This window comes from Mugil cephalus, chromosome 5 (assembly GCF_022458985.1).
Source record: "Mugil cephalus isolate CIBA_MC_2020 chromosome 5, CIBA_Mcephalus_1.1, whole genome shotgun sequence".
Lineage (NCBI taxonomy): Eukaryota > Metazoa > Chordata > Actinopteri > Mugiliformes > Mugilidae > Mugil > Mugil cephalus.
Window position 1 is genome coordinate 12,366,134 of NC_061774.1, and position 72,089 is coordinate 12,438,222.

General features: G+C 41.0%; 5 protein-coding genes and 1 pseudogene across 5 annotated transcripts; all 6 read right to left on the minus strand.

The window, feature by feature from the left end:
• Nucleotides 1-14,517: 14,517 nt before the first annotated feature.
• Nucleotides 14,518-17,992, minus strand: LOC125008574 (protocadherin alpha-2-like). The gene has a single exon (XM_047585865.1). It carries the CDS (start codon nt 17,013-17,015, stop codon nt 14,574-14,576), a length of 2,442 nt encoding a protein of 813 aa, XP_047441821.1. The 5' UTR covers nt 17,016-17,992; the 3' UTR covers nt 14,518-14,573.
• A 5,778-nt stretch (nt 17,993-23,770) lies between these two features.
• Nucleotides 23,771-28,706, minus strand: LOC125008576 (protocadherin alpha-8-like). The gene has a single exon (XM_047585868.1). It carries the CDS (start codon nt 27,785-27,787, stop codon nt 25,367-25,369), a length of 2,421 nt encoding a protein of 806 aa, XP_047441824.1. The 5' UTR covers nt 27,788-28,706; the 3' UTR covers nt 23,771-25,366.
• Nucleotides 28,704-31,958, minus strand: LOC125008580 (annotated as a pseudogene).
• Nucleotides 31,959-37,676: 5,718 nt separating this feature from the next.
• Nucleotides 37,677-41,326, minus strand: LOC125008578 (protocadherin alpha-8-like). Its single transcript, XM_047585870.1, has one exon. The coding sequence runs from the start codon at nt 40,893-40,895 to the stop codon at nt 38,496-38,498; it is 2,400 nt and encodes a 799-aa protein (XP_047441826.1). The 5' UTR covers nt 40,896-41,326; the 3' UTR covers nt 37,677-38,495.
• Nucleotides 41,327-41,489: 163 nt separating this feature from the next.
• On the minus strand, nt 41,490-44,976 carry LOC125008572 (protocadherin alpha-8-like). The gene has a single exon (XM_047585863.1). The coding sequence runs from the start codon at nt 44,267-44,269 to the stop codon at nt 41,627-41,629; it is 2,643 nt and encodes an 880-aa protein (XP_047441819.1). The 5' UTR covers nt 44,270-44,976; the 3' UTR covers nt 41,490-41,626.
• Nucleotides 44,977-45,069: 93 nt separating this feature from the next.
• LOC125008579 (protocadherin alpha-3-like) lies at nt 45,070-48,904 on the minus strand. Its single transcript, XM_047585871.1, has one exon. The coding sequence runs from the start codon at nt 47,476-47,478 to the stop codon at nt 45,085-45,087; it is 2,394 nt and encodes a 797-aa protein (XP_047441827.1). The 5' UTR covers nt 47,479-48,904; the 3' UTR covers nt 45,070-45,084.
• Nucleotides 48,905-72,089: the final 23,185 nt, after the last annotated feature.

Genomic DNA, 72,089 nt, shown 5'->3' on the forward strand with positions numbered 1-72,089 from the left:
CTCAGCTTGTAGATTTTTACTGTGTTACTTCCTATGTCCGCATCTACAGCTACTGGGAGTAGATATCGCTCTCCCGTTAAGGATGATTCGTAGATATCCAGAGAATATGTATTTTCAGCAAACGCAGGCGCATTGTCATTTATATCCAAAATATGGACCTCTATCCGATGTGCGGTCATTGGATCGTTTAAAACGGCTTGTATTTTCAGCGAGCATTTCGCCACAAGCGGACACAGCTGCTCTCGGTCGATTCGCTCTTCCACTAAGAGATTTCCCGTCCTCAAATCCACGTTAAAGTACGTCTTACTGTAACTCGAAACAACCCGTAGATCCCTGCGCTCTAGTTCCTGTATGTTGATATTTAAATCCTTTGCGATGTTCCCCACCACGGTGCCTTTGTTCACCTCCTCGGAGATGGAATAGGATAACTGCGAGGCAGACCAGTCACAAAGACAAAGAAACACAGCGAAGCGAATCCAGGCGTGTTCCTTTTGTCGTCGAGTAGTCATTGTTGACGCACCAACAATTCGTAAGCGATCATTTATCCGCAACAGAAATATATCCACGCGAAGCAACAGTATTGTGAGGAAGCTCCTGTCTTTCGCTTCACAGCACCTTCCACGGATGTACTAATGGCTGAGTCCGGATTCCTTTTTTATTTTCTAATGCAGGGAGGAGGAGTTTTGGATCTCCAAACCCATTCAAGTCTATGGTCTCCTGCGACATCCTGTGGTGAACGACTGGTAAGGAAACTACAATCAACAGTACCACGTAGCAAAGCCACAGCAAAAATTATACATAGCGTAAACGATTTGCTTTTATATAGTGGGGACACTCGCATTGATGGAAAAAGGTTGATTTTTTTTTAGTGTGTAAATAAGCTGTTGTAAGGTTAAAATAGTCATGCAACGTAACCTTAAAGGAAATACAAATAAAATTACTTGAACCATAGTTGTAGAAAACTATTTCTATACTCTTCACAACCATGATTTGAAAAGACATTAAATTATTGAAAGTAGCAAGTCTGGCCACAGCAAAGTACAGTTGGCACATGTTGTCAACATAACGTCTAGCACCATGGACAGCAACCTTTAAATTTCACGGAGCCTTAAAAACTGATACAACCTAACAAGATCAAAACCTCACTACGACTGAAAACATGTTTAAATTTTGGTAAAGAACAGATTTGATTATTTAAATCCATGTAAAAAGCAGAAAAGTGACTTTTGCAACAGAATAGCAAAGAGAGTATCCTTTACTTAATATTAGAGACTAGTTTGACTGCCCCATGGGTTTTTCCTTAAATGTGAAACTTGAAAGGCTTTTATGCAGACCAAGTAATACTGTTTACAAATACTCACAAATAAGGACAGTGTGTCATGTTTATATTATAGCCATGTTGCATTTTATAAGCATTCAACAAAAATACCCTACCTTTTCTTTGTTGGGTAAAGTCTGTGTCCTGGTAAAAGTATCTCCTTCGTTAATACTGATCAGCTCACCATCTACAGGTGGAAACGGTGCAGGGAAAACCACTACATCACTCTTCAGTGTGTCTGAGCTGAAACACACGTCGTACTGCTGAGTAGATTTAGAGTAAGACCAGCTCCCGTCAGGGTGGGTGGTGATCATGGGGGCGCTGTACCTGCTGAAACTGTCTGTCCTGTGGCATCTCACTGCTATTAAACTGATGAGGCTCAGCAGAAAGATCACTGACACTGAGACAATGGCGATGAGCAGATACAGGTTCAAGTCAGAGAAGTTGTCCTCCTTTATAGGCACATGTCTAAACTGAGTCTGGATGTCAGCAGTGCTTTCAACCACCACCACTTCAATAGGCACAGTAGCTGACAGGGAGGGTTCTCCACTATCAGAAACCAGCACCACCAAGGGGTGAGTTTTAAGATCATTGTCACTCATTCTCCTCTTAGTCCTGATCTCCCCGGTGCTGGTTCCGATCCTGAACAGGTTGTTTCCTTTGGGTTCAGACAGATGATAAGAAAGCAGAGCATTGTATCCAGAGTCTGCGTCCACAGCCCTGATCTTGGCTACAAAGTATCCAGCTTCAGCAGAATAGGGGATACTCTCACTGTTAACAGAGCCGTGCTCAGAATAAGGCGCCAGAATAGTTGGATTATTATCATTTTCATCCAAGATAAAAATGTTCATAGTCACGTTACTGCTGAGTGGAGGAACACCAGAGTCTGTGGCCTGAACCTTAAACTGAAACGTTTTTAACTCCTCAAAGTTAAAAGACTGAAGAGTGATGATTTCTCCAGTTTCTGAGTTGATATTTAACACAGATGAAATTGGAATATTTTTTGTAGAACTGTCTAACAATGCGTAAGTCATCTTTGCATTTCCATCCAGATCAGGATCAAATGCATTAATTGTATAAATAACTGAACCTACTGGACTGTTTTCTTTTACATACACATTAATGACAGGCTCCATAAATCTTGGTGCATTGTCATTGACATCAGAAACATGAACAGTAATCACCCTGATGCTAGTCAGAGGAGGACTTCCTTGGTCTGTAGCTGTAACGGTAACATTGTAAAGAGAAGTGTTTTCTCTGTCCAGCGTTCCATCTACTACTAATGAATAGTCATTTTTGTAATTGGACTTGAGTTTAAAAGGAGCAGAGCCAACTACTTTACAGTTAGTTACACCGTTTAGTCCTCCATCTTTATCACTCACTGTTACCAAAGCAACAATTGTCCCCAGTTCTGCATCTTCTCTTACAGGAGTCATAAGAGACGTCACTGATATTTCTGGAGCATTGTCATTCACATCAATTATCTCTATCAGCAGTTTAGTATGTGCACTACGAGGAACAGGACCTTGATCCATAGCTTGAACCCTCACTTCATAAGCAGGTGTTTCTTCAAAGTCTAGTTTACCCTTCACAGTAATTTCACCCGTTTCTGAATTTAGATCAAAAATATTTGATGGATCAATATTTCCTCTTTTGATAAATGAATACAGGATCTTACTGTTCATGCCTTCATCTGAATCTGTAGCATTTAACTTGATGACAAGTGTCCCAGGAGCCGCATTTTCGTTGACCTGTACTTTATAAAGAGATTTGCTAAACGTTGGTATATTATCGTTGACATCTATGACATTTACGTATATTTGTAATGACCCTGACCTCGGAGGTTTTCCTCCATCTGTAGCCGTCAACAGCAGTGTGATCACCGACTGTTTCTCTCGATCTAAAGCTTTTTGCAGCACGAGCTCAGCAGAAACTCCGTGTTCTCCGCCGCTCTGCACATCGAGGGAGAAATGTTCGTTCTGACTCAGCTTGTAGCTTTTTACTGTGTTACTTCCTATGTCCGCATCTACAGCTACTGGGAGTAGATATCGCTCTCCCGTTAATGACGATTCAGAAATATTCAGAGAATATGCATTTTCAGTAAAAGCCGGCGCATTGTCATTTATATCCAAAATATGGACCTCTATCCGATGTGCGGTCATTGGATCGTTTACAACGGCTTGTATTTTCAAGGAGCATTTCGCCACAAGCGGACACAGCTGCTCTCGGTCGATTCGCTCTTCCACTAAGAGATTTCCCGTCCTCAAATCCACGTTAAAGTACGTCTTACTGTAACTCGAAACAACCCGTAGATCCCTGCGCTCTAGTTCCTGTATGTTGATATTTAAATCCTTTGCGATGTTCCCCACCACGGTGCCTTTGTTAACCTCCTCGGAGATGGAATAGGATAACTGCGAGGCAGACCAGTCACAAAGACAAAGAAACACAGCGAAGCGAATCCAGGCTTGTTCCTTTTGTCGTCGAGTAGTCATTGTTGACGCACCAAAATTCGTAAGCGATCATTTATCCGCAACAGAAATATATCCACGCGAAGCAACAGTATTGTGAGGAAGCTCCTGTCTTTCGCTTCACAGCACCTTCCACGGATGTACTAATGGCTGAGTCCGGATTCCTTTTTTATTTTCTAATGCAGGGAGGAGGAGTTTTGGATCTCCAAACCCATTCAAATCTATGGTCTCCTGCGACATCCTGTGGTGAACGACTGGTAAGGAAACTACAATCAACAGTACCACGTAGCAAAGTCACAGTAAAAATTATACATAGCGTAAACGATCAGCTTTTATAAAGTGGGGACACTCGAATTGATGGAAAAAGGTTGATTTTTTTTTAGTGTGTAAATAAGCTGTTGTAAGGTTAAAATAGTCATGCAACGTAACCTTAAAGGAAATACAAATAAAATTACTTGAACCATAGTTGTAGAAAACTATTTCTATACTCTTCACAACCATGATTTGAAAAGACATTAAATTATTGAAAGTAGCATGTCTGGCCACAGCAAAGTACAGTTGGCACATGTTGTCGACACAACTTCTAGCACCATGGACAGCAACCTTTAAGTTTCACGGAGCCTTAAAAACTGATACAACCTAGCAAGATTAAAACCTCACTAGGACTGAAAACATGTTTAAATTTTGGTAAAGAACAGATTTGATTATTTCAATCCAGGACATTTATCTAAAAAGCAGAAAAGTGACTTTTGCAACAGAATAGCAAGTACAGTATCCTTTACTTAACATAAGAGACTAGTTTGACTGCCCCATGGGTTTTTCCTTAAATGTGAAACTTGAAAGGCTTTTATGCAGACCAAGTAACCGAGTCAAACGTGACTGAAAGGGTTAAAAGTTATGTTGAGTTTGCGTAACTGATAATTATTGCATTCAAATCTTGACATGTAGTGGAACTGTTATGAAGTTACATTAATTATTGTAATATGCGTGCAAAAGTGTGAGTCACTTCCAGTGTTTTGTATAATCTTCATGCTCAATTGAAGCTGTACTGTTTACAAATACTCACAAATAAGGACAGTGTGTCATGTTTATATTATAGCCATACTGTGTTTTATAAACATTCAACAAAAATACCCTACCTTTTCTTTGTTGGGTAAAGTCTGTGTCCTGGTAAAAGTGTCTCCTTCGTTAATACTGATCAGCTCACCATCTACAGGTGGAAACGGTGCAGGGAAAACCACTACATCACTCTTCAGTGTGTCTGAGCTGAAACACACGTCGTACTGCTGAGTAGATTTAGAGTAAGACCAGCTCCCGTCAGGGTGGGTGGTGATCATGGGGGCGCTGTACCTGCTGAAACTGTCTGTCCTGTGGCATTTGACAGCTATTAAACTGATGAGGCTCAGCAGAAAGATCACCGACACTGAGACAATGGCGATGAGCAGATACAGGTTCAAGTCAGAGAAGTTGTCCTCCTTTATAGGCACATGTCTGAACTGAGTCTGGATGTCAGCAGTGCTTTCAACCACCACCACTTCAATAGACACAGTAGCTGACAGGGAGGGTTCTCCACTATCAGAAACCAGCACCACCAAGGGGTGAGTTTTCAGATCATTGTCACTCATTCTCCTCTTAGTCCTGATCTCCCCGGTGCTGGTTCCGATCCTGAACAGGTTGTTTCCTTTGGGTTCAGACAGGTGATAAGAAAGCAGAGCATTGTATCCAGAGTCTGCGTCTACAGCCCTGATCTTAGCTACAAAGTATCCAGCTTCAGCAGAATAGGGGATACTCTCACTGTTAATAGAGCCGTGCTCAGAATAAGGCGCCAGAATAGTTGGATTATTGTCATTTTCATCTAAGATTAAGACATTTACAGTCACATTGCTGCTGAGTGGAGGAACACCAGAGTCTGTGGCCTGAACTTTAACCTGAAACGTTTTTAACTCCTCAAAGTTAAAAGACTGCAGAGTGATGACTTCTCCTGTCTCTGAGTTTATATTTAACACGGATAAAATTGGAATATTTGTTAAAGAACTGTCTAACAATGCATAAGTCAACTTTGCATTGCCATCCAGATCAGGATCAAATGCATTAATTGTATAAATAACTGAACCTACTGGACTGTTTTCTTTTACATACACATTAATGACAGGCTCCATAAATCTTGGTGCGTTGTCATTGACATCAGAAACATGAACAGTAATCACCCTGATGCTGGAGAGAGGAGGACTTCCTTGGTCTGTAGCTGCAATGGTAACATTATAACGAGAAGTGTTTTCTCTGTCCAGCGTTCCATCTACTACTAATGAATAGTCATTTTTGTAGTTGGACTTGAGTTTAAAAGGAGCAGAGCCAACTACTTTACAGTTAGTTACACCATTTGTCCCTCCATCTTTATCACTCACTGTTACCAAAGCAACAATTGTCCCCAGTTCTGCATCTTCTTTCACAGGGGTCATAAGAGATGTCACCAATATTTCTGGGGCATTGTCATTTACATCAGTTATCTCTATCAGTAGTTTAGCATGTGCGCTACGAGGAAATAAGCCTTGATCCATAGCTTGGACCCTCACTTCATAAGCAGGTGTTTCTTCAAAGTCTAGTTTACCCTTCACAGTAACTTCTCCTGTCTCCGAATTAAGATAAAAAGTACTTGAAGGATCATTGTTACCTCTTTTAATAAACGAATACACCAGTTTACCGTTCATACCGTCGTCTAAATCTGTTGCAATTAACTTAATTACACGCGTTCCGCGTGCAGTATTTTCACTTACGCTCGCTTTATAAAGAGATTTGCTAAAAACCGGTGCATTATCATTGGAATCTATGACATTTATATTTATGTTGAGCGTTCCTGTTCTGGAAGGTTTCCCCCCATCCACGGCGGTCAAAATGAGATGAACCACCGACTGTTTCTCCCTATCTAAAGCTTTCTGTAACACTAATTCAGCAGCAATTGTATGGTCTCCACCGCTCTGAACATCGAGGGAGAAATGCTCATTTTGACTCAGCTTGTATGTTTTCACTGTATTGCTGCCTATATCTGCATCTTCTGCTATCGGGAGGAGATACCGTTCTCCCGCTGAGAGTGATTCGGAGATATTTATGGAATACGATTGTTCAATGAATTCTGGCGAGTTGTCGTTTATATCTAAAACATTGACCTCAATGCGATGCACAGTCATTGGGTTGCTTAAAACAGCCTGTATTCTCAGGGAACATTGCGCCGTACTCAGACAAATCTCCTCTCTGTCTATTCTGTCATTAACAAATAGGTTTCCGGTCCGCAAATTCACGTCAAAATAATTCTTACTGTAACTCGAAACAATGCGCAGATCCCTCGTTTCTAGCTCTTGTACATTCAGGTTCAAAGCCTTTGCGATATTCCCCACCACGACGCCTTTGTTCCCCTCCTCGGGAATGGAGTAAGACAATTGCGAATCAGACCAGTCACAGAGACAAAGCAGTGCAACAAAACGAATCCAGACATATTTCTTCTTTTCCATTTCTGAGCAGTAAAAGCCGAATCCCGACAGCTTCGTTTCATCCAGTTTATGTAAAGTGTATATCCGACATAAAAAGCATGATCCAGCGATAGCAGGAGCCCTTCTCGCCACAGTACACTCCCCGTGTCTGTCTAAACTGATGTCCAATGACAGGGTTAGTTCTTCCGTCCAGGGAGGAGTTTATAATTTATTTATTTATTTTATTTTTTTACTCATACTGCTATTATATCTGTGGTCTCTAGCGTCACCTTGTGGTAAAGGAGAGGCAGGCCAGCCTAACTGTACGACACTAATGATTATGATTTGCAGCATTAGAAAAGTTTTGTCATCTAAATAATTGACCTATTGGGTATTTTAATCAATAAACATGTCCATATTATTATATAAATTATATAAACTTGAAGGTTTGAGGAGTCATTAAATATCATAATGAAATCCCAGTGAGCTAGTATAGTTAGGAAAAAGTCATCTTTTTTTTTTTTTTTAGGGATGCCAGAAACAAAATGTAGCCATTTACCTCCATTAAATCATTAAATAATGGATTAATCAAACATACATATTATTGATTGACATTAATGTAAAACGCAAAAGAACAAAAACAAAAGAAATCTTTGAAACCATGCATAAAGCTCAGAATCCCAAGATTGCATTCATTTCAGCACTACGGAGAGTGCTAGCTACATTCAGGATCCATGCATCAAGACAGGTGCCCATAGGTACTACAAAATTGTATATTGTCCTTGATGTAAATTCATGTCAATTCTTTTGTACATCATACTACAACATGTGCTCATATGGACAAATGGAACATTTTTATGCGTAATTCTACAGCCCATTGCTTTGTTCGCAGGTCCACTTGAGTGTAGACACTCGGCAACAATTCTATACAAATTTACATCAGCCTATGCAATTATAAGCTGCAAGCACTAAGAAAAACTCAAGACCACTCCTACCTTTTCTTTGTTAGGTAAAGTCTGTGTCCTGGTAAAAGTGTCTCCTTCGTTAATACTGATCAGCTCACCATCTACAGGTGGAAACGGTGCAGGGAAAACCACTACATCACTCTTCAGTGTGTCTGAGCTGAAACACACGTCGTACTGCTGAGTAGATTTAGAGTAAGACCAGCTCCCGTCAGGGTGGGTGGTGATCATGGGGGCGCTGTACCTGCTGAAACTGTCTGTCCTGTGGCATTTGACAGCTATTAAACTGATGAGGCTCAGCAGAAAGATCACTGACACTGAGGCAATGGCGATGAGCAGATACAGGTTCAAGTCAGAGAAGTTGTCCTCCTTTATAGGCACATGTCTGAACTGAGTCTGGATGTCAGCAGTGCTTTCAACCACCACCACTTCAATAGACACAGTAGCTGACAGGGAGGGTTCTCCACTATCAGAAACCAGCACCACCAAGGGGTGAGTTTTAAGATCATTGTCACTCATTCTCCTCTTAGTCCTGATCTCCCCGGTGCTGGTTCCAATCCTGAACAGGTTGTTTCCTTTGGGCTCAGACAGGTGATAAGAAAGCAGAGCATTGTATCCAGAGTCTGCATCCACAGCCCTGATCTTAGCTACAAAGTATCCAGCTTCAGCAGAATAGGGGATACTCTCACTGTTAACAGAGCCATGCTCAGAATAAGGCACAAGGATCGAGGGGCTGTTATCATTTTCATCCAGGATAAAAACGTTTACCGTCACGTTGCTGCTGAGCGGAGGAACACCAGAGTCTGTGGCCTGAACTTTGAACTGAAACGTTTTTAACTCCTCAAAGTTAAAAGACTGCAGAGTGATGACTTCTCCAGTCTCTGAGTTGATGTTTACAACCGATGAAATTGGATATCCTTTCGGATAGTTGTCTATCAATGAGTAAGTCAGTTTAGCATTTTGATTTGTATCTGCATCCTCTGCTATTATCTTTGTGATTGTATTTCCAACTTTACTGTTTTCTTTTACGTAAACATTTAGGTTTTCTTCTGGGAAACTGGGACCATTATCATTAATATCAGAAATGAGCACATTGATGACAGCACTACTAGAAAGTGGCGGACTACCTTCGTCGGCAGCAGCGATAGTTACATTATACTGTGATACAGCCTCTCTGTCAAGAAGACCATCAACTATCAGGGAGTAATAGTTTTTGTAGTTCGATGTCAATTTAAAGGGAGCAGAATTTTTTATTTTACAAGTGGTGAGACCATTTTGCCCTCCATCTTTATCTGTCACCGTTACTAACGCGACAACCGTTCCAATTTCAGCGTTTTCCTTGACTGGACTCATTAGCGAAGTTATAGAGATTTCTGGTTCATTATCATTAACATCGGCAACCTCTACCAGCACTTTCGCATAACCGCTGCGGGGGGAAGCCCCCTGGTCTGTTGCTCGCACTCGCAATTCGTATGCGTTATTTTCCTCGTAGTCCAAATTAGCACTGACAATTATTTCTCCGCTTTCAGGATTAACAATGAATTTTTCAGGAGAATTCACATTTCCTCTTCTCATCAAAAAATATCTGATGTCTGAATTTGAACCTTCGTCCAAATCGGTTGCATTTAATTTCAGAATTGTTGTACCTACGGGTGCGTTTTCACTGACACTTACTCTATAGAGTGACTTGCTAAAGAAAGGCGTGTTGTCATTAACGTCTATCACATTCACGAGAATCTGCATCGTGCCAGATCTTGCCGGTTTCCCCCCGTCTATAGCGGTGAGTGTTAATTTGACAACGGGTTGCTTTTCTCGGTCTAAAGCTTTCTGCAGCACCAACTCAGCAGACACCCCGCCTCCACCGCTGCTTACATCTATGGAGAAATGCTCGTTCGGGCTTAGTTTATATGTTCTCACTGAATTACTGCCAGTGTCTGCATCTTGAGCTGCTGGGAGTGGATACCTCTCTCCCGTTGAAGACGATTCGGAGATATTAAACGCATGGATTTGCTCGAGAAATGTTGGGACGTTATCATTAATGTCAAGAATATTGACTTCAATACGATAAATATTCATGGGATTGCTCAACAGACCCTCAATATTTAAAGAACATCTTGGTGAATTAGGACAAAGCTCTTCTCGGTCTATCCTTTCCTTAACAATCAGAGCTCCTGTTCTTAGATTAGCCTCGAAATATATCTTACTGTATCCAGATACTATACGAAATCCTCGGTCTTCCAGTTGCTGTGCATTGATGTTTAAATCCTTAGCGAGATTCCCCACTACTGTGCCTTTGTCCGCCTCCTCGGAAACGGAGTAGGAAATCTGAGCTGCAGACCAGCTGGATAAACAAAGAATAATGGCGAACAACATCCATCCCGACTCTCTGTAATGTCCTCCGCTCGCCATTTTTTTGCTTCAATAGAAATCCGGGCAAACTACATAAATTCATCCAGTAGGAAACAAAACATCCAAGTGTCAGCAAAGCTCTCTACATGTCTGGACCATCTTTCAAGACGGAGCGTCTTACTAACCCAGGACCGACCAAACGCACGGTCTATTTCTTATTACATCAACAGTAGAGGAGGAGTTTTATGTCATTAACGCACACGAGTGGATGTGTGGTCTCGAGTGACATCTTGTGTTCATTTCTTGTACCACAGTCGAATATTTACCAAGTACATCTAATCAGTTTATTTTCTTATACAATATGACACGCATATATGATTAAATATCAGATAACGAGTCATGTCGCTGCGAAAGCAAAACCTAGAGTAAATGGACAAAAAGAAAAAAAAAATGTCAGCACCACGGAGAGCGCCTTTCACGAGAAGTATCAGCGTTAAAAACACGAGACACTAACGCAGTCAGTGGGACTTCCCAGCTGAGACAAATATTACATTAAACAGTGCAGTCATACTGACTGCCTTCATTTGTTTTTAATTTACAATATAACACTGTTGCCTTGATTTTACAGGGGCCAGACAGGCGCAGTTGATCTCAATGGAGTTAGCTGTGCCTGAAACGGAATGAGAAGTTGAAAACAACTCACCTTTTCTTTGTTAGGTAAAGTCTGAGTCCTGGTAAAAGTGTCTCCTTCGTGAATACTGATCAGCTCACCATCTACGGGTGGAAACGGTGCAGGGAAAACCACTACATCACTCTTCAGTGTGTCTGAGCTGAAACACACGTCGTACTGCTGAGTAGATTTAGAGTAAGACCAGCTCCCGTCAGGGTGGGTGGTGATCATGGGGGCGCTGTACCTGCTGAAACTGTCTGTCCTGTGGCATTTGACAGCTATTAAACTGATGAGGCTCAGCAGAAAGATCACTGACACTGAGCAATGGCGATGAGCAGATACAGGTTCAAGTCAGAGAAGTTGTCCTCCTTTATAGGCACATGTCTGAACTGAGTCTGGATGTCAGCAGTGCTTTCAACCACCACCACTTCAATAGACACAGTAGCTGACAGGGAGGGTTCTCCACTATCAGAGACCAGCACCACCAAGGGGTGAGTTTTCAGATCATTGTCACTCATTCTCCTCTTAGTCCTGATCTCCCCGGTGCTGGTTCCGATCCTGAACAGGTTGTTCCCTTTGGGCTCAGACAGGTGATAAGAAAGCAGAGCGTTGTATCCAGAGTCTGCATCTACAGCCCTGATCTTAGCTACAAAATATCCAGCTTCAGCAGAATAGGGGATGCTCTCACTGTTAACAGAGCCATGCTCAGAATAGGGTGCCAGAATAGTTGGATTATTGTCATTTTCATCCAGGATTAAAACATTTACAGTCACGTTACTACTGAGTGGAGGAACACCAGCGTCTGTGGCCTGAACTTTGAACTGAAACGTCTTTAACTGCTCAGAGTTGAAAGACTGCAGAGTGATAATGTCTCCGGTCTCTGAGTTGACAGTTACCATCGATGTCAGTTGCGTGGTCTCGGGAGAGCTATTAATTAAATGATATGTTGATTTTGCGTTATCATTTAAATCAGAATCGACCGTCGTCAGTTTACAAATAGTAGCACCAACTGGACTATTTTCTTTCACATAAACATTAATGGGAGTTTCCAGGAATCGAGGTGGGTTGTCATTTACATCAGAAACTTGAATATTAATTACGCTTGTGCTCGACAGAGACGGCGTTCCTTCATCTGTAGCAACAATTGATACATTATATCGTTCAACACTTTCTCTGTCAAGAGGTCCATCAACCAGCAAAGAATAGTAGTTTTTATAGTTGGATTTTAATTTAAAAGGCACAGAACCTGTTATCTTACAGTTCGTCTGGCCATTTTTGCCTCCATCTTTATCTGTTATAGTCACCATAGCGACAACTGTGCCTATTCCAGCGTCCTCTTTCACTGGACTCATGAGCGATGACACTGAGATTTCTGGAGGATTGTCATTTACATCAATGACTTCGACTAAAACCTTACTATGTGCGTTGCGCGGAGGCGTGCCTTTATCTCTTGCTTGAACACGAATCTCATATGCTTGATTTTCCTCATAATCGATATTGCCTTTGACGGTAATTTCTCCAGTATTATCATTCAAAGCAAATTTACCATCAGGATTTAAACGTCCCCTTTCTGTAAAAGAGTAAACTATCTGGCCATTAACACCGTCATCTAAATCAGCTGCACTCAGCATTAATAACGTCGTGCCCATATTTGTATTTTCAACTACTCGGACCTTGTACAGCGATTTACTGAATACAGGGGAATTGTCATTTACATCCAGAACATTAACTTTTATCTGTAAAGTGCCCGTTTTGGAAGGCTTTCCTCCGTCTATGGCAGTAAGAGTTAGTTCGATAAGAGATTGTTTTTCTCGATCTAATGCTTTCTGCAGCACCAATTCAGCAGACACGCTTTGGTCTCCGGTGCTCTGTATATCCAGCGAGAAATGATCATTCGTGTTTAATTTGTAAGTCTTGATCGAATTAATGCCCACATCTGTGTCATGAGCTATCGGCAGCGGATACCTTTCACCGACATATGAAGATTCATACATATCAACTGTACATATTTCTTCCTGAAAAGACGGGGCATTGTCATTAATGTCATTAATCACAACTTCAATTCGATGTAGACTGCGAGGGTTACTCAATACAGCCTCTACATTTAAAGAGCACTTCACCGTGGTAGGACAAAGCTCCTCCCGATCTAACCTCTCGTTAACGAAAAGCACTCCAGATTCAAGGTTTATGTCAAAATACCGTTTTTTATACACGGATGTAATCTGAAGACCCGTAGACTGGAGCTCCTGCACATTGAGATTTAAATCCTTTGCGAGATTCCCCACCGCCGTGCCTTTGTCCACTTCCTCTGAAATCGAATAGGATATCTGAGCCACGGACCATTCGCCGAGACAAAGAAAAGTGAAAAAAAAATTCGCAGTATTATTCCATTGTCTTCGGGCAGCCATCGCTGACCACACAAATGTTATGAATCCTGGTTTCTGATCATCCAAGAACAAAAAAATATAAATATATAGATCTATATATGTTTTATGTATCCATCCTCGCTCGGGCTCTGCACTCGTTATGGCCTCGCTCGACTGTGCGCTATTTTCACAAAGCACTGCCACATGGTGACGTTTCTTATATTTGTCATGATCAGAGGAGGAGTTTCCAGCCGTTGCTCAAACGATATTTCTATGGTCTCGGGCGACATCTCGCGACCCTTTGTATATTAAATAACGCCTCAAATCAGAAATTGAGCTGTTATGAGCACCATACGACACGACACGACACGACACGACAGACAGACAGTCAGGGAAATATACGATGACAACTAGTTATGGTTGGTCACAATAGCTTCGTTTTTACAAAAAGATGAGCTGCTATGCAGCTGGATAGAGTATTACAGAGGCTCTGTAGCGTTCACTATGAGAGCAGAGCTACATCAGTCTGCTGGAGAATGAGCTCTGCTGCCCCTCCAGTGTTTGGTGTAGTGGATTGGATAGATTGTCCTTAATGGAGAGCAGTTTATCCTGTGTCTGTCCCCCACTGTGACAGACATTTCCATCTTCCTGCCGATCACATGTCCAGCCTTTCGGATCAATTTGTCAATCCTATTCATGTTTTTTTTTCTCTCCTGGTACCCGTCCACAGACTACAGCAAAGTAAAGAGCACTCATAACAAAAGAGCGGTAGAAAGACTGAAAAGGACCACACATTGTCAGGACCACGGACAGCTCAGGTTTATTTGAGACACCATGAAACTGAACTGAAATTATTACCACAAAAGCCAAACTCACACAACCAATATTAATTCACCTGCCAACATCCAAAGTGCCATCATGCCAGTTTTGTTTTGAATATATTTGGATGAAACAAAAGTGACAAAATGAAAACAAATTAAGTTGACTGAAAGACTGAAAAGAGATTCACATCTTTAGACAAATTAAATTGGGCATGTCTTACCTTTTCTTTGTTTGGTAAAGTCTGTGTCCTGGTAAAAGTGTCTCCTTCGTTAATACTGATCAGTTCACCATCTACAGGTGGAAACGGTGCAGGGAAAACCACTACATCACTCTTCAGTGTGTCTGAGCTGAAACACACGTCGTACTGCTGAGTAGATTTAGAGTAAGACCAGCTCCCATCAGGGTGGGTGGTGATCATGGGGGCGCTGTACCTGCTGAAACTGTCTGTCCTGTGGCATTTGACAGCTAACAAACTGATGAGGCTCAGCAGAAAGATCACTGACACTGAGGCAATGGCGATGAGCAGATACAGGTTCAAGTCAGAGAAGTTGTCCTCCTTTATAGGCACATGTCTGAACTGAGTCTGGATGTCAGCAGTGCTTTCAACCACCACCACTTCAATAGACACAGTAGCTGACAGGGAGGGTTCTCCACTATCAGAGACCAGCACCACCAAGGGGTGAGTTTTCAGATCATTGTCACTCATTCTCCTCTTAGTCCTGATCTCCCCGGTGCTGGTTCCGATCTTGAACAGGTTGTTTCCTTTGGGCTCAGACAGGTGATAAGAAAGCAGAGCGTTGTATCCAGAGTCTGCGTCTACAGCCCTGATCTTAGCTACAAAGTACCCAGCTTCAGCAGAATAGGGGATGTTCTCACTGTTAACAGAGCCATGCTCAGAATAGGGTGCCAGAATAGTTGGATTATTGTCATTTTCATCCAGGATTAAAACATTTACAGTCACGTTACTACTGAGTGGAGGAACACCAGAGTCTGTGGCCTGAACTTTGAACTGAAACGTCTTTAACTGCTCAAAGTTAAAAGACTGCAGAGTGATAATGTCTCCAGTCTCTGAGTTGACAGTTACCATCGATGTCAGTTGCGTGGTCTCGGGAGAGCTGTTAATTAAATGATATGTTGATTTTGCGTTATCATTTAAATCAGAGTCGACCGTCGTCAGTTTACAAATAGTAGCACCAACTGGACTATTTTCTTTCACATAAACATTAATGGGAGTTTCCAGGAATCGAGGTGGGTTGTCGTTTACATCGGAAACTTGAATATTAATTACGCTTGTGCTCGACAGAGACGGCGTTCCTTCATCTGTAGCAACAATTGATACATTATATCGTTCAACACTTTCTCTGTCAAGAGGTCCATCAACCAGCAAAGAATAGTAGTTTTTATAGTTGGATTTTAATTTAAAAGGCACAGAACCTGTTATCTTACAGTTCGTCTGGCCATTTTTGCCTCCATCTTTATCTGTTATAGTCACCATAGCGACAACTGTGCCTATTCCAGCGTCCTCTTTCACTGGACTCATGAGCGATGACACTGAGATTTCTGGAGGATTGTCATTTACATCAATGACTTCGACTAAAACCTTACTATGTGCGTTGCGCGGAGGCGTGCCTTTATCTCTTGCTTGAACACGAATCTCATATGCTTGATTTTCCTCATAATCGATATTGCCTTTGACGGTAATTTCTCCAGTATTATCATTCAAAGCAAATTTACCATCAGGATTTAAACGTCCCCTTTCTGTAAAAGAGTAAACTATCTGGCCATTAACACCGTCATCTAAATCAGCTGCACTCAGCGTTAATAACATCGTACCCATATTTGTATTTTCAACTACTTGGACCTTGTACAGCGATTTACTGAATACAGGGGAATTGTCATTTACATCCAGAACATTAACTTTTATCTGTAAAGTGCCCGTTTTGGAAGGCTTTCCTCCGTCTATGGCAGTAAGAGTTAGTTCGATAAGAGATTGTTTTTCTCGATCTAACGCTTTCTGCAGCACCAATTCAGCAGACACGCTTTGGTCTCCGGTGCTCTGTATATCCAACGAGAAATGATCATTCGTGTTTAATTTGTAAGTCTTGATCGAATTAATGCCCACATCTGTGTCATGAGCTATCGGCAGCGGATACCTTTCACCGACATATGAAGATTCATACAAATCAACTGTACACATTTCTTCCTGAAAAGACGGGGCATTGTCATTAATGTCATTAATCCCAACTTCAATTCGATGTAGACTGCGAGGGTTACTCAATACAGCCTCTACATTTAAAGAGCACTTCACCGTGGTAGGACAAAGCTCCTCCCGATCTAACCTCTCGTTAACGAAAAGCACTCCAGATTCAAGGTTTATATCAAAATACCGTTTTTTATACACGGATGTAATCTGAAGACCCGTAGACTGGAGCTCCTGCACATTGAGATTTAAATCCTTTGCGAGATTCCCCACCGCCGTGCCTTTGTCCACCTCCTCTGAAATCGAATAGGATATCTGAGCCACGGACCATTCGCAGAGACAAAGAAAAGTGAAAAACAAATTCGCAGTATTATTCCATTGTCTTCGGGCAGCCATCGCTGACCACACAAATGTTATGAATCCTGGTTTCTGATCATCCAAGAACAAAAAAAATATAAATATATATATGTTTTATGTATCCATCCTCGCTCGGGCTCTGCACTCGTTATGGCCTCGCTCGACTGTTCGCTATTTTCACAAAGCACTGCCACATGGTGACGTTTCTTGTATTTGTCATGATCAGAGGAGGAGTTTCCAGCCGTTGATCATACGATATTTCTATGGTCTCGGGCGACATCTCGCGAAACTTTTGTATATTAAATAACGCCTCAAACCAGAAATTGAGCTGTTGTGAGCACCTTACTACACGAAACGACACGACAGACAGACAGACAGTCAGGGAAATATACGATGACGACTAGTTATGGTTGGTCACAATAGCTTCGTTTTTACAAAAAGATGAGCTGCTATGCAGCTGGATAGAGTATTACAGAGGCTCTGTAGCGTTCACTATGGAAGCAGAGCTATATCAGTCTGCTGGACGATGAGCTCTGCTGCCCCTCCAGTGTTTGGTGTAGTGGACGGGATAGATTGTCCATAATGGAGAGCAGTTTATCCTGTGTCTGTCCCCCACTGTGACAGACATTTCCAACTTCCTACCAATCACATGTCCAGCCTTTCAGATCAATTTGTCAATCCTATTACTGTTTTTTTTTTTCTCTCTCCTGGTACCTGTATACAGACTACAGCAAAGTACACAGCACTCACAACAAAAGACTGGTAAAAAGACTGAAAAGGACCACACATTGTCAGGACCACGGACAGTTCAGGTTTATTTGAGACACCATGAAACTGAACTGAAATTATTACCACAAAAGCCAAACTCACACAGCGAATATTAATTCACCTGCCAACATCCAAAGTGCCATCATGCCAGTTTTGTTTTGAATATATTTGGATGGAACAAAAGTGACAAAATGCAAATAAATTACATTGATTGAAAGACTGAAAAGAGATTCACATCTTTAGACTAATTAAATTGGGCATGTCTTACCTTTTCTTTGTTGGGTAAAGTCTGTGTCCTGGTAAAAGTGTCTCCTTCATTAATACTGATCAGCTCACCATCTACAGGTGGAAACGGTGCAGGGAAAACCACTACATCACTCTTCAGTGTGTCTGAGCTGAAACACACGTCGTATTGCTGAGTAGATTTAGAGTAAGACCAGCTCCCGTCAGGGTGGGTGGTGATCATGGGGGCGCTGTACCTGCTGAAACTGTCTGTCCTGTGGCATTTGACAGCTATTAAACTAATGAGGCTCAGCAGAAAGATCACTGACACTGAGACAATGGCGATGAGCAGATACAGGTTCAAGTCAGAGAAGTTGTCCTCCTTTATAGGCACATGTCTGAACTGAGTCTGGATGTCAGCAGTGCTTTCAACCACCACCACTTCAATAGACACAGTAGCTGACAGGGAGGGTTCTCCACTATCAGAGACCAGCACCACCAAGGGGTGAGTCTTCAGATCATTGTCACTCATTCTCCTCTTAGTCCTGATCTCCCCGGTGCTGGTTCCAATCCTAAACAGGTTGTTTCCTTTGGGTTCAGACAGGTGATAAGAAAGCAGAGCGTTGTATCCAGAGTCTGCGTCTACAGCCCTGATCTTTGCTACAAAGTATCCAGCTTCAGCAGAATAGGGGATGTTCTCACTGTTAACAGATCCATGTTCAGAATAAGGTAGCAGAATAGAGGGGCTGTTGTCATTTTCATCCAGGATAAAAACATTTACAGTCACATTGCTGCTGAGCGGAGGAACACCAGAGTCTGTGGCCTGAACTTTGAACTGAAACGTTTTTAACTCTTCATAATTAAAAGACTGCAGACCGATAATGTCTCCAGTCTCTGAGTTTATATTAATCATAGTTTGGAGGGGCAGTGGTTTACTATGGCTGTTTAAAAGAGAGTAGGACACTTGTCCGTTGTTGCTGATGTCAGCATCAACTGCAGTCACTGTTTTGATAACCGTTCCTACTTTGCTGTTTTCCTTTACATACACACTTATTAAAGATTCTGGGAAATATGGTGCATTATCATTAACATCAGAAAGGTAAACGGTAACAACAGTAGTATTAGAAAGAGGGGGGCTCCCTTCATCAGTAGCAGAAATTGTTACATTGTACTGGGGAGTCATCTCTCTGTCTAGATGTCTGTCAACAACTAAAGAATAGTAGTTTTTGTAATTCGTCTCGAGTTTGAACGGAACCGCATTTAATATTTCACATTTCACTTCACCATTTTTCCCACTGTCTCTGTCTAAAACTGAGACAAGTGCAATAGCCGTACCCACATCGGCGTCCTCATTCACTGTATTAAGAAGTGACGTCACGGTGATTTCAGGCGCGTTGTCATTTACATCTATTACTTCTACCAGCACTTTACTGTGGGCGGACAATGGAGGCTGGGCTTTGTCTCGAGCCTCCGCCCGGATTTCAAAAGCTTTTCTTTCCTCATAGTCGATTTTACCTTTAACTGAAATGGCTCCTGTGTCAGGGTCAATTTTGAAAATATCCAGAACATGATCCTGATCTTTGCTACGAAGAGAGTATACTATTTTACTGTTGGTTCCTTCATCAGCGTCGGTCGCGTTTAAGGCGAAGATAGTCGTACCAACCGGGATGTTTTCAAACGTTCTAACTTTGTAAAGAGTACTGCTAAATATTGGTGCGTTATCATTTATGTCTAGTACATTTATTTCTATTTCTGATGTTCCAGTATTTGGTGGAGTTCCACCGTCTAGTGCAGTCAATAGTAGCTGTATATTCGACCTTTTCTCACGATCTAGGGCTTTCTGGAGCACTAACTCTGGAGATATACTGTCCCCTCTTTTATGTGTCGCTAGACTAAAATATTCATTTGGGCTGAGTTTATACGCGTTAACACCATTTTTACCTACATCAGCGTCGCTTGCCTCCGATAACGCAAATTTAAATCCCGGCAACGTGTTCTCTGCAATGTCGAGTATCTGTGATTTTGTGTTAAAAGACGGAGAATGGTCGTTCACGTCTCTAATTTCGACCTCCACACGATAAAGCTTTAGTGGGTTGTTGATCACAGCCTCGACGCTGACTGTGCATTTAGGTTCATCTGTGCAAAGCTCCTCTCGGTCTATCCTCTCATTTACAAATAGAAATCCGGTTTTTAGATTTACCTCGAAGTATTTCCTTTTAGAAGCAACGAGCTGAAACAAACGGGACTCCAAATCCTGCGTACTGAGGTTTAGATCCTTGGCGATATTTCCGACATTTGTCCCCGGGTTTACCTCCTCTGATACGGAATAGGAGAGCTGCGCAGAGGCCGTTTCCCAATAAATGTCCAACAGCATAAGCATCGCATACGAAACGATAACCCTCCTGTTGTTCGGTGAAGGCATCATTTCGTCGAAAAGCAGCAAATATTATATCCACAATTTAGTTTCCAATATGATGAGGTGTGACAAAATTCAAGCCGACCAACTTATTTTAAAAGACACATTTTCCATAATGCCGCCCCTACTGTCCCCTTGTCTCTTTGTGAAGAAACCCACAATCACTCCGTTTCTGCTCTGGGAGGAGCGTCAACATTTCAGTGTTACGGTCTATAGCGCCGCTGCGTGGTTATTTCAAGAAACTGCACACATTATTACCAGGTGATAAATACTCATTTTAGAAACACTGACGACGAAAGCCAAACCACTCTGGAATATGATAAGGATTTTGATGTAGTAAAAATGATAATGTATTTCAAATCTAGTGGTGGCCCATCCAAGATTTGACTGGAAGTCTGGTATCATATTGGATATTAGTTTGGTTAGTCCTCCAAACGACAAATAATTTAAGGTTATATTCACTGTCAACATTAAAGCTACTTGACTTTCACGAGTAAAATGAATTATCATTCATCTTTTAAACAATTAGTAAGAGTAGTATATTAGCCAAGCACTGGAAATATTCAAGTTAGTGGTGCAAAACAGAAGCTGTAAAGGCAAGTCAGGGGGAAATGGATATGCAAAGATTGCTTTTTTGTACTATGGTATGTATCTGTTTCACACTACATCTATGACATAAATATATTTATAAACAGTACATTTCTACACACAGGTGTTTGTATATATAATACATACACATACACCCATACAGCACAGTAGCACAGTATTCATATTGCATTGCAACAAATCACATTGCTAAACTTGCATTCAGCACCACGGACAGAGACATACAACTTCTCTTCTGTGGTGAGCAGCAAGGCAAGACTGAAACAACATAATACAGGCAACTTGGCCTTTAATTTAACTCAAACTCAGTTAATTGCAGGTTTTTTTCATTGTTTAGCCAACTGAAAGTTTTAAGTAACTAATGTTATTTTCTGCAATGAAGGATCGCGTTTAAGCAAGTGCTCTTACCTTTTCTTTGTTTGGTAAAGTCTGTGTCCTGGTAAAAGTGTCTCCTTCGTTAATACTGATCAGCTCACCATCTACAGGTGGAAACGGTGCAGGGAAAACCACTACATCACTCTTCAGTGTGTCTGAGCTGAAACACACGTCGTACTGCTGAGTAGATTTAGAGTAAGACCAGCTCCCGTCAGGGTGGGTGGTGATCATGGGGGCGCTGTACCTGCTGAAACTGTCTGTCCTGTGGCATTTGACAGCTATTAAACTAATGAGGCTCAGCAGAAAGATCACTGACACTGAGACAATGGCGATGAGCAGATACAGGTTCAAGTCAGAGAAGTTGTCCTCCTTTATAGGCACATGTCTGAACTGAGTCTGGATGTCAGCAGTGCTTTCAACCACCACCACTTCAATAGACACAGTAGCTGACAGGGAGGGTTCTCCACTATCAGAGACCAGCACCACCAAGGGGTGAGTCTTCAGATCATTGTCACTCATTCTCCTCTTAGTCCTGATCTCCCCAGTGCTAGTTCCGATCCTGAACAGGTTGTTTCCTTTGGGCTCAGACAGGTGATAAGAAAGCAGAGCGTTGTATCCAGAGTCTGCATCTACAGCCCTGATCTTTGCTACAAAATATCCAGCTTCAGCAGAATAGGGGATATTCTCACTGTTAATTGAGCCATGCTCAGAATAAGGCGGAAGAATTGTTGGATTATTATCATTCTCATCCAGGATTAAAACATTTACAGTCACGTTGCTACTGAGCGGAGGAACACCAGAGTCTGTGGCCTGAACTTTAAACTGAAACGTTTTTAATTCCTCAAAGTTAAAAGACTGAAGACTGATAATGTTTCCAGTCTCTGAGTTGACGTTAATCATTGTAGACAGTGGTAAGTTGTTATCACTGACTAATGAGTAGCTCACTCGACCATTTTCATTTGCATCAGCATCAGTTGCAGATACTGCTTTCAAAACAGTCCCGACTTGACTGTTTTCTTCCACATACATATTAATTACAGTCTCTAAAAAACACGGTGCATTGTCATTAACGTCTGAAACCTGAACAATAACTACACTTGTACTAGAGAGAGGAGGCTTCCCTTCATCCGTAGCTTTGATAGTGATGTTGTAGTGTGGAATGAGTTCCCTATCTAGAGCTCCACCAATAACCAAAGAGTAATAATTTTTATAATTTGTCTCCAATTTGAAGGGAACCGAATTCAATATTTCACATTTAACTACACCGTTTTTGCCCCCATCTCTGTCAACAACTGAAACAAGTGCAATGGCAGTGCCAATTTCAGCGTCCTCCTTTACGGTACTGAGCAGTGATGTCACTGTGATGTCAGGCGCATTGTCATTTAGATCTAGCACCTCCACGAGTACTTTGCATTGTGCGGTTAATGGAGGCTGGCCTTTGTCAGTGGCCTGCACACGAATTTCAAAGGCAGGATTTGTTTCATAATCAACTTTTCCCGTAACTGTTATTATTCCTGTCTCCGAGTCTATTTCAAATATTTCTAAGACGTGGTCCTGATCTTTCGAATTTAGTAAATATACAATCTCTTTGTTTGGCCCCTCATCAGTGTCCGTTGCGGTCACTCTTACTACTGTTGTGCCACGCGGGGCATTTTCTGTTATACTTGTTTTATACAGCGTTTTCGTAAAAGTCGGAATATTATCATTTATATCCAAGACATTAATTATGATCTCTGACGTACCTGACTTTAATGGAATCCCCCCATCTATAGCTGTTAGAGTGAGTTTAATTACAGCCTGCTTTTCACGATCTAGTGCCTTTTGAAGAACTAATTCCGCAGATACGCTCTCCCCTTTGTGCACCGCTAAAGAAAAATATTCATTCGGGTTTAGCTTGTATGTGTTAATACCATTTCTCCCCACATCGGGATCGTAGGCCGAAAGCACAGGGAATGTAGCCCCTGGTAAAACGCTCTCTGCTATATCGATGGTTTGTGATTTGGCACTGAATGACGGGGGGTTATCATTTATGTCAAGGATATTCACTTCAATGCGGTAAAGCTTCAGTGGATTATTAATCACGGCCTCTACATTTATTGTGCATTTTGTAGCTTTCGCGCAAAGCTCTTCTCTGTCTATTCTCTCACTCACGTAGAGAAACCCTGACTTCAGATTTACATCGAAATACTTTGTCTTTGATCCAGCAACAATCTGAAACATACGCGACTGCAAATCCTGTACATTCAGGTTCAAATCCTTGGCGAGATTTCCAACAGAAGTCCCCACGTTTACCTCCTCTGACACGGAATAGGAGAGCTGCCCAGATACCGCTCCCCACTTACACTCCAAGATAAAAACCACAACATATATCCAAACGGAGGTCGTTCTTCCCGGCAGATGCATAATTCCATACGACGAGAACAAAGCATAGATCCGTCCTTCTACTTATCTTTCGCTGACTGGAGCCAGGTGTCGTTCAAAAGGCTATATTAAATGTCGGTGCATTTTCTACATCCGTTCCTCCTCGCCCTGCGTCTTATTCTAACAAAGCCCTGACAAAAATGATCCTTTTAATGTGGGAGGGGCCTGAACACGTCCCTGACCAGTCGGCGGTGTTACGGTCTAGACTGTCGCCTCATGGACATTTGAGGTAACTACAATATTGTTGATGTTGTTCCAGTCAAACTTGTTTGAAATCACCACAGGTAAATCAATCATGCTGCGAAGATCACACAAAAATGACAGCGTCTGGACTTCTAGTGTATTACTAAATACTTTCATTGAAGCAGTAAGGAGCCGCCACATACTTCAGAACCATGGATAGATCGTCATTATGCGGATGCATTTCATTCAAAGCACGCAGACAGATGAAGTATTGAGTCACAAATATTATATTAATACCGTGTGGACGGATTTACTTTCCTGAAAACATCACAATCTATTTAGACAGCAAGATGAAATTCAACCATAGATGTTTATTTCTCAACAAATCAGCAAATATCTAAACTCTCAGAACTATAGTGCTCCTTTCTTTTACCAAACATTTATGTAATTAACTTGCAACCAAATATTAGTTTTGGCACCAAAACAAAAATATGTATGCATTATTTTCATAGAAGGAAGTAGTCAGTGTAGTCGTTCTCTTCACTAATTGGGATAGCTTTGCTTTAGGCAAAAAAAAGGACAACGTATTTGGATGAGACAGTATTAATGTCAAGTTAAAAGCTGAAACTTTGCAGTAATCCCAGCTGTTTAAGCAGCTGTTGTTTAACAAAGTAGGAAGCCAAGTGGAATTGTATATTAGAAGAATTTTTTGAGTATGAGATCTGTGGAATTTATTTATAACAAATCTTAACATGTTTTAACCACTACAAGGTAATATTTTCAATACATATAACTGAGGTGGATAAATAGCTTATTAAAATGTACCCTAACACACAAAAAAGTACAGATGTAGGTTTTATGTGTTACAGTGTGAGAGAACATCAAATACTGTATTCAAGAAAGAAGCAGTACACTCTTTATGATTAATCTTATCTTGGAATGTCTTATATGTATTTTTTCGAAATTGTAGTCATCAGACTGGTTTGATATTGACATGTTCACTCCACTGACTAAGGCATACAGGGGGAACTTTAACACCAGGATATTTAAATTCCACTTTAATATAGACACAAACTGTATCTCAACCACAGTGTAGCCAATGGGAGAACTACAAACTCCAAAGACTGTAAACCATTAAGCATTCAGTCCAGACATTTCTGTATTTTTGCCATAGTCAGTTAAATCGCTACAAATCACACTAACCACACACCATATGAAGTAGAATGAAATTCAGTTAAATATAATTATTGTATATATGTTTAATTTGTGCTTTCTATGTGCAGATTTTAGTGCAGCTTAACTGCTAACTGCTGGTCCACTATGTTCTCTTCTTCAGCACCACGGACAGCAGAAAGATTTGAATGGATAAAACTGCCTCAAAAGTTGACACTTGCATTATCTAGCAATGTAGGTATTTCATAAACATTAAGCAAAAATACCCTACCTTTTCTTTGTTGGGTAAAGTCTGTGTCCTGGTAAAAGTGTCTCCTTCGTTAATACTGATAAGCTCACCATCTACAGGTGGAAACGGTGCAGGGAAAACCACTACATCACTCTTCAGTGTGTCTGAGCTGAAACACACGTCGTACTGCTGAGTAGATTTAGAGTAAGACCAGCTCCCGTCAGGGTGGGTGGTGATCATGGGGGCGCTGTACCTGCTGAAACTGTCTGTCCTGTGGCATTTGACAGCTATTAAACTGATGAGGCTCAGCAGAAAGATCACCGACACTGAGACAATGGCGATGAGCAGATACAGGTTCAAGTCAGAGAAGTTGTCCTCCTTTATAGGCACATGTCTGAACTGAGTCTGGATGTCAGCAGTGCTTTCAACCACCACCACTTCAATAGACACAGTAGCTGACAGGGAGGGTTCTCCATTATCAGAGACCAGCACCACCAAGGGGTGAGTTTTCAGATCATTGTCACTCATTCTCCTCTTAGTCCTGATCTCCCCGGTGCTGGTTCCGATCCTGAACAGGTTGTTTCCTTTGGGCTCAGACAGGTGATAAGAAAGCAGAGCATTGTATCCAGAGTCTGCATCTACAGCCCTGATCTTAGCTACAAAGTATCCAGCTTCAGCAGAATAGGGGATGCTCTCACTATTAACGGAACCGTGCTCAGAATAAGGTGCAAGAATCGAGGGACTATTGTCATTCTCATCCATAATAAAAACATTTACAGTCACGTTGCTACTGAGCGGAGGAACACCAGAGTCTGTGGCCTGAACTTTGAACTGAAACGTTGTTAATTCCTCATAATTAAAAGACTGCAGACTAATAATGTCGCCAGTCTCTGAGTTTATATTAATCATTGTAGATAGTGGCAATGAGTTACTGTTACTTTGTAAAAATGAATAGCTCACCTGACCATTTTGATCAATATCTGCATCCAGTGCTGACACAGTTTTTAGAACTGCTCCTACTGGACTATTTTCTTTCATATAGACATTAATGACATCTTCTGTAAATAGAGGTTTGTTATCATTCACATCAGAGACATGTACATTAATAATGCTGTTGCTGGATAGAGGAGGGCTGCCTTCATCAGAAGCAGTGATACTAATGTTGTATTGAGGTGAACTCTCTCTGTCGAGAGGACCGTCAACAACCAACGAGTAGTAATTCTTATAATTTGACTCTAATTTAAAAGGAACATTATTGGAAATCTTACAGTTCACCAGTCCATTTTTTCCTCCATCTTTATCAAACACTGAAACAAGAGCAATTGCGGTGCCAATGGACGCGTCTTCTTTCACTGTGTTCAACAGAGATGTCACTGAAATTTCAGGTTCATTGTCATTAACGTCTAAAACTTCAATCAATAATTTTGCATGTGAAGTCATAGGAGAGGAGGCTCCATCACTGGCTTGTACTCTTATCTCAAATGCATTATTCTCTTCAAAGTCGATATTCTTTGTGTTTGTTACAGTCCCAGTATTTCTGTCTATAGCAAACAGATTAGTTTGTTTCCCCTGGTCTATTTCCATAAATGAATATGATATTTGTCCGTTTTGACCTGCATCTAAATCGGTAGCATTCAGAGTTATTATTGATGTTCCAATCTTCACGTTCTCATACACACTGGTTTTGTAAAGTGTTTGACTAAAAACGGGAGTATTGTCATTAACATCTAAAACATTGATTGTAATAGTCATACTGCCGGATTTAGCAGGTGTTCCTCCGTCAGTGGCGGTCAGGGTGAATTTTATCGCGGTCTGTTTTTCTCTGTCTAAAACTTTCTGAAGCACTAATTCGGGAGTTATACTATCTCCTTTATTTGTAGCCAGAGAAAAATGCTCATTTTGACTAAGCTTATAGGTATTCACTGAATTCCTTCCAACGTCTGCATCGTGAGCTCGCTTTAATAAAAATTTAGTCCCTGCTGCTGTGCTTTCAGTAATGTTAATTGTCTGAGACCTGCTGAGAAACGATGGGGAATTATCATTCACGTCCAATATAATAATTTCAATGCGGTACAATTTCAAAGGGTTGTTAATAACGGCTTCTATAGTAAGTGAGCATTTCTGTTCATCGCCACAGAGTTCCTCTCGATCTATTCTCTCATTAACGTAGAGGACGCCAGTCTTCAGATTTACCTCGAAATATTTTCTCTTCGATCCGGCAACGATCTGAAACATGCGGTGCTCCAAATCCTGGACATTGATATTCAAATCTTTGGCGATATTTCCGACAACAGTCCCTGGATTTACCTCCTCTGAGATGGAATAAGAGAGCTGCCCTTGCGCCGATTCCCAGCAACAATCCAGCACCACGAAGAACAGATAAATCCACACTGAGCTGATTCTTTCCGGCAAATTCATAATTACGACGTGACGCTATGTTACAGCAGGTATGAGATGAATGAAAGAAATATTTCAAATAAATATGCCGGCATGTTCACAACCAAACAAGACAACCATTCTTTGTCGACTGACCTCGCTTTGTGACAAAGACCGTTTATGCATCATCCGCTGAATCAGGGAGGAGCCGTTACCGAGCAGATCGTATAAATGTGATGGTCTGCATCGTCCCCACGTGGACATAAGTCATAACTACATCCCCCACCAGATATAATACCGCCGCACTGTTAAATATTGTGCATTTTCTTCATTGCTTTTTATGTTTAAAAATAAATGGATTGCCTACACAAACGCTAAGAAACCAATCCCCCCACCGCACCGCCAAAGGTTAACAAAAATCACTTTAGTAGCTTGAATTATAAGTAACTGAAGTATGGCGGATTAACATGTCTCCTTTCCATTTTTAAGTGATGAGAAATGTAACACTATTAAATCTCATGGGGTCACTGAAAAAGGCCAAGTGATCCTACGTGTAAAACATTGAGCTGCAATTATTACCTAAGCTGACATGTATTTGTATACATGCTATGCTTAAAAACAATTCTGTTTCGGTTTTGTGAGTTCATCACACATTGATAAGGTACAATTCAGAACCACGGACAGCAATGCTGGCTTTACAGCACTTATCAACAGTGCAAAGAAAATCAGAAAAGAAAACAGTCCCTTGATTTAAACCAGACAGTCTGTGAGATCAGGATGCAAACTTGGTGATAGTCGTTCTATGAGAAATTATTTCATATATAGTTCAAAGGTAGAGTTGGTGCAATTTACAGTCAGCGATTCTTGACAATGACACAGCACAAACTCATTAAAGTATCTTAAATTAAACTATTTCTTAACTATTTTTCCTCATGAACAATGTGCCAAAGTGTCTATTTCATCTTACCTTCTCTTTGTTGGGTAAAGTCTGTGTCCTGGTAAAAGTGTCTCCTTCATTAATACTGATCAGTTCACCATCTACGGGTGGAAACGGTGCAGGGAAAACCACTACATCACTCTTCAGTGTGTCTGAGCTGAAACACACGTCGTACTGCTGAGTAGATTTAGAGTAAGACCAGCTCCCGTCAGGGTGGGTGGTGATCATGGGGGCGCTGTACCTGCTGAAACTGTCTGTCCTGTGGCATTTGACAGCTATTAAACTGATGAGGCTCAGCAGAAAGATCACCGACACTGAGACAATGGCGATGAGCAGATACAGGTTCAAGTCAGAGAAGTTGTCCTCCTTTATAGGCACATGTCTGAACTGAGTCTGGATGTCAGCGTGCTTTCAACCACCACCACTTCAATAGACACAGTAGCTGACAGGGAGGGTTCTCCACTATCAGAGACCAGCACCACCAAGGGGTGAGTTTTCAGATCATTGTCACTCATTCTCCTCTTAGTCCTGATCTCCCCGGTGCTGGTTCCGATCTTGAACAGGTTGTTTCCCTTGGGCTCAGACAGATGATAAGAAAGCAGAGCATTGTATCCAGAATCTGCATCTACAGACCTGATCTTTGCTACAAAGTATCCAGCTTCTGCAGAATAGGGGATGCTCTCACTGTTAACAGAGCCGTGCTCAGAATAAGGCGCAAGAATCGAGGGACTGTTGTCATTTTCATCCAGGATTAAAACATTTACAGTCACGTTGCTACTGAGCGGAGGAACACCAGAGTCTGTGGCCTGAACTTTGAACTGAAACGTTTTTAATTCCTCATAATTAAAAGACTGAAGGCCGACAATTTCTCCAGTCTCTGAGTTGATGTTAATCATTGTAGAAAGTGGCAATGAGTTACTGTTACTTTGTAAAAATGAATAGCTCACCTGACCATTTTGATCGATATCTGCATCCAGTGCTGACACAGTTTTAAGAACTGCTCCTACTGGACTATTTTCTTTCACATAGACATTAACGACATCTTCTGTAAATAGAGGTTTGTTATCATTCACATCAGAGACATGTACATTAATAATGCTGTTGCTGGATAGAGGTGGGTTGCCTTCATCAGTAGCAGTGATACTAATGTTGTATTGAGGTGAACTCTCTCTGTCGAGAGGACCGTCAACAACCAACGAGTAGTAATTCTTATAATTTGACTCTAATTTAAAAGGAACATTATTAGAAATCTTACAGTTCACCATCCCATTTTTTCCTCCATCTTTATCAGACACTGAAACAAGAGCAATTGCGGTGCCAATGGACGCGTCTTCTTTCACTGTGTTCAACAGAGATGTCACTGAAATTTCAGGTTTATTGTCATTAACGTCTAAAACTTCAATCAATAATTTTGCATGTGAAGTCATAGGAGAGGAGGCTCCATCACTGGCTTGTACTCGAATCTCAAAAGCGTTATTCTCTTCAAAGTCGATATTCTTTTTACTTGTAACTGTCCCAGTTCTTTCATCTATAGCAAACAGATCAGTTTGTTTTCCCCGGCCGACTTCACTAAATGAAAATGACACGTGCCCATTTTGACCTACATCTAAATCACTGGCATTTAATGTGATTATTGATGTACCTATTTTTGCATTCTCATGTACACTGGCCTTATACAGCGTCTGACTGAATACGGGAGGATTGTCGTTAATATCTAACACATTTATTATTATCGTCATGCTGCCTGATTTAGCTGGTGTTCCTCCGTCAATAGCAGTGAGTGTTAGTCGAATCACTGACTGTTTTTCTCTGTCCAAAACTTTCCGCAGGACTAATTCAGGAGTTACGCTCTCCCCTTTATGCGTTTCAAGATTGAAGTGATCATTTTGATTAAGCTTGTAAGTGCTTACAGCATTTTTACCGACGTCTGCGTCGTGTGCTGGGTGCAAGGGAAATTTTGCCCCTGCTGCTGTGTTTTCACTAATGTTGATTACCTGTGACGTGCTGAGAAATGATGGGGAATTATCATTCACATCTAATATTGTTATTTCAATACGGTACAGTTTCAGTGGATTGTTAATTACTGCCTCGACGCTGAGAGAACATCTTGCTTCATCGCCGCAGAGTTCCTCTCGGTCTATTCTCTCATTAACGTAGAGGACTCCGGTCTTGAGATTTACCTCGAAATATTTTCTCTTTGATCCAGCAACGATCTGAAACATCCGGGGCTCCAGGTCCTGGACATTAATGTTGAGATCTTTGGCGATATTTCCGACAACAGTCCCCAGATTTACCTCCTCTGAGACGGAGTAAGAGAGCTGCCCTTGCGCCGATTCCCAGAAACAATCAAGCAAAAAGATGACGAGATATATCCACATAGACCTCGCTCTGCCCGGTACATTCATAATTCCGCCCGTCCGGAGAAATCACATCGACAAAACAGTTCGGTAAGGTCACAAAGAAGAACTAAACCGTTGTCAGAAATTAAACGAGATCATTTCAAAATGCAAAGCAATAATCGCCGTCACGTCGTCCTCTTTCAGTCTCTCCGTCTCTTTGTTTCGAGCGTCTGAGAAACATCATCATCCCTTGAAATTGGGAGGAGCCGCAAACAAGTGAAAAGGGAAACGAAAAAGTGATGGTCTACAATGTCCCCACGTGGACATTTGCTACAACTACACTCAGTATGACACAATATTTCCGCCGATGTATTTAAACAGATCCTAATAATGTAATAATTACTCTGTAAGATTTCCCACTGTTTATCATTTTTAAACAAGTTAGACCGACTGTGCTCAAACGTCATAGACATTTTTAATTTCTTTACATCTGCACATCGAATCTCTTTAAAATTTGCACTAAAAATTGAGTAACCTGGCTCCCAATTAAAGTTCAATGAAATACCCAATATCCTACTGACTATTTTCTACAGGTACTCCACGATGAGATCAGTGTAATGAATACATTTTTAAAAGTCAACTTAACCAATGTTAAAAATTAAATATATCATGATCATTGCTTTCTTTGTTAAAAATGTACAACAATGGATAGGATTTTGATGAATATACTAAAAATTTCCTCAGGAGGAACTCATATTCACACACTCAAGATCAGAACCTTGGAAAGTTTAAATAACAAAATGGCAACCAGGCTACTCCAAACATATTTGATTGTCATTTCAAGGATCACAACATCTTTTGATTTCTTTTTTTTTTTCTTTTTTTTTCCCATGAGTTATAATATTTTGCTTTTTCAAAATAAGATACATGACTATGTTCTTACCTTTTCTTTGTTGGGTAAGGTCTGTGTCCTGGTAAAAGTGTCTCCTCCATTAATACTGATCAGCTCACCATCTACAGGTGGAAACGGTGCAGGGAAAACCACTACATCACTCTTCAGTGTGTCTGAGCTGAAACACACGTCGTACTGCTGAGTAGATTTAGAGTAAGACCAGCTCCCGTCAGGGTGGGTGGTGATCATGGGGGCGCTGTACCTGCTGAAACTGTCTGTCCTGTGGCATTTAACAGCTATTAAACTGATGAGGCTCAGCAGAAAGATCACTGACACTGAGGCAATGGCGATGAGCAGATACAGGTTCAAGTCAGAGAAGTTGTCCTCCTTTATAGGCACATGTCTGAGCTGAGTCTGGATGTCAGCAGTGCTTTCAACCACCACCACTTCAATAGACACAGTAGCTGACAGGGAGGGTTCTCCATTATCAGAGACCAGCACCACCAAGGGGTGAGTTTTCAGATCATTGTCACTCATTCTCCTCTTAGTCCTGATCTCCCCGGTGCTGGTTCCGATCCTGAACAGGTTGTTTCCTTTGGGCTCAGACAGGTGATAAGAAAGCAGAGCGTTGTATCCAGAGTCTGCATCTACAGCCCTGATCTTTGCTACAAAATATCCAGCTTCAGCAGAATAGGGGATGTTCTCACTATTAACAGAGCCATGCTCAGAATAAGGTAGCAGAATAGAGGGATTGTTGTCATTTTCATCCAGGATAAAAACATTTACAGTCACATTGCTGCTGAGTGGAGGAACACCAGAGTCTGTGGCCTGAACTTTGAACTGAAACGTTTGTAACTCTTCATAGTTAAAAGACTGAAGACTGATGATGTCTCCCGTCTCTGAGTTTATATTAATCATTGTAGATAGTGGCATTGTGTTACTGTTATTTTCAACAATTGTGTACGTCACTTGGGCATTTTGATCAATGTCTGCATCAAGTGCAGATACTCTTTTTATAACTGCTCCAATTGGACTGTTTTCCTTTAAATAAACATTAAATACAGAGTCTGAAAAACGAGGAGAATTGTCATTGACGTCAGAAACATGAACAGTAAGATCCCTGGTGCTTGTGAGAGCTGGTGTTCCATCATCTGTGGCTGTGATGGTGACATTGTAATATGAATTTGTCTCTCTGTCTAGTTGCCCATGTACTACCAAAGAGTAATAATTTTTGTAGTTTGTTTCCAACTTAAAGGGACTTTCATTTTTAACACTACAATGCACTATTCCATTTCTGCCTCCATCTCTGTCAAGGACTGACACAAGTGCAATAGCAGTGCCTGTTTTGGCATCCTCTTTTACTGTGTTACTCAGAGTTGTTACAGATATTTCAGGACTATTGTCATTTAAATCCACCACCTCTATTAGTACTTTACACTGTGCTGTCATTGGAGGAGAGCCTTTATCAGCAGCCTGAACTCGGATTTCGAAAGCAGGATGCTCTTCAAAGTCAATCTTACCTTTAACTGTCAATAATCCGGTCTGCTCATCAATTTGAAATATATTAAGAACATGGTCTTGATCTTTGCTGCTCAGTGAATACGTAATCTCCCCGTTTGGCCCTTCATCGTCGTCTGTTGCCGTTATTGTTATGACTGAACTACCAACCGGTGCGTTTTCACTAACGCTTGTTTTATACAAAGGTTTGGTAAATATCGGGACGTTATCATTATTGTCCAAGACATTGATTATTATCTGTGACGTTCCGGACTTTGGAGGTGTTCCTCCATCCACTGCAGTCAGCGTGAGTTTTATTACAGGTTGTTTTTCTCGGTCTAACGGTTTCTGGAGGACTAATTCCGCAGACACACTTTCTCCTTTGTTCACTGATAATACAAAATTGTCATTAGTATTTAGCTTGTACGTACTGATGCCATTCTTTCCAACATCGGCATCATAGGCCGATAACAGGAGGAATTTAGTCCCAGGTAACGTGCTTTCCGCTATATCGATATTCTGCGAATTGGTACTGAAAGACGGATAATTGTCATTAACATCTAGAATATTTACTTCTAATCGATAAAGCTTTAACGGAGCGTTTATTACAGCCTCGACGTTCACTGTGCATTTCGTTGCCTTCGCACACAGCTCCTCTCGGTCTATTCTGTCATTGACAAAGAGAACACCCGTCTTCAGATTTACCTCGAAATATTTTTTCTTTGATCCGGGAACGATTTGAAACATCCGAGACTCCAGCTCATGTACACCGAGGTTAAGGTCCTTTGCTATATTTCCTACAGAAGTCCCTGTATTTACTTCTTCGGATATGGAGTAGGAGAGCTGTCCAGACACCGCTTCCCAATAACAGTCCAGCAGCACAAATAGCACGTATGCCACCACAGAACTCCTCTTATTTGAAGACATAATCCGATCAGACATGAAAACAGCACGTAAACAGGTCCAAAAGATGTCGAGTATTGATGGAAGCTATGCTCCCTTTTCATCTAAATTGTCCACAGTGCAGATCATCCCCTGGCTTTCTCTCTGTGCTTCTGCGTCCCTTTGTGTTAAAACCCGACAAGACATAATTACGTCTATATTCTGGGAGGGGCATCAGGATGTGATTTAAATATTCAGTTGAATGGTCTACATTGCCACCTTATGGCTTTATACACACATTACAATTCAAAGGATGGGAAAACAGAATTGTATCATGAAGACTACACAATAGTGCACAATATGTTTTACAATGTTATTTTAAAAATAATTATCATGCAAATATCGGGTTGCTTTAATGGAAAAAAAAATATTAATCTTATCTTGGAATGTCTTATTATTATTATGTCTTATGTATTTTTCAAAACTGTAGTCATCAGACTTGTTTGCAATTGACATGTTTACTCCAGTGACTAGGGCATAGAGGGGGAACTTAACACCAGGATATTTAAATTCCACTTTAATATAGACACAAACTGTATCTCAACAACAGTGTAGCCTAAGGGAGAACTACAAACTCCAAAGACTGCAAACCATTAAGCATTCAGTCCAAACATTTCTGTGTTTTTGCCATAGTCAGGGAAATCGTTACAAATCACACTAACCACACACCATATGAAGTAGAATGAAATTGAATTATATCTGCGCATGTGTGTGTGTGTGTGTGTGTGTGTGTGTGTGTGTGTGTGTGTGTGTGTGTGTGTGTTTAATTTGTGCTTTCTATGCGCAGATTTCAGTGCAGCTCCACTACTAAGTGCTGACCCACTATGTTCTCTTCTTCAGCACCACGGACAGCAGCAAGATTTGAATGGATAAAACTGCCTCAAAAGTTGACACTTGCATTATCTAGCAATGTTGTATTTTATGAACATTAAGCAAAAATGCCCTACCTTTTCTTTGTTGGGTAAAGTCTGAGTCCTGGTAAAAGTGTCTCCTTCGTTAATACTAATCAGCTCACCATCTACAGGTGGAAACGGTGCAGGGAAAACCACTACATCACTCTTCAGTGTGTCTGAGCTGAAACACACGTCGTACTGCTGAGTAGATTTAGAGTAAGACCAGCTCCCGTCAGGGTGGGTGGTGATCATGGGGGCGCTGTACCTGCTGAAACTGTCTGTCCTGTGGCATTTGACAGCTATTAAACTGATGAGGCTCAGCAGAAAGATCACCGACACTGAGGCAATGGCGATGAGCAGATAGAGGTTCAAGTCAGAGAAGTTGTCCTCCTTTATAGGCACATGTCTGAACTGAGTCTGGATGTCAGCAGTGCTTTCAACCACCACCACTTCAATAGACACAGTAGCTGACAGGGAGGGTTCTCCACTATCAGAAACCAGCACCACCAAGGGGTGAGTTTTAAGATCATTGTCACTCATTCTCCTCTTAGTCCTGATCTCCCCAGTGCTGGTTCCGATCCTGAACAGGTTGGTTCCTTTGGGCTCAGACAGATGATAAGAAAGCAGAGCATTGTATCCAGAATCTGCATCTACAGCCCTGATCTTAGCTACAAAGTATCCAGCTTCTGCAGAATAGGGGATGTTCTCACTGTTAATGGAGCCGTGCTCAGAATAAGGTGCAAGAATCGAGGGACTGTTGTCATTTTCATCCAGGATTAAAACATTTACAGTCACGTTGCTACTGAGCGGAGGAACACCAGAGTCTGTGGCCTGAACTTTGAACTGAAACGTTTTTAATTCCTCATAATTAAAAGACTGAAGGCCGACGATTTCTCCAGTCTCTGAGTTGATGTTAATCATTGTAGAAAGTGGCAATGAGTTACTATTATTTTGTAAAAATGAATAGCTCACCTGACCATTTTGATCAATATCTGCATCCAGTGCTGACACAGTTTTTATAACTGCTCCTACTGGACTATTTTCTTTCACATAGACATTAACGACCTCTTCTGTAAATAGAGGTTTGTTATCATTCACATCAGAGACATGTACATTAATAATGCTGTTGCTGGATAGAGGCGGACTTCCCTCATCTGTAGCAGTGATACTAATGTTGTATTGAGGTGAACTCTCTCTGTCGAGTGGACCGTCAACAATCAACGAGTAGTAATTCTTATAATTTGACTCTAATTTAAAAGGAACATTATTAGAAATCTTACAGTTCACCAGTCCATTTTTTCCTCCATCTTTATCAGACACTGAAACAAGAGCAATTGCGGTGCCAATGGACGCGTCTTCTTTCACAGTGTTCAACAGAGATGTTACTGAAATTTCAGGTTTATTGTCATTAACGTCTAAAACTTCAATCAATAATTTTGCATGTGAAGTCATAGGAGACAAGGCTCCATCACTGGCTTGTACTCTTATCTCAAAAGCATTGTTCTCTTCAAAGTCGATATTCTTTTTACTTGTTACTGTCCCAGTTTTTTCATCTATAGCAAACAGATCAGTTTGTTTTCCCCGGCCGACTTTACTCAATGAATATGACACGTGTCCATTTTGACCTGCGTCTAAATCACTTGCATTTAATGTGATTATTGATGTACCTATTTTTGCATTCTCATGTACACTGGCCTTATACAGCGTCTGACTGAATACGGGAGGATTGTCGTTAATATCTAACACATTTATTATTATCGTAATGCTGCCTGATTTAGCTGGTGTTCCTCCGTCAATAGCAGTAAGTGTGAGTCGAATCATTGACTGTTTTTCTCTGTCCAAAACTTTCCGCAGGACTAATTCAGGAGTTACAGTTTCTCCTCTTTGTGTTTCGAGAGAGAAATGATCATTTTGATTAAGCTTGTATGTATTTACAGTGTTTTTACCGACGTCTGCATCTTCAGCAGGATCCAGCGGAAATTTAGCCCCTGCTGCCGTGTTCTCAGTAATGTCAATTACTTGTGATGCGCTGAGAAATGATGGGGAATTATCATTAACATCTAATACGACAATTTCAATACGGTACAGTTTCAGCGGATTATTAATTACTGCTTCGAGGCTGAGGGAACATTTTGCTTCATCGCCGCAGAGTTCCTCTCGATCTATTCTCTCACTAACGTAGAGGACTCCGGTCTTGAGATTTACCTCGAAATATTTTCTCTTTGATCCAGCAACGATCTGAAACATGCGGGGCTCCAGGTCCTGTACATTGATGTTGAGATCTTTGGCGATATTTCCGACAACAGTCCCCAGATTTACCTCCTCTGAGACGGAGTAAGAGAGCTGCCCTTGCGCCGATTCCAAGCAACAATACAGCAAAAAAATGACGAGATATATCCACATAGACCTCGTTCTGCCCGGTACATTCATAATTCCGCCCGTCCGGAGAAATCACATCGACAAAACAGTTCGGTAAGGTCACAAAGAAGAACTGAACCGTTGTCAGAAATTACACGAGATCATTTCAAAATGCAAAGCAATAATCGCCGTCACGTCGTCCTCTTTCAGTCTCTCCGTCTCTTTGTTTCGAGCGTCTGAGAAACATCATCATCCTTTGGAATTGGGAGGAGCCGCAAGCCAGTGAAAAAGGAAACGAAAAAGTGATGGTCTACAATGTCCCCATGTGGACATTTTCTACAACTACACTCAGTATGACACTATTTCCTCCGATGAATTAAAACAGATCCCAATACAAAATAATGTAATAATTACTCTGCAAGATTTCCCACTATTTATCATTTTTCAACAAGTTAGACCGACTGTGCTCAAACGTCATAGACATGTTTAATTTCTTCACATCTACTCGTCGAATCTCTTTAAAATTAGACTTAAATAAAATACCCAATATCCTACTGATGATTTTCTACAGGTACCCCACGATGAGATCGGTGTAATGAATACATTCTTAAAAATGAACTTAACCAATGTTAAAAATTAAATATATCATGATCATTGCTTTCATTGTTAAAAAGTGTACAACAATAGATAAAACTTGGATGAATATGCTAACAATTTTCTCAGGGGAAACTCATGATCACACACTCAAGATCAGAACCTTAGACAGTTTAAATAAGGAGATGGCAACCAGGCTACTCCAAACATATTTGATTGTCATGTCAAGTTAAACATCATGACATCTTTTGATTTTTTTTTTCCATGAGCTACAGCATTTTCAAAATAAGATGCATGACTATGTTCTTACCTTTTCTTTGTTAGGTAAAGTCTGTGTCCTGGTAAAAGTGTCTCCTTCGTTAATACTGATCAGCTCACCATCTACAGGTGCAAACGGTGCAGGGAAAACCACTACATCACTCTTCAGTGTGTCTGAGCTGAAACACACGTCGTACTGCTGAGTAGATTTAGAGTAAGACCAGCTCCCGTCAGGGTGGGTGGTGATCATGGGGGCGCTGTACCTGCTGAAACTGTCTGTCCTGTGGCATTTGACAGCTATTAAACTGATGAGGCTCAGCAGAAAGATCACTGACACTGAGACAATGGCGATGAGCAGATACAGGTTCAAGTCAGAGAAGTTGTCCTCCTTTATAGGCACATGTCTGAACTGAGTCTGGATGTCAGCAGTGCTTTCAACCACCACCACTTCAATAGACACAGTAGCTGACAGGGAGGGTTCTCCACTATCAGAAACCAGCACCACCAAGGGGTGAGTTTTCAGATCATTGTCACTCATTCTCCTCTTAGTCCTGATCTCCCCGGTGCTGGTTCCGATCCTGAACAGGTTGTTTCCTTTGGGCTCAGACAGGTGATAAGAAAGCAGAGCATTGTATCCAGAGTCTGCATCTACAGCCCTGATCTTAGCTACAAAGTACCCAGCTTCAGCAGAATAGGGGATGTTCTCACTATTAACAGAGCCGTGCTCAGAATAAGGTTGCAGAATCGATGGATTGTTGTCATTTTCATCCAGGATAAAAACATTTACAGTCACGTTGCTGCTGAGTGGAGGAACACCAGAGTCTGTGGCCTGAACCTTAAACTGAAACGTTTGTAACTCTTCATAGTTAAAAGACTGAAGACTGATGATGTCTCCAGTCTCTGAGTTTATATTAATCATTGTAGATAGTGGCATTGTGTTACTGTTATTTTCGACAATTGTGTAGGTTACTTGGGCATTTTGATCAATATCTGCATCAAGTGCAGATACTCTTTTTATAACTGCTCCAATTGGACTGTTTTCCTTTAAATAAACATTAAATACAGAGTCTGAAAAACGAGGAGAATTGTCATTGACGTCAGAAACATGAACAGTAAGATCCCTGGTGCTTGTGAGAGCTGGTGTTCCATCATCTGTAGCTGTGATGGTGACATTGTAATATGAATTTGTCTCTCTGTCTAGTTGCCCATCTACTACCAACGAGTAATAATTTTTGTAGTTTGTTTCCAACTTAAAGGGACTTTCATTTTTAACACTACAATGCACTATTCCATTTTTGCCTCCATCTCTGTCAAGGACTGACACGAGTGCAATAGCAGTGCCCGTTTTGGCATCCTCTTTTACTGTGTTACTCAGAGTTGTTACAGATATTTCAGGACTATTGTCATTTAAATCCACCACCTCTATTAGTACTTTGCACTGTGCTGTCATTGGAGGATAGCCTTTATCAGCAGCCTGAATTCGGATTTCGAAAGCAGGATGCTCTTCAAAGTCAATCTTACCTTTAACTGTCAATAATCCGGTCTGCTCATCAATTTGAAATATATTAAGAACATGGTCTTGATCTTTGCTGCTCAGTGAATACGTAATCTCCCCGTTTGGCCCTTCATCGTCGTCTGTTGCCGTTATTGTTATGACTGAACTACCAACCGGTGCGTTTTCACTAACGCTTGTTTTATACAAAGGTTTGGTAAATATCGGGACATTATCATTAACATCTAAGACACTGATTATTATCTGTGATGTTCCGGACTTTGGAGGTGTTCCTCCATCCACTGCAGTCAGCGTGAGTTTTATTACAGGTTGTTTTTCTCGGTCTAACGGTTTCTGGAGGACTAGTTCCGCAGACACACTTTCTCCTTTGTTCACTGATAATACAAAATTGTCATTAGTATTTAGCTTGTACGTACTGATGCCATTCTTTCCAACATCGGCATCATAGGCCGATAACAGGAGGAATTTAGTACCAGGTAACGTGGTTTCCGCTATGTCGATATTCTGCGAATTGGTACTGAAAGACGGATAATTGTCATTAACATCTAGAATATTTACTTCTAATCGATAAAGCTTTAACGGAGCGTTTATTACAGCTTCGACGTTCACTGTGCATTTCGTTGCCTTCGCACACAGCTCCTCTCGGTCTATTCTGTCATTGACAAAGAGAACACCCGTCTTCAGATTTACCTCGAAATATTTTTTCTTTGATCCGAGAACGATTTGAAACATCCGAGAGTCCAGCTCATGTACACCGAGGTTTAGGTCCTTTGCTATATTTCCGACAGAAGTCCCCGTATTTACTTCTTCGGATATGGAGTAGGAGAGCTGTCCAGACACCGCTTCGAAATAAAAGTCCAGCAGCACAAATAGCACGTATGCCACCACAGAACTCCTCTTATTTGAAGACATAATCCAATCAGACATGAAACCAGCACGTAAACAGGTCCAAAAGATGTCGAGTATTGACGGAAGCTATGCTCCCTTTTCATCAAAATTGTCCACAGTGCAGATCATCCCCCGGCTTTCTCTCTTTGCTTCTGCGTCCCTTTGTGTTAAAACCCGACAAGACATAATTACGTCTATATTCTGGGAGGGGCATCAGGACGTGATTTAAATATTCAGTTATATGGTCTTCAGTGCCACCTTATGGCTTTATACACACATTACAATTCAAAGGATGGGAGAACTGTATCATGAAGACTACACAATAGTGCAGAATATGTTTTACATTGTTATTTTAAAAATAATTATCATGCAAATATTGGGTTGCTTAGGCAGAAACTGTATCTCAACAACAGTGTACTACAAACTACAAACTCCAAAGACTGCAAACCATTAAGCATTCAGTCCAAACATTTCTCACTTCAGGGAAATTGCTACAAATCACACTAACCATACACCATATGAAGTAGAATGAAATTGAATTATATCTGTGTGTGTATATATATATATACACTGTGTGTGTGTGTGTGTGTGTGTGTGTGTGTGTGTGTGTGTGTGTGTGTGTGTGTGTGTGTGTTTAATTTGTGCTTTCTATGCACAGATTTCAGTGCAGCTCCACTACTAAGTGCTGATCCACTATGTTCTCTTCTTCAGCACCACGGACAGCAACACAATTTGAATGGATAAAACTGCCTCAAAAGTTGACACTTGCATTATCTAGCAATGTTGTATTTCATGAACATCAAGCAAAAATACCCTACCTTTTCTTTGTTGGGTAAAGTCTGTGTCCTGGTAAAAGTGTCTCCTTCGTTAATACTGATCAGCTCACCATCTACAGGTGGAAATGGTGCAGGGAAAACCACTACATCACTCTTCAGTGTGTCTGAGCTGAAACACACGTCGTACTGCTGAGTAGATTTAGAGTAAGACCAGCTCCCGTCAGGGTGGGTGGTGATCATGGGGGCGCTGTACCTGCTGAAACTGTCTGTCCTGTGGCATTTGACAGCAATTAAACTGATGAGGCTCAGCAGAAAGATCACTGACACTGAGACAATGGCGATGAGCAGATACAGGTTCAAGTCAGAGAAGTTGTCCTCCTTTATAGGCACATGTCTGAACTGAGTCTGGATGTCAGTAGTGCTTTCAACCACCACCACTTCAATAGACACAGTAGCTGACAGGGAGGGTTCTCCACTATCAGAGACCAGCACCACCAAGGGGTGAGTTTTCAGATCATTGTCACTCATTCTCCTCTTAGTCCTGATCTCCCCGGTGCTGGTTCCAATCCTGAACAGGTTGTTTCCTTTGGGTTCAGACAGGTGATAAGAAAGCAGAGCGTTGTATCCAGCGTCTGCGTCCACAGCCCTGATCTTAGCTACAAAGTATCCAGCTTCAGCAGAGTAGGGTATGCTCTCACTGTTAATGGAGCCGTGCTCAGAATAAGGTGCAAGAATCGAGGGGCTATTGTCATTTTCATCCAGGATTAAAACATTTACAGTCACGTTGCTACTGAGCGGAGGAACACCTGAGTCTGTGGCCTGAACTTTGAACTGAAACGTTTTTAACTCCTCATAATTAAAAGACTGAAGGCCGACGATTTCTCCAGTCTCTGAGTTGATGTTAATCATTGTAGAAAGTGGCAATGAGTTACTATTATTTTGTAAAAATGAATAGCTCACCTGACCATTTTGATCAATATCTGCATCCAGTGCTGACACAGTTTTTATAACTGCTCCTACTGGACTATTTTCTTTCACATAGACATTAACGACCTCTTCTGTAAATAGAGGTTTGTTATCATTCACATCAGAGACGTGTACATTAATAATGCTGTTGCTGGATAGAGGCGGACTTCCCTCATCTGTAGCAGTGATACTAATGTTGTATTGAGGTGAACTCTCTCTGTCGAGTGGACCGTCAACAATCAACGAGTAGTAATTCTTATAATTTGACTCTAATTTAAAAGGAACATTATTAGAAATCTTACAGTTCACCAGTCCATTTTTTCCTCCATCTTTATCAGACACTGAAACAAGAGCAATTGCGGTGCCAAGGGATGCATCTTCTTTCACAGTGTTCAACAGAGATGTCACTGAAATTTCAGGTTTATTGTCATTAACGTCTAAAACTTCAATCAATAACTTTGCATGTGAGGTGAGGGGAGACAAAGCTCCATCACTGGCTTGTACTCTGATCTCAAAAGCATTGTTCTCTTCAAAGTCGATATTCTTTTTATTCGTTACTGTCCCAGTTTTTTCATCTATAGCAAACAGATCAGTTTGTTTTCCTCGACCTAAGTTACTAAATGAATATGATACCTGTCCATTTTGACCTGCGTCTAAATCACTTGCATTTAATGTGATTATTGATGTACCTATCTTTGCATTCTCATATATACTGGCTTTGTACAGCGTTTGACTGAATACAGGTGCGTTGTCATTAATATCCAACACATTTACTGTTATCGACATGCTGCCTGATTTAGCTGGTGTTCCTCCGTCAATAGCAGTAAGTGTTAGTTGAATCACTGACTGTTTTTCTCTGTCTAAAACTTTCTGAAGGACCAATTCGGGGGTTATACTCTCTCCTTTATGTGTAACCAGAGAAAAATGTTCATTTTGACTAAGCTTATAGGTATTAACAGTATTTTTACCGACGTCTGCATCATCTGCAGGATCTAGGGGAAATTTTGCGCCTGCCGCTGTATTCTCACCAATGTTCATTAATCGCGACGTGCTAAGAAATGATGGGGCATTATCATTCACATCTAGGATTATTATTTCAATACGGTACAGTTTCAGCGGATTATTAATTACTGCTTCGAGGCTGAGGGAACATTTTGCTTCATCGCCGCAGAGTTCCTCTCGATCTATTCTCTCACTAACGTAGAGGACTCCGGTCTTGAGATTTACCTCGAAATATTTTCTCTTTGATCCAGCAACGATCTGAAACATGCGGGGCTCCAGGTCCTGTACATTGATGTTGAGATCTTTGGCGATATTTCCGACAACAGTCCCCAGATTTACCTCCTCTGAGACGGAGTAAGAGAGCTGCCCTAGCGCCGATTCCCAGCAACAATCCAGTAGCAATACGACGAGATATATCCACACAGAGATAGTTTTGCCTTGTTCAGTCATAATTCCACACGCCCGGAGAAAAAAATGCATAAAATACTTTTGATGAATGACGTTGTTTAAAAACAAATCTTCAAAGTAACCGGAGTGCAACGTTTTTATCATGTAAGTCCGCAACAGGGGAGTGATCGTCGTACCATTCTCTTCTCTTTCGTCCTCTGACTCTCTTTGTCTACATCGACTGAGAAACATCATGTGAATCTGGGAGGAGCCGCGGTCCATCAGAGACGAAGTCAAATGTGATGGTCTACACTGTCCTCACGTGTTCTTTTGCCAGTACTACATTCAAGACCGCAATATTTCTATGTTAGGAAGTCCCGTCCAGACTTTTCATCTGAATAAGGGCATTCCAGTGCATGATGTCACAAGGACTCTACAAACTGTAAACATGTACGCTTCTTCCTTTTCGTAATGATATGAGTTATTATATGAATAAAGGAAATATAAAAATATGTTCATATTAATCCAATATGATATATAAAAATGATTCGGCTCCACTGAAAATATCAATATTGTACACAGATCATATTGTAAAATATATTTTTTGCTGGAATCAAACTAGAAATTGTGCTTTTAAACATGTATCATAAAAATGAGAGTTACTCTGAACACATATTATAATGTATCACTGATATATCATTGACACTTTCTATGATAACTATTGCCAAGGCTGTGACTCAATATGCAGACTGACATGTTGTGAATACTTTGAATCTACATAAAGTTCTTATTCATGACGATATTTGTCCTGTGATTTGGATATAAAATATAATCCGAATTGTGCTTTCAGCACCACGGATAGTGACAAAAAGATAAAACCCAAGCTCTCGGAGATGAATGACTGAGGTCCCAAAACCACGTATATATTTACAGCATGGTAACAACAACAAACCAGTTGCTTTCAAATATTTCAAAGTTTATCTTGTGTGGCATGACAATTTTAATGATACTTAACTAAACAGCAAAAATACAAAATCAGCACAAAAACATATAACTTACTTTTTTGAGAATAGTACCGCAAAAATAAATAAAAATGTCTAATGTATTCTTACCTTTTCTTTGTTTGGTAAAGTCTGTGTCCTGGTAAAAGTGTCTCCTTCATTAATACTGATCAGCTCACCATCTACAGGTGGAAACGGTGCAGGGAAAACCACTACATCACTCTTCAGTGTGTCTGAGCTGAAACACACGTCGTACTGCTGAGTAGATTTAGAGTAAGACCAGCTCCCGTCAGGGTGGGTGGTGATCATGGGGGCGCTGTACCTGCTGAAACTGTCTGTCCTGTGGCATTTGACAGCTATTAAACTGATGAGGCTCAGCAGAAAGATCACTGACACTGAGACAATGGCGATGAGCAGATACAGGTTCAAGTCAGAGAAGTTGTCCTCCTTTATAGGCACATGTCTGAACTGAGTCTGGATGTCAGCAGTGCTTTCAACCACCACCACTTCAATAGACACAGTAGCTGACAGGGAGGGTTCTCCACTATCAGAGACCAGCACCACCAAGGGGTGAGTTTTCAGATCATTGTCACTCATTCTCCTCTTAGTCCTGATCTCCCCGGTGCTGGTTCCGATCCTGAACAGGTTGTTTCCTTTGGGCTCAGACAGGTGATAAGAAAGCAGAGCATTGTATCCAGAGTCTACGTCTACAGCCCTGATCTTAGCTACAAAGTATCCAGCTTCAGCAGAATAGGGGATGTTCTCACTGTTAATGGAGCCGTGCTCAGAATAAGGCGCAAGAATAGTTGGGTTATTGTCATTTTCATCCAGAATAAAAATATTTACAGTCACGTTGCTGCTGAGTGGAGGAACACCAGAATCTGTGGCTTGAACTTTGAACTGAAATGTTTTTAATTCCTCAAAGTTGAAAGACTGAAGACTGATAATGTCTCCAGTCTCTGAGTTGATGTTCACCATTGTAGACACTGGCAGGGAGTCACTGCTACTTTGTAAAAATGAATAGCTCACCTGACCATTTTTATCAACATCAGCATCAGATGCAGTCACAGTTTTAAGAACTGCTCCTACTGGACTGTTCTCTTTTACATAAACATTAATAAGCGCCTCTGAGAAGTGAGGCTGGTTGTCATTGACATCAGAAACATGAACAGTAACTATGCTGGTGCTGGAGAGAGGTGGAGTCCCTTCATCAGTTGCCACTATAGTGACACTGTATTGTGTTTGACTCTCTCTATCAAGTGGGCCGTTCACTACTAAGGAGTAATAATTTTTATAATTTGTGTCCAGCTTAAATGGGCTCTTATTTGCAATAACAGCTTTTACTGCCCCGTTTTTTCCACCATCTTTGTCCAGCACAGAGACCAGAGCAATAGCTGTTCCCACTTCAGCGTCCTCTCTCACTGTGTTTAATAGTGACGTGACGGTGATCTCGGGAGCATTGTCGTTCAGATCCACCACTTCTATCAACACTTTACAATGAGCAGACATCGGAGGTTGACCCTTGTCACTAGCCTGAGCATGAATTTCAAAGGCAGGATTTTCCTCATAGTCGATCTTACCTTTGACTAAAATTGCACCCGTTTTAGAATCAATTTGGAATAAATCTAAAATCTGATCCTGGCCTTTCTTTCTTAAAGAGTATTCTATTTCACTGTTTAAACCCTCGTCTACGTCTGTCGCATTCAGCGTGATCACGGTAGATCCCAGTGGCAAGTTTTCAGGAATCTGAAGTTTGTACAAAGATCTACTGAAAACAGGATGGTTGTCATTAATATCTAAAACGGTAATAATTATTTGTGAGGTTCCTGATTTTGAAGGATTTCCTCCGTCTATTGCAGTCAGTGTGAGTTTTAACACAGAGTCATGCTCACGGTCTAACGCTTTCTGCAGCACTAACTCGGCAGACGCACTGTCTCCTCCTTTGTGAACCTCTAATGCAAAATAATCATTATTGTTAAGCTTGTATGTATTAACGCCGTTCTTTCCAACATCCAAATCTGATGCTTCTATCAGTGCAAATTTTGCGCCCGGTAAAGTATTTTCTGGAACATCAATCGATTGTAGTTGCTCAGAGAAAATCGGCGCGTTGTCATTTACGTCTCTTATTGTTATCTCTAACCGATAAAGCTTTAGTGGATTGTTGATCACGGCCTCTAAATTGACCGTACATTTTGTTGCCTTTGCACAAAGCTCTTCTCGGTCTATTCTTTCATTGACATACAGAACGCCCGTTTTCAGATTCACATCGAAATATTTCTTCTTCGATCCGCTAACGATCTGAAAGACACGAGACTCTAGATCCTGCACACTGAGATTCAGATCCTTGGCGATATTTCCCACAGCGGTACCCGGGTTTACCTCCTCTGAGACGGAATACGAGAGCTGTCCAGACACCGCTTCCCAGCAGTAACTCAGCAGCACAACGGCAAAATGTATCCGAAAAGGGTGCGTTCCGCGTATGAGATACATGATTGAACCCAGACCAAAAAAACACAAAGCATAATCCAACTACGACCGTAAAATACTCGTTGTATAGTAAAATCATAAAGATCCACTTCCTTGCGTTTCTGTCAGACAGACGATTATGTGGTTCTGTCTTGGCCTTCGCCTCTTTGTAACAAAGCCCCGAGAAACATCATCATCATCCTTTTCTTTTTTTTCTGGGAGGAGTCTCGTGTCTTCTGAAACATCGCCGAGATGTCATGGTCTATAGTGTCACCACGTGCCCATGTGAATAAACTGCAGTTAACCTGGGCAGGAGGGACAAGTCAGCAACTAGACTTGTTTAAATGATGTGCTATGTCAGATATTTTTTGCGTTTCCCTTTATTTTGCAATGACATTTAGCAGGATTAATCACAGTACTCTTTCCTCCTTCCAATTTTTCTTCTATCTTGTTGTAGCTCTTTTTTTAAAACCCCTACAAATTTAACTTCACACGTTTCTGATATACATATGAAAAGCTACACAAGACAGAAACTCCACATGCGTTATCTTTAAAACAATGCAACACACTATTAAAACGAAATGAAGATGACACTGTTTATCCAGCACAGGAAAAAAAATATATTTACTTTTTCCCCCAAAACCAAAAAGGCGAAAGCTAATATGCGAATGTGAAAATTAGAACTTTCCCTACATTTGATTGAATTGGTTTTAGACTTGAATCCTTTGTCTTCAAATGTGAATAACTGACATAAAATCAGCATAAACATGGCAAGGGAAACATTAATCTTTTTTCTGTAATGCCTAAATGAATTCCTAGCGTCACACTCTCCAGACCTTACAAAACACTACAGACAACAGCATTCACATTCTATGTGAGAGGTCTGTTAATGGCATGCAGTAACATTATTCTGGCACATACAATATAATTCAACATATATCTAAGACCACAAGGCAGAATTCTGAATAAAAAGAGCACATATTGCAAAAGGATTTCATTTCATTACAAGAACGGAAATATGGTGAGAGACATCTCTCAATCCCCTCAACCCATGTTTCACAGTCCTCCCCTCCAGTATCGGATACAAACAAATAACTTGCTAAAGGACACTATATGTCAAGAGCTCCATCCACACAGCCATATCTGCCCTGAACAACCTCAGCAGGAGGTAGAGGGTTTTCCACCATCATATCTCTCATGCAGCTGTTTGTGATATTGTGACTTGTGCTGGGTGTTATATGTTATATGCGCTGAATGTCATATGTGATTTTGTGTTGGGTGTGGGTGTTATATGCGCTGAACATTCTTATGTGCTTAAATGTTATATATTCGATGTGTGCCATGCGTGCGAACTGTAAAGCAAATTTCCCCCCTGCAGACAATAAAGTATGACACTGAATCTGACTCTCAGGTCTTAAGAGTGAAAATAACTTTAAGACATTGCTTTGTCGTATTGTCTTACCTTTTCTTTGGTGGGTAAAGTCTGAGTCCTGGTAAAAGTGTCTCCTTCGTTAATACTGATTAGCTCACCATCTACTGGTGGAAACGGTGCAGGGAAAACCACTACATCACTCTTCAGTGTGTCTGAGCTGAAACACACGTCATACTGCTGAGTAGATTTAGAGTAAGACCAGCTCCCGTCAGGGTGGGTGGTGATCATGGGGGCGCTGTACCTGCTGAAACTGTCTGTCCTGTGGCATTTGACAGCTATTAAACTGATGAGGCTCAGCAGAAAGATCACCGACACTGAGGCAATGGCGATGAGCAGATACAGGTTCAAGTCAGAGAAGTTATCCTCCTTTATAGGCACATGTCTGAACTGAGTCTGGATGTCAGCGGTGCTCTCAACCACCACCACTTCAATAGACACAGTCGCTGACAGGGAGGGTTCTCCATTATCAGACACCAGCACCACCAAGGGGTGAGTTTTCAGATCATTGTCACTCATTCTCCTCTTAGTCCTGATCTCCCCGGTGCTGGTTCCGATCCTGAACAGGTTGTTTCCTTTGTGCTCAGACAGGTGATAAGAAAGCAAAGCATTGTATCCAGAGTCTGCATCTACAGCCCTGATCTTAGCTACAAAGTATCCAGCTTCAGCAGAATAGGGGATACTCTCACTGTTAATGGAGCCATGCTCAGAATAAGGTGCAAGAATCGATGGATTGTTGTCATTTTCATCCAGGATAAAAACGTTAACAGTCACGTTGCTGCTGAGCGGAGGAACACCAGAGTCTGTGGCTTGAACTTTGAGCTGAAACGTTTTTAATTCCTCAAAGTTGAAAGACTGAAGACTGATAATGTCTCCAGTCTCCGAGTTGATGTTCACCATTGTAGACACTGGCAGGGAGTCACTGCTACTTTGTAAAAATGAATAGCTCACTTGACCATTTTTATCAACATCAGCATCAGATGCAGTCACAGTTTTAAGAACTGCTCCTACTGGACTGTTCTCTTTTACATAAACATTAATAAGCGGCTCTGAGAAGTGAGGCTGGTTGTCATTGACGTCAGAAACATGAACAGTAACTATGCTGGTGCTGGAGAGAGGTGGAGTCCCTTCATCAGTTGCCACTATAGTGACACTGTATTGTGTTTGACTCTCTCTATCAAGTGGGTCGTTCACTACTAAGGAGTAATAATTTTTATAATTTGTATCTAGTTTAAATGGGCTCTTATTTGCAATAACAGCTTTTACTGCCCCGTTTTTTCCACCATCTTTGTCCAGCACAGAGACCAGAGCAATAGCTGTTCCTACTTCAGCGTCCTCTCTCACTGTGTTTAATAGTGACGTGACGGTGATCTCGGGAGCATTGTCGTTCAGATCCACCACTTCTACCAGCACTTTACAATGAGCAGACATCGGAGGCTGACCCTTGTCACTAGCCTGAGCATGAATTTCAAAGGCAGGATTTTCCTCATAGTTGATCTTACCTTTGACTAAAATTGCACCCGTTTTAGAATCAATTTGGAATAAATCTAAAACTTGATCCTGACCTTTCTTTCTTAAAGAGTATTCTATTTCAGCATTTATCCCATCATCTGCGTCTGTCGCATTCAGAATTATAACTGTGTTACCTATTGCTAAATTTTCAGATATGCGTGCCTTGTATAAAGAACTACTGAAAACTGGAGCGTTGTCATTATTGTCTAATACATTAACGACAATTTGTGATGTCCCTGACTTCGGTGGGTTTCCTCCGTCGACAGCAGTCACTGTAAGTGTTATAGTAGGCTGTTTTTCCCTGTCCAGAGCTTTCTGAAGCACGAGCTCAGCAGATACGCTATCCCCTCCTTTGTGAACCTCTAAAGAAAAGAAATCATTTGAACTGAGCTTGTATGTACTAACATCATTCTTCCCAACATCGAGATCCGACGCCCCTATAAATCCGAATTTCCCCCCTGGTGCAGTACTTTCCGCAATGTTAATCGACTGCAAATTCTCGGGAAAATACGGGGCGTTGTCATTTATATCCACAACGTTTATCTCTAACCGATAAAGCTTTAGAGGGTTATTGATAACGGCCTCTACGTTGACGGTGCACTTTGTCGCTTTTGCACAAAGCTCCTCGCGGTCGATTCTTTCACTGACATAAAGACTACCCGTTTTCAGATTTATATCGAAATATTTCCTCTTCGATCCGCTCACAATCTGAAACATGCGTGCCTCCAAATCCTGCACATTAAGGTTGAGATCTTTAGCGAGATTGCCCACAGAAGTCCCCGGGTTTACCTCTTCAGATACCGAGTAAGAGAGCTGACCAGATACCGCTTCCCAGCAGCAATCCAAAAGGACCACGGCAATATAAATCCCCAAAGAACAGCGTATCCTCCGCGTCGACATATCTTTATCATGTGGAAAACGAGCGCATGGATTACCGTGTCCAAAATCCCATCTGATAATTCTGAATCAAAGAGAAGAGCCAGTATCCAGATTTGTTGTTTTGTAATGGGTAAAAGACAAAATGGTCCCACGTTTCATTCGCCGACTGCGTCCCTTTGTAACAAAGCCCTGAGAAATATCATCATCCACTGAATCTGGGAGGAGTCTCAAACAACCACCAGGGACACCAAAATCCGACGGTCTACAATGTCCTCGTGTGGCCATCCGATATAACTACATTGACCACAAAGACATAAATCACCTCTTCCATCTGAACTCTAACTCAAACTAAGCAAACAAATAGACACAATTTAATGGTACTAACCACTGCCCAGTAATTTACGTGCTCAAATACACGCATATGTAAATATAAACAAACAACATTTAAATCGTGTTCTCTATTCTTCTTTAAGGTTGCTGGCATTTTAGCTTTGCACCCTTTAATCGAGGGCCCCGCATCTTGTTTCAGCACCATGGACAACGACATACACGTTTCTGTTCTGCTCTGGGAAGAGTGAATATTATCGGTTTGACTCCCTTTCAATACCCACTTTAAATATAACATATACATATAAATTCATATGTTAAATTAAACATACAGAAATTTAAATGGCATGTTTCTGTCACTGTTTTTGAAAGTAGGTTTGACTTACCTTCTCTTTGTTGGGTAAAGTCTGAGTCCTGGTAAAAGTGTCTCCTTCGTTAATACTGATCAGTTCACCATCTACAGGTGGAAACGGTGCAGGGAAAACCACTACATCACTCTTCAGTGTATCTGAGCTGAAACACACGTCGTACTGCTGAGTAGATTTAGAGTAAGACCAGCTCCCGTCAGGGTGGGTGGTGATCATGGGGGCGCTGTACCTGCTGAAACTGTCTGTCCTGTGGCATTTGACAGCTATTAAACTGATGAGGCTCAGCAGAAAGATCACTGACACTGAGGCAATGGCGATGAGCAGATACAGGTTCAAGTCAGAGAAGTTATCCTCCTTTATAGGCACATGTCTGAACTGAGTCTGGATGTCAGCAGTGCTTTCAACCACCACCACTTCAATAGACACAGTAGCTGACAGGGAGGGTTCTCCACTATCAGAAACCAGCACCACCAAGGGGTGAGTTTTCAGATCATTGTCACTCATTCTCCTCTTAGTCCTGATCTCCCCGGTGCTGGTTCCGATCCTGAACAGGTTGTTTCCTTTGGGCTCAGACAGGTGATAAGAAAGCAGAGCATTGTATCCAGAATCTGCATCTACAGCCCTGATCTTAGCTACAAAGTACCCAGATTCAGCAGTATAGGGGATACTCTCACTGTTAACGGAGCCATGCTCAGAATAAGGCGCAAGAATAGTTGGATTATTATCATTTTCATCCAGGATTAAAACATTTACAGTCACATTGCTGCTGAGCGGAGGAACACCAGAGTCTGTGGCCTCAACTTTAAACTGAAACGTTTTTAACTCCTCGAAGTTAAAAGACTGAAGGCTTATAATGTCTCCAGTCTCTGAATTGATGTTTACCATTGTAGACACTGGCACCGGGTTATTTTTACTTTGTAAAAATGAATAACTCACTTGTCTGTTCTGGTCAATGTCAGCATCAGATGCAGTCACTGTTTTAATTACAGCTCCCACAGGACTATTCTCATTCACGTACACATTTATGATAGGCTCTGGGAACAGAGGTGCGTTGTCATTGACATCAGAAACCTTTACAGAAACTACGCTGGTGCTAGACAGCGGCGGGCTACCTTTGTCATTAGCAATTATAGTGACGTTGTAGTTAGAGACACTTTCTCTGTCTAGTGGCCCATCAACTAGCAACGAATAATAGTTTTTATAATTTGTTTCGAGTTTGAATGGCACCTCATTTCTAATGTGTACGGTCACATCCCCATTTTTCCCACCATCCTTATCGAGCACTGACACTAGTGCGACGACTGTGCCTGTCTCAGCGTCCTCCCTCACCGTGTTGTGTAGTGACGTGACAGTTATCTCAGGAACGTTATCATTTTGGTCCCCCACTTCTACCAGCACCTTACAGTGAGCAGACATCGGAGGCTGACCCTTGTCACTGGCCTCAACACGTATCTCAAAAGCCCTTCTCTCCTCAAAGTCGATATTGCCTTTTACTTTAATGACACCCGTCTGTGGTTCAATTTCAAAGATATCAAGTACGCGATCTTGATCCTTGCTCCTCAGCGAATACACAATCTCACCGTTTAGTCCCTCGTCTGCATCAGTGGCGTTTACTGTGATTACTGCCGTGCCTGCAGGCGTGTTTTCGGGAATTTCTGTTTTGTACAGTGATTCACCGAAGATTGGAATGTTATCATTGATGTCTAATACATTTACAACGAGCTTCGAGGTACCTGATTTCGAAGGAGTTCCGCCATCTACAGCGGTCAGTGTCATGGTGATCACAGGCTGCTTTTCTCGGTCTAAAGCTTTCTGCAGCACCAGCTCAGCAGACACACTGTCACTTGCTTTGTGCACCGCCAAGGAAAAATGATCATTTTGGCTTAATTTGTACGTACTGACTCCGTTTCTCCCCACGTCTGTGTCCGTTGCTTCAGATAATGCGAACTTCACGCCTGGTAATGTATTTTCCGCGATATATAAATTTTGCAATTTTGTAGTAAATAAAGGGGCATTGTCGTTTACATCTAAAATCTCTACATCAATGCGGTATAGTTTCAAAGGGTTGTTTATTACGGCTTCTACACTTACGGTGCATTTTAGTTCCTCTGAGCATAGCTCCTCTCTGTCTATTCTCTCACTGACAAACAGAACACCAGTCTTCAGATTTACATCGAAGAATTTTCTCTTTGATCCAGTGACGATCTGAAACATGCGGGATCCCAACTCTTGAGAATTAACGTTTATATCCTTAGCGATGTTTCCAACGGGTGTCCCCGGGTTTACCTCCTCTGAGATTGAATAGGAGAGCTGCCCATCCACCGACTGCCAGTAACAATCCAGGAGAAAAAGCAATAGATATACTCCGAAATGACTCCATCTGCAAGGCGAAGCCATTTCTACCCAATGTCAACAAACTTCCAATCACACTCAGATACTTTGTGCTCTAAGAAAAATATCAGTTTGCTTCATAGTTGGATTATTCCGTGTCTGTTCCACCGTCCTCTCTGTCTTTGTAACAAAGACTGAGTAAATGTCCCCTATGCCTCAAAACGGGAGTGGCCTAGTTGTATTAACGAGCAGAGCTGTCTCTGGTGGATCAACAATGACGCCACGTGGTGAAAGAGGCAATATGCAGAGAGCAGTGGATACAAAGCATGTTGCTTCTTCAGCAACCTTGAGGCCACACCTAATATATTTGTTTTGTGTGCTCCTGAATAGCTTTACTGGAGCTGGAAATTATTGTCGTGCACCATGGACATCATGGTGTGAGTCCTGATGTGTGGCGTTGACTGTAACTTACCAGGTCATTTCCAAAACTGTCAATGCTTTAATTTATTTATTTGTAAATAGAAACATGTCAGCTGACTTGTCGTTATCAGACATTGCAACATTATCTTAGCCAATACTGTCATAGCCTGTACCATCATGTAGAAAACTTTGAATTGCACCATGGTTCTGATAAATAGTCAGACTTTCTTTGCCTGTTTAGACTGCCATCTTGTGTCTTTTTTTGATCATGTATCTCTATGAGTACAAATATTGGATATGTGTATAAATGCAATAGAATCATGAGTACAGCCAAAAAGATGTGAATCTGGACAACACGTTTGCTTCCTACTGCAGCCCCATGAGTCCCTCCTCCTTTCCTCTTAGTTTCCCTCTGCCAGCCTGTGGCACAATACATGCATTAAATGAACCCTGGTTTGCTAACCACACCCTGTAGTACATTGTGGTGTATTTTGGTGTATAGCAGTGTTACTCCACATTTCCACAGAGACCGTAGTCGTGAGCTTATCAACATTCCCTCATTTGTAATCCTGGGATTAATCCCTAGATTCAGAAACTCCTGTCCTATTTCTATTCTGTGGGAAACATGATTTCATTTGGAAATATTAATAACACAGCTCCAGTCATCTGCAAAATCCCCCGTTGCAATCATAATAATGGCTCAGAAAAAAAAGGATGCCCTGTCTGCTCAATTTCCTAATGTAAATAAGAGGAAACATGACGTGCAGTATGCAACACTGAATAAATTGCACATTATTTACATACATATGAGCACACACACACACTCACAAAGGCCACCTGGGCCCAACTGGACCCAGACAATGATGAAATTCAATGATTCATACTTGATTTGTAGGTCACAGTCTTTAGTGCACCGACCTTACTGCACTCAAGTCTAGGTCTATCCTTCTCATCAGTTTACTGAGCACAATGTAGAGTAAATATCCCTTAGGACGCAAGTATTCTTCTTTGTGGCTGTTGACACTATTGACCTTTTTCACGCTTAATGATCAAAATGTTTAATAAACACGTATCACTTTTAAGAGCTGATAAACAAAGGGATGCTGTCTACATAGGACTACAGATGGCACACATAACATGATTAATAGCAGAGAGTACTGACTACTGACTAACATGAGGTCAAATTCAAGTATCACTGAGCATGCTCCATTAGGCCACATGAAGGAAACCCTGATTGTGTCATGGGGATGTAAAACATGGTGAACTGCAGTTATCTCTTATTCATGTGATATGTGTGGGAAGCCTCTGCAGAATGATCAATTAATCAATAAATATTTCCATAATACAGAAATCCTTTGCAAACCCACAGGCAGGTGCTTTTGTGCTGCTTTAAATAGCTACATTCATGCTGCTTCAAAGGACCATAGTGTTTCAGTTTTTATTTTTCTCAAGGACATGATAATTGAATGTGTTGAATAATTAATGGTGAATAAATAGCGGTTTAGAAAGATACACAATATTTACTCCCTGAACATTGGGAGTTGTGCATATTAAATACATGTGTGCCTATTAACTTGCTCCTGCATTTCACCTATTGCATGATACTGTTAAAGGAGAAACTGTAGGAAGCAGTAAGGGCAGTGTGATCTAAATGGCAGTCGTGGGTGAAAGGAGGAGGTGGGGGGCTGCAGAGCGGAAGCAGTCACCGGCAGCATTATAGGCGTGTTCACTGCATTATTAAAGGGCTATCACTACATCTACTCACAGAATTAGCTTCAGTATCTCCTTAAATGAATGATTTCTCGATATTCTTTGTGTAGCCATCGGTTGTGTGTGCGCTTGTGAGTGCGTGTGTATTATAAGGGTGTGTGCACTGTGCTATTTATTCGTGTGAGTGGATGGGGGGAAGGGTGCTATCTGAACATGCTCCAAGGCGAGTCCCCCCACCCCTGTTTCCTCTCTCCTTCTGCACAGCTCTCTCGTCTCCATAGTAACGCCATCTTGAGCACAGACACGGATGCATATTAGCACACACACACCCACACTAATGCAGAAGCCTATTGGCTTATGTTTCATAGGATTGTATAAAAAGTAACACAAACCTACTTTAATTTTCTTTCTACTACTGCCTGCTTCTATGAAGTGAATGAATGTATCCAATCATTTCATAGAGGCGGATGTAAAACACACACAAATCCATCTAAGTCCACCCTAACATAACAGCATAACAGGTCAGGCTGTCCAGGGTTGCAGTTGGGCTCCTCGTTCATTGGTAATGTAGAACTGCAGCACCATATTCTCTATGACAGCAGTTTGACAGCAGCTCCTGCTTCTCTTTCCACCCCCACAACCCCTGAGAGATACTGACCTTTGCAGTCAACCACACACAACCTACTGTACCCTCACATCCCCAGGACCCTAGGGAACCTCCCCACACACCCACAGTCTACTGCAGTCCACACATGTGACTAGATAGTGATACCATGGTGCTGTTTCTGTGTGGAGTGGATCTCATTACAACACAAGAGGGCACCCTACTCCTTGAGCATATTTCCTTCCTTTATCAGTACCCAGTTTCCTTCACTACACCACGCTTATTGTTCAGATGTATTTCTTCCCTCTTTTCTCTATGTGTTTCGCTTTATTCAAAGCTCCACATTTTTTGTTGATTCCTCAGCAAAGCAGCTGCAGTATAGCTCATACAGCACTTGATCTTAGCACTTTGACTGAATACACACCTAAATACATTAGGACACTGATTATCTGATAAGGTATTATGAGTATTACAATGTTGAGGTATAATTCAATAGAAATAGAACAAAGGGAAATTCAACTGCTGAATTGGAATCTAACTTTAGAAACGTAAATTAAACTTAAAATCCAGAGGAATGTTGCTTCTTTACCATAGGCACACAAAGTATATATCTTTTAAAATAATTTTGAGACAGATAAATAGAAATATACAAGGAGCAAGGAGAGAAAGGGATTCTGGGAAAGACGAATCACTCCTGGTATCTTGTCCAACTACCACTTAATCATTTATTTCCAAATCTGCACTTGCCTCCACTGGTTTTTGAAGTAAGTAGGACAGGGGCGGGTCCAGGGAAACATGAGCCGGAACAAGATGAAAACCAGGACACAGCAATATGGAGCATACCCAAACACACACACATGCACACACCCCTGAGAGGCACACCAACACAACACACAGGAACACAATGTTCACTCATTTGGAAAGTAATGGCACAATGCCCAAAAATCACATAATTAGTTACTCTACTGTAAAACAACAGGCTGGAGAAACGGCGTGTCTTTGTTGTTATGTGAGCGTTCTGGTCGATGGTGCCACAAGCTGTCATTACCCTCGTGACGTGATAGGAGTAGAATTTAAATTTAATTAATTAGATGTATACATAGCAAGTATTCATAAAAAATAATGCTGCAGTACAGTGTATTTTTTTCCTTACTAGGTTACTGACTGGCTGTTTAGTGTCTACCATTCATAAAACGTCCACACAGTCAGTGTGTGTTATCCAAACTGCTGTTATATGTGCAACATAAACGGCAAATGTGTGCACTGATCTGTGTTTGTGTGATTTACACTGTTTGTGTGAGAGAGGTGTGAGAGTGAGGAATACAAAAGATGACACACAACCTATGCATGATATTCATTCATATATAATCCATGCTGATTATCTGAAAATATAAATTAGAGGAATGTCCAACAAACCAGCAATCCAGCAAACACATCAAAGGTCAAAAAAAAAGGGATGTTGCCACTAAGCTTTGGCAACAGCAAAGGTAGCAAGGAACCTCATTGGTCAACTAGAATCAGTGTGACTGCAATGGACACTCTGATTGGCTCCATATAGTGCCTAGTGACAAAGGCAGCATCTGATAGATTTCTCCTTTCACAGGCACCACCCATGATTGATTCACTATTTCCCCTCTTGTATCTGTGGTGACGCAGATGCAGCTCCCGTCACTGCCCCCCCTTCAATTCCCCTCTACCACACCCCTCTTTATGAGCCCTGTGTACATATGCCAAGGACAGAGCTCTTATTGTTCCCTAAAAGCAAGCATTAAAATGCAAATAACCTCAAAAATACACAACGTATCTGACTAAAATGCATTTATATCTCATATTATGCACATTCAACCGTTGCATTCAAACATCACAGCTTCTTCAACACTGTATCCCTATTATTCTCTATTTCTGCCTCTCAGTCACACACAGAAACACCCTGAACCAAACAATTTTTGCAGGGATTAAGAATAAATCTAGTCAGGCATGGATAACCTAGATTTGTCAATCAAACAGTTCAGTGGAGTAGAGAGTGTGTAATGTGTTTGGCTCAAATCAGACAGTGGGAAGTGGGACAGGACCTGCTATCTGAGAATCAATACTGACACAGAAACAATAAATATAGGAGTCAATACACTGCCACATACAGAGTTGGACCATGCTAAATATTTGAATACATTGACCCAGACACACATAAGAAGTGGTGAGTAATTACCACTTTTAGCCACAAGGGGGATCATTTTTATCATTTGCTTTGTTCTCCATTGCAGTTTCCACATGCACAGACAGAGACTGATGTCTGAGGCTGGCAAAGCTGTTAAGCTTTATATTAGATTAGCACACTCACACACTCCAAAAATTGTACCAGTGGTATAGATACATTGGCAGACTTGGTGTCTGCTACACACTTTCTTTACCTGCGGAAATTAAAATGTCAGCCGTCCCAGATGGGAAATGAGATGGTTGTACTGTATCTAGCAATGCCGGCAACGTTTCATTCAGCCTCATACATATCAAAACAAGGAGGGAAAAACAGGGTAAATCATTCTATCAGCAAGTGAAGATCCTGTAGACTATGTGATATCTAGTAGTATACAGCATTACAAAAGCATGACAGCAGCTATAAAGCATGGTTTATCCACACTTTATGTTTCCCATGTTTCACCATATTATAAAAGTGCAGCTTTGTGTAATGTCTATTTTTACTGTCCTATTAGTCATGCAGTATGGAATATGCAGCAGGCCGTGCTGCATGTGAAATGCACTGCAGGTGCTGGCCTGCTGCGCTGAGGCATGGTCCATTTCTAGAAAGAAAAAAAAAAGATGAATGAATTATTGAGGAGAGTGCAGGCCTGCAGAGGCTCTGATGCTGGAAATGACTGCGATTATTTTGTAAGGTTGCTCCACTTTCCACAAGAAAAATGAAGAAGACTATTTATAAAATAATGACTCACCTATCAATCATTTAAGATGGAGCTCTGACGCTGTCACTCTCTGAGAATAGCAAACACCCTCTTCCACTCTCATCAGCATCAAAACCTAAACAGCTACATGAGGCATCACTCCGGCATTTGTGGCAACAATAACTTTTGTTTTGTTTTGTGCTGTGGTAAGGTATTTAAGATGTAAGTGCAACATTTTGGTATGTGTGTGTACACCCAGGCACCAACCTATTACTATCATTTATTACATATTACGCAAGCATAAATTTATTCAATTAATATCTAAGGCTTAATAATGAAATGTAAGTCTAACCTTCTTAATAGTTCAAACTATCTGACTAAATTCTATCTGTAATACACCCACTTTTTGAACCCGTAGTGCTATTCTGAGAGGGTTTTCAGTTGTTGTGTCTACTGAACGTGTTTAAAGTTATTTTTGAATATACAGTATTTCTACACAGTCACAACAGCAACATAAACTAAAGCCTCCTACAGACTGTAAAGTTAAATAAGCGCCCCTCACACTTAGTTTAATTAGTTCTTTTTTATTATTATTATTTTATTTATTTTTTTATTATAGTGTGATTTCAACAACACAATTGCAGCGGTGACAGTGAACAGATGGGTGACACACACAAAGCCAAAGCAAATATATCATAATGTCACAAAGTGAAAAAAGTTATCCTGGCATTTAGGGATGAGTGACGTCCTAGCTTACAGTTTTGTTTCAAAGCTGCTCTTCTTGGCATCATTAAGGTGATTCCACCTAATCGCATTAACCAAGAACACCAGAGTACAGACAGTGGTGGCAGAATGGAAAGAATGCTCAGACTATTTGAATCACCTGAAGGAACAGGGATAATGATTTGGAAAAATGTCCAATACCAACAGCAGGGTGCACAATTTGTTACTGCAGTTTCACACACACACACACACACACACACTATATATCCTTGTTCTGTAAGAAGTACCATCACCACAATCTACTACTAGCAAAGTGATTGCAGATTAAGACAAACATTAGGCAGTAAACAGGAGCTTAGGGATCAATTACATACCAGTCTTATCGAAAAGACCCTGTTTACAGTGGTCTGTAAACAAGCACCACATACTCCTTGTTATGTTGGTATCATGTTCTGTTTAAAATCTTTGTTGTCTCTGTTGGCGCTCTTACTCACATTAAGCAGACTCACTTCATTATCTGTAATGTGATGCATAGATTATCTAGCCCAGCATCTACAAATTAGTTTAGGTGTGTTTGGAAGTTTCAGTTTCACTTGATACCTGATCTTGCCATCAGCTATTAAGTCCTAGAAGACTAAGCACAGCAAAACATGATGTGACACACTCACAGGGACACACTGAGGCCTTGGCCTTTGGTCAGTAGCTGCTGCATATGGGAGTACAGAGATGTACTGTACATGCACATACAAACACAAAACTATTACTATCACAATTAAAACAGCATAAAACACCCACAATACCTCACTCAAAATCAACATAAGTAATAAATCATCACATTAAACATTTGTCATGTCTACTATTGATGAAGAGACAACTGAGAGAGTGATGGAAAACAAGTCCTCAGAGTAAGCATTGCGAATCATTCCTTAAATGACACACAGACAATTGCAATGTTTGTCACATGTCCTCTTACAATGTAGTTTTTCTCCCCTCATCAACTCAGTTCAGGCTCTGGAAGTTTCAATATCTGGGTTCTGCAAAAATGTGTCCTTTGTTAGGGCTATATAGATACATATATTTCATTGAATTGAAATGCTGTATTGTTTCCTGTAAACAGCAGTAATTGTAGTCATGATCGCCTTAATCATAATATTTGCAAGCCACACAAAAACATGTATGCATACATAACCAAACTGAGGCAATAATAATAGGCCTACTCTCTACTGTATTTCTACTCCACAAAGCTCCATCTTTAAATCAGTCCAAAATGATTCAGTGTAAAGCAACATACAAGGCAGAGCACACAAAATGCCATGTTTTTAAGTAAATAATAAACGTTCGAGATTATATCGCAGACAAGGGCACAAGAGGGAAATATGCCTACCCTTATACAAATTCGGTATTTGTATTTTTTCACCTGATGTGAGAAGAAAACTCATTGTGGTGTTTTGCACATCAGACGTGTTTGTGTTATTGGCTAGAGTGTACTGTAATATTAACTAAAATAAATATCCTTACTCTAATCCCAACAAAATCAAGTAGTATTGGTAGTACATGGTAATTGGTATTTGTGATCCACACACACAAACCAAGATCAACAAAGATGAATCATGTAATTTTCATCTTTAGTTAGAATATGTTCAACATGAAGAAAAGTGAAAATATGTCATCACACGTGAGGAAAGTAGCCATTGCACAGTCTCTTATGAGTGCCTTATTATATATAAAACCATAACTTTGCTTTCTGATTATTAATATGAAGTAGCCATTTGCGACTGCTTAAGCCAAGTCAACAAGAAACTGTTGTTTTCTATTCATACAGAACACATGACGCAAAAACACAATAACAAAGGATAGACTCTGAAGCTTTTTGTTATTAGCTCCAGGCCAGAAGCAGGTGGAGAGCCAGACTGGATCTGCTCATGCTTTACATGTCCCTACTTATGTGAGTATCACAAGGCAGAGGTGAAGAGGTGGTTCCCTTCACACTCATATCTACTAACAGATGCAGTTGGTAAAGAAAAAAGAGGTAAGAGAAGAGAGAAGAGGCTGCTCCTGTGCTTAGAAGGGACTAGAATTTCTGATTTATGCTTTCATAAAGACTAACACTCTAAGTTATGTTTTACAACTGACGTGAAAAACCAAACCAAAAAGAATAATGGCGTCAAATGAAAAAGAGAGGCAAAAAAGAACACGAGACAGTGTAAATCTGTCAGCCATTTTCTTGTTGCATGTAGTTTCAAAAAGCGACAGGAGGGGGCATAAGAAAAAGCACCAGCCAGAGGAAATCAGGATGCGTAGGAGGAGAAGGACAAAAAAATCTGAAAGAAAACATTCTTTGTGCAAGGATGAGAATGAAGAGATGTGAAGACAAAGACATGGATCCAAACAGAAATGGAAAGGAACTGGTAAAAGATGAAAATCAAAAGCAAAGCAGATAGGTTTGAGAAAAATTAGGTTGCGATGAGGAGAACAAAGGGAGGAGAAAGGGAGAGAGAAAGAGAGCCATCCAGTCGGTGGGAGGAGAGATGTGAGTCAGGCTTACAGCATTAACACTCATCATCCACACCCATGTCTCCTTGTTTTATTCACACACAGCACTCACTAGAGATGATGGCGGGAATATGGAAGCGAATTTACACATATCTACAGTAAGCACACAAACATATACAATAATGTGTGACTGCAGGGCGTCACACAACACTTCATCTGCCTAATATTATGTTAAACTAACAGGAGCACTAACTGTAAATGCCCACATTCCTGATTCTTCTTCTTTTTTTTTTTTTTTTAATATGACAGATGGTTCACCTAAAAATAACCCAGCAGACCAACTTCACAAAATAAAACGCTACATGTGGGATGAGATGACTCACTCACTGTAGTCAAAGGACATTCAGTTAATTTTGAAAATAAGAAGAAGACATAAAAATACTTGTTCACACTGTAGGTTTAATCACTGCTTAAATACATTTTTCTTTCTGTTTATACATAAAGACATATTAATGTCATGTGATTACACACACTTGATATCAGAACAGTGACTCCCTGTGCAGCCTTGCCTCACCACGGATATTGCTATATCATGTGTGCATGATGACACACTATATCAAAGATGGGGGAGAAATAAATTTCAACCTCCAGGGAAAAAAAACAAGCTCTGCAGCTGGAGGGTCAGAGTCCTTTACTGTAAATGTAGTCCACGAAAACACACACAAGTTTTGGCAATGCAGCCATTTTTTTCAAGCAACTAAACAAGGAACATTCATAAGAATATGCTTGCTACAAATGCCAAGTATTTTGAAATGAAGTGGGGCCCTGTTGCTACAGTCTGGATCACATAAACAGCCAACACTGGAATGCATCCATGCATTGTCAGAAAACCCCCCACAACATACGCTATTAATCAGGGAAGTATTAGGCATTTGTGGTCATATACCTCATTTACCCAACAGTGAGCAGTGCAAGGATATTGCAGTAAGAAGGCAATCCTCTTATCAAAGATGTCCACTCTGGGGCTTAATAGTCACCCATTCAGGGATTCTTTCAATCATAGATCACATCCCCTAAATCTAGATCTCAGCCCTCTACCATTTGTTTAACTTGGCAACAGGGTAAAATTAAAGTGGATTTTCAGCCAACTGTGTTTTCACTAGTTTTCATCATGGCTGTCTTGCATGTAACCTTGTGCTGACCCGTCAGTCAGTTCAATCCTCCAGACATACAGTGATGACCTAAGTACAGCACCAGATGTTGTGGCTGTATGAACACGGATGCCAGCAAGAGTAGTGCAGACCTGCATCTGCTCTCATCTCTGTTGATTCAGAAAGAAAAAAAAAAAAAAGTAAACATTCCACACTGCTACTAAGCACTATTATTACATCAGACAGACATTAGTAGACCTATATGTTGTTCTGCATTGTTATTGTATTTGTATTCTTATTAGCATTTTTGTTTAAATAAAAGGGAACAAATCATCATGTTACACTACACAGAGACAAGCTCTAATGCAGCACAAATTTAAAATGACACATAAAAGTAGTGTGTCTTTTCATTAGTGTAATGTTGTAAGGGCTGATAGAAGTTGACCCCACTAACACACTGGAGAAAGTACTTTGCGGCAGAGTGGTTCTATAATGAGAGTGCGCAAGGTCCAACCTATAGGACTTGTCCACACAGCCACACAGAGTCAGTGGACTGAGAGGGAATGAAACTGAGGGCTTATATAAGCGAGTGGTGGATAGGAGAAAAGGTCAGACCCACTCACACAATGCCAGGCAGGAAAGGCTTAGGTGTGAGACAAGACAAAAAAAAAAAAAAACAACATCTTTTGCCATTTATTACAGTTTACAAACAACTCTTGTATGTCTCTTTATCAACAGAATAGAATGAGGTCTGACCAAGGAGTAGTACCTCATCAAAGCCACACATGGCTCTCGACCAGTCTCGTCATGTGTAGGACAAAAGACAAGAGTGAAAGGAAATCTGCCAGGGTGCTTGGGCCCTCAGTCGTGTATGCTGCCTGCATTTTTTTTAGGCCACTGACTTGCCTTGTTAACCTGAGAGACTGGAAAATGTAGCACATCTACATGTTATTACAGCTTGACCAGAAGAAAAATAACCAGAAAAACATTACTTGTATAAAAATAATAAGTCCATTATTAAAAAAGATTCTCCTTACCTTGATACATTCAAGCTAACATAACAACAAGAAACATTTATTAAATACGTGTAAACGCACTGCACTGCTCTGGCTTGTGACATTCACAATAATGCCACTGACACAACACCAAAAGTTCACTGACAATACGGTAAGCTGCATACGTCTGACTATCAACATCACAATGAAGACACCGGGATCACCAACAGCCAACACTGAACACAAGAAACGCGACAAAATCAAGAAAACAAAAACAATCATGCTGTTTATGGGTCTCAGTACAGCTGTTCAACTCGGTGACCAGCCAAAGTCAGAATATCATTTCAGTTCCTCAACAGAGACAAATCAGCTTCATTACTGTAGTTAAACACAATTCTGCAGAAACATGCATCCAGTGTAAGTGACTGGTGATTTGGATATATATATCAATACACGGTGACAGAAAAAAAAAACTAATATTGGTCTACAGGGACAAGTGCACTTATCATTTTTGTGGCAGTGACAGGTTTCTTTCAACACGATTTGTGTACTGTACCTGTGTGGGGGCTTGTGGGGAGTTAAGCTAAACAAAGCTATGTTGTTTCTTAAACAAATTCAACAAATAGTTGCAAGCCTACACTTTTACATGTTTGCCTTGTCTTATTTTGAATACACCGCTGAAGGAAAGTGACATATAACAGTATACTAACAGCACAAAATTACCTGAACAATCCAGCTTTTAGTTTATTTCATGCATATATCTGATTAGCTTGTTGAACAAATACACTCAGTAGTAAGGAAAAGTATCTAATAGTGAAGTAAAAAAGTGTATCTCATTGACTTTCAGTTACTTAAAGAAAGTTTGTGAATCAGTGAGAATGAGGCACATTCTGTAAAAAGAAACATGTTACACAATAGTATAATGAACAAGGGAGAGAGGTACAACTGAATTGCCTGTAGCCTACAATTAAATATCTAGTGAAGTAATATGTTGATTTTTATAAAGCTCATGGCACAAAAATCTATTTGGAAGAAACTCTGAAACACAATCTGTTGTCTCGTTCCCTGCTTTATACAGCCATCTTTATTCAGAGAAAGTGTTTCAAAATAAATAGGATTAGACATCTGTAAGCATGTGCGATGTGTTGCTGCATTTGTGTGAAGTGTGAACACAAACATAGTAGCTGTGTTTGTTGTATAGTGCTGTGTGTGTAAATTCGATTACCATCACTGCTGCTGACCCTAATGTGAGTGGCGCCATCCTCAAACAAAGCTGGAGCAGTACGAGCGAATGTGTCCTACTGACACACAACGGCACATTCAGCATCCACAGCCACAACCCTACAGGCATGAGGCACAGCAGCATAGGGCCAGAGAGCATGTGGCCGAACGAGAGAGCAGCTAGACTGCAGAAAGAAAGTCTGAAAACCACAGAGAGATGGAGAAGGATAGCATATGAAGGAGGAAGCGAAGGGCAGACACATGAAAGCGGGAAAAGGAGGCCATGAGCGGGTGGGGGAGGGGATGGTTTGGAAGGGGGAAAAAAGCTGAGAGTAATATCAGTGTGGCAGGAAAGCAATAGTGAGGAGGAAAAAGGAAAAGCTGCAGAGCAGAGGAAGGATATTCAAAGCAGTCCATGATGCAGGTAGTAGTCCTATATGTCACAGTATCTTTTAGAAAAAGTCAAGGGTATTAGCATTTAAAAAAAAAAAAAAAAGTGTGTAAACATAAAAAGTGTGGTTCAAAAAGTGGAGACATAAAAGATGGATGCAGAGAAAGCAAATGCAGAGAGTGAAGGAAGCAGCTTAAAAGTGGATAGCATTTTGCGCAAGTGATAAAATAATACAAATTCTCTCAAGTGCTGAAAAGCATGAAGCACTCCTGCTGTAACAGCTTGCCATCTTACTTCTCTCCCTGCTGCATGACAAGAATACATGCACCCACTAAACAAAGACAGCAAAGACAGACTTGCAAAGGTCATTATGATGTGAATTATTTTTAGTGTAAACACTCGGCATGCAAATACAATTGCACTGATCTTCTGAACCAGCCAAGCAGGGACAAAGCCGCCGGAGCAAGCAGCCACACCCCCAACACAGAGCACACAGAGAAAATTTACCAGTAAAAATACTATGGTGCTGTTCTCAATATACAGGCAACCAGTTGTAAAGAGTAGAAGTATATTTTAATATTACGGATCAGAGACAACCAAGGCTTCTGCATCACAATGGCCCTAGTTGTAATTCATTCTCTCCATTCCAGTGATATGTTTGCAGCAAAACACCACAGCACTGGAATGATGATTCAGTAAGAGGCATGCGATCAGATCACATTTTAACAGGAGTCAGCCACCATGATCCACAGACATAACCGTGCACTTTGTTAGTTTTAATGAGACATACTCATTTTTAATCACATCTTTTCCAGGCATCTGCTGTCCAGACACAGCTTAGCTCTGCTGCTGTACTACAACACACATGATGCCTTGTACACTTTCCATCTCACAAAGATATGGACATAAAATATTCACACGCACACAGAGGCAGTTATTTTTGTCTATAACTGTCAGAAAGTGTGTTCTGCTCCATGTCTCTGAGCCGTTCTTTGAATTTGTTCTGATCTCTTTGTCCTCCTGGATCCATTCCCCACTCTTGCTTATTGCTTTCACAAATATACCACCAGCTTTCAGCTTAGACACATTTAATGACTGTTTAAAATAGGTTTCCCCTCACACATATTTTCTACGAAGGGAACTGAAGGTTGACCTAGTTGTTTGAGCGAAAAGATTATCTCCATACTATAAAATATCTAATTAGAAGCTCAACTATTTTCGTCGTCACTGTTGCTTCCATATCTGCACCATCTGTTGCCCGGTTTACAACTGAGATTTTCCCGACTTAATCCATGTGGTTCCGTCTAAATAAACCCATTTTCATTAAATATTGCGAGATCTATTGATGAGCTGTACAACAGCCACCTCCCCTCCCCCATCCTCTCCTGCTCTCTCTGTCTATCCCTCCCTTGTTCGTCCTCTTCCGGTGCTGTTGCTAAGACGCATGCTAGTCTGTGGAAACCAGTAGATTATGAGAGGTGGATCTCCCTGTGTGTTGCTATGGGCAACACACAGTGTTCGACAGAGAATCATCCCTGAAGTCTAGCATGCAGACCGTCGCACATGTGATGAAGTGTGACCTATTTTTTAGTGAGTCAAAAAGGATCATGTGCTCAGATGCTTGTGTGTAGCACACCGCATACATGTGAACTGTATTTACTGTTTTACATCACTCTCTAGTATTTTTCAAGTAGAAAGCACAAGCTACAATATTACAAATACAAACAGCTTATTTTTCGGTCTCAATCCCTGCTGAAGTGTCCAAACCCCACCTGACTGGCTGCACATTGTGATTCACAGCACAGCCGCCTCAGGCTCTCTCTGCCCCTCTCTCTGCCTTAGCTCCAGCTATTCATGGGCCATTGAATCAGCTCAACTGCGTCAGAAAGCACAAACCTCAAGAAACTCTATCAGCCTCTGTCACTTCCCTTTCACACATCCAACAACCCTAACAGATAAGAAGAGGAATGCAAAACACATGTATTATCTACACAAATGATACTAAGTAATGGGATGCATGTGTTGATAAGTGACTATATCAATATTATGGAGCTGAAAGAACATCTATGATGTGGAGGATCCGGTGGGGTAGCTCAGATAGATGCACACTTCAACAGACTTCCCTGATGCTGCTTTTAGACTTAATGGTTTGAGTTAACCCAGGGGGACAGTGGTTGCTGCAAAAGCAATTAATGCAAAAAAGAACTTTAAATCTGGGTTCTTACATCACAAATCTGCTAAAGTAAAGAATTTATGATGTCTCAAAGTAAGTTTACAAACCACACACAGCAATGCCTGGCCTGAAATAGACTACTACTACTACTAATTATTAACAGTTCTTCTGAAATGGTATAAAATATAACACATGCACAGAAGCAGGACATTCAGCTAAAGATAAAATGGTGTCAGTGTTTTGTTGTAATGGTGAGTATTATGATTAATGTGATCAAGTAATATTTTACAGTAAAACACAGCATGGAAAAATTGTTTTGAGTGAAATATCTATCTTACTTTTGAGATAAGTGTGGTCAAGGATGCTGCAGCATCACAATACCAACACAGCACGCTAACTACAAATTAGTTTGTTCATCAGTTCGTTCATCAGTGAGCAAACTATTCAACATGAGAAGCAAACACACAACCACCTGAAAACAACTTGACTCAGCTGTTTCATCAACATGCAACATCCTTATAAGGCGATTTTTTTCAAAATAGATTGTTGATGCACTTTTCAGTCAACAGTACCTGCAAGTCACCCATCACTAATATTCATGCCAGAACTTCTCTCTTACCTCCTCAGATGTTCTCCTTCTGTCAGGTAGCACTAGAGTATTTGCGTGGCTGCCAGGGACTATAGTAGATCCTATGCTCATTCTGGGTCCAACTAACATGTACCGTTTGTCTCCAGATCTGTACTGGATGCTGTGACACAGTGTCCCATCATAATTTGGTTCTTGAAGATATTTAGAAGTATAATCTGTGGATTTGGAGCACTGCATTGCAATCAGCACAATGATACTGATGAGAAAAAGAACGGAAACTGAGCCCAAAGTTATCATCAGGTAAAATGTAACATTGTCCACTTCATCTGTTTTCGCTGCACTTTTAACATCAGAAGCTGCAAAAGCCTCTTTGGGCTCCACAAGTCTGACAATGACAGTTGCTGTTGCAGAGAGTGAAACGTTCCCATTGTCTTTGACCAGTATGATCAGTTTATGCTCAGCCTCGTCTGTCTCTGTCAATGAGCGAAGTGTCCTGATCTGTCCTGTGTAGCGGTCCAAACCAAAGAGACTGTGGTCAGTAACTTCCTGCAGTGAGAACAGCAACCAGCCGTTATATCCTATATCAGCGTCATAGGCTCTGACTTTAGTCACCAAGTGCCCTGCGTTCACATTGCGTGGAATCTCCTCCACACCTTCAGCAGAGCCGTTGGAGCTGAGTGGATACAGGATGACTGGAGCATTGTCGTTCTGATCCAGAATGAACACGTTCACTGTGACATTGCTGCTCAGTGACGGAGTACCAGAATCTGTGGCTACAACTTGAAACTGGAAAGTTTTCAGAGTCTCAAAGTCAAAACTTTTCAGTGCTGTGATTCCTCCACTTTCAGAGTTTATGTTTAGAAATGCTGTCAGTTTCTTGTGTTCATCCCCATTTCTCACAATGCTATATGATAAGAGAGCGTTATCACCCTCATCACAATCATAAGCACTCACAGAAAATAAAAAAGCTCCAGCAACATTGTTCTCAGTGACATAAAAAGTGTATGGATTTGTTGAAAACTCTGGACTGTTATCATTCACATCTGACACGGTCACACTTATTGTCCTGTGGGAAGACAAAGATTGCTCACCAGCATCTTTTGCAACTATTGTTACCTCATATTTGGATTGCTGCTCTCTATCTAGCAGAGATTTGGTGACTACAGAGTACATGTTTTCTTGTAAAGATGGCGTTAATATGAAAGGTACGTCCTCACTTACAGAACAGATTACCTTTCCGTTTACACCTGAATCCTTATCATTCACACTTATCAATGCTACTGTAGTTCCAGGTTTGGAGTCTTCAGGAATTGCGCTTGAAAAAGACGTGACCTCAATCTCAGGTGCGTTGTCATTCAGGTCCACTATAGTTATCATAACGCTTTTTTCTGTTGCTAGGGGGACTGGTCCTTTATCTGATGCTTTAATATCAATATCATATCTGTCTTTTGCTTCAAAATCTAACTGTCCTTTGACAGTGATTTCACCAGTATTTGCATCCACTTCAAAAAGTTTTCGCAGTTTGTTATTTACATTATTTCCAAACGAGTAAACCACCTCCCCATTTAATCCGTCATCTAAATCTGTGGCATTTACCTGTATGATAGTTGTGCCAATAGGTGCATTTTCATTAATTACCGCAGTGTACGTGTCTCTGTCAAAAACTGGCATATTGTCATTTACATCCAAAACATTAACGACAATTCCCAGCGTTCCTGTTCTAGGAGGCTTTCCTCCGTCAACAGCTGTAAGCAGCAATCTATGATTTCTCGAGGATTCTTTGTCCAGTGGTTTATGCAAATACAGAACAGGTATTTTGCCATCCTCTCCTCTATCTTTAACCTCCAAACGAAAATTATCATTTTGACTGAGTTTATACAGCTGTATAGAAAACACATCACTGTCTGGGTCTTGGGCTGCTTGTAGTTGAAATCGCGCCCCCGGTAAAGCGGATTCTGATATCTCTAAATTCGTCTCATTGTCAGAGAAGGTGGGAGAGTGGTCGTTTACGTCTAAAACCTCAATGCCGACATAGTGCACCTCTAAGGGATTCTCCAGCACAGTCTTTATTTTGATAACGCAGGTACTGATTCGCTCGCAAACCTCTTCTCGGTCTATTTTTCGGTTAACATGTAAGATGCCATTGTTGTTGAGCTGAAACAGGGGTTCAGTCGATCCAGAAACGATGCGAAATCCCCGAGCATACAACGCGCTGTGATCCAGACCTAAATCTTTTGCGATATTTCCAACAACAGCACCCACCGCAAGTTCCTCGGGTACAGAGTATCGCAGCTGTGCCAGAGTCACATTAAACATTAGATCCAATGAAACAATAAGGACGGCAAGGTTCTCCAACCACGTCCTGCATCCCCGGCGCGCCATAGTCGATCAAAAAAAAAACTGAATTAAATGAAAAGGGAAGTCA

Bases quoted from the DNA above. Each gene is read 5' to 3' on its own strand.
- LOC125008574 (XM_047585865.1), bottom strand. From the start codon at position 17,015: ATGGCTGCCCGAAGACAATGGAATAATACTGCGAATTTGTTTTTCACT.
- LOC125008576 (XM_047585868.1), bottom strand. From the start codon at position 27,787: ATGAATTTGCCGGAAAGAATCAGCTCAGTGTGGATTTATCTGTTCTTC.
- LOC125008578 (XM_047585870.1), bottom strand. From the start codon at position 40,895: ATGTCTGATTGGATTATGTCTTCAAATAAGAGGAGTTCTGTGGTGGCA.
- LOC125008572 (XM_047585863.1), bottom strand. From the start codon at position 44,269: ATGGACCGCGGCTCCTCCCAGATTCACATGATGTTTCTCAGTCGATGT.
- LOC125008579 (XM_047585871.1), bottom strand. From the start codon at position 47,478: ATGTATCTCATACGCGGAACGCACCCTTTTCGGATACATTTTGCCGTT.